The sequence below is a fragment of the Suncus etruscus genome, chromosome 11 (assembly GCF_024139225.1).
Source record: "Suncus etruscus isolate mSunEtr1 chromosome 11, mSunEtr1.pri.cur, whole genome shotgun sequence".
Taxonomy (NCBI): Eukaryota; Metazoa; Chordata; class Mammalia; order Eulipotyphla; family Soricidae; genus Suncus; species Suncus etruscus.
This window is the reverse complement of record NC_064858.1, coordinates 87,019,128-87,080,145: the sequence shown is the minus strand read 5'-3', so window position 1 is coordinate 87,080,145 and position 61,018 is coordinate 87,019,128. Positions and strand designations below refer to the sequence as shown.

Here is a 61,018-nt window from a genome sequence, read left to right as displayed (position 1 = left end):
AAGCAAATAGGCCTGGAAAGCAGGTTTCTATTTCTTCTTTCCTTCCTTCCTTCTTTCCTTCCTTCCTTCCTTCCTTCCTTCCTTCCTTCCTTCCTTCCTTCCTTCCTTCCTTCCTTCCTTCCTTCTTCTTTCTTTCTTTCTTTCTTTCTTTCTTTCTTTCTTTCTTTCTTTCTTTCTTTCTTTCTTTCTTTCTTTCTTTCTTTCTCTTTCTTTCTTTCTTTCTTTCTTTCTTCTTTCTTTCTTCTCTCTCTTTCTTTCCTTCCTTCTTCCTTCTTTCGCTTTTTCTCTTTCTTTCTTTCTTTCTTTCTTTCTTTCTTTCTTTCTTTCTTTCTTTCTTTCTTTCTTTCTTTCTTTCTTTCTTTCTTTCTTCCTTCCTTCCTTCCTTCCTTCCTTCCTTCCTCCTTTCTTTCTTCTTCCTTCTTTCTCTCTCTCTCTCTTTCTTTCTTTCTTTCTTTCTTTCTTTCTTTCTTTCTTTTTTTAAGTGTGCTCACTTTTGTTCCCAGATAAAATAATTTGAACAGAGCATGACCACTAAGCACAGTCATTTTTGATGAGAGTCTCATCACTTCCTCCCGTAACAGACGAAACTGTCATTTCCACTAGTGGATCTTGGAGTTCCTTACCTTCCATCCTTAGTTCCTCTTTCTTTTTCTTTTTCTCTTTCCTTTTTTTTTTTTTTTGCCATACCCATTGCTGCTGCGCAGGGGTTACTCCTGACTCTGTGTTCAGAAATTGGTCCTGGCAGGCTCTGGAGACCATCTGGGATACCGGAGACAGAACATGGATTAGCCTTGTGCAAGACAAACACCCTACTTATTGTGCTATCCCTCTGGCCTCATCTTTTTATTTTCTTTTTCTTTATTTTGGATTTAGGGCCACACCTGGCAACACACAGGGGATACTCCTAGCTCTGTAGTCCAAAACCACTCTTGATGGTGTACTTCAGGGATCATAGGATGCCAGGGATGAAACTTGGTTGGCCTGCAGACAAGTAAGGAAGGGCAAGCACATTATCTGCTGTACACTCTTCTGACCATCTCCCCTTTTTTATTTTTATTTTTTTAGGCAGCAGAGCTCAGGTTAATCCTGGCTCTGCACTCAGAAATTACCCCTGGCAGGCTCAGGGGATCATATAGGATGCTGGGGATCAAACCCAGGTCAGCCACATGAAAGGCAAATACGAGGGGCCGGGAAGGTGGCGCTAGAGGTAAGGTGTCTGCCTTGCAAGCGCTAGCCAAGGAACGGACCACGGTTCGATCCCCCGGCGTCCCATATGGCCCCCCCAAGCCAGGGGCGATTTCTGAGCACATAGCCAGGAGTAACCCCTGAGCATCAAATGGGTGTGGCCCAAAAACCAAAAAAAAAAAAAAAAAAAGAAAGGCAAATACGATACCCACTGTACTATCACCTTGACCCATTTTTTTGGTGACATCTGGCAGTGCTCAGGGATCATTCCCAGCAGTGCCTGGAATGAACGCAGAGCTCTGACATACAAAGCCTGTGCTCAGTCCTTTCAACCATCTCTTGGGCCTTCTCTATTTTAGCTTTTCTTGGTCATACCCAGCAATGCTCAGGGGTCACCCCTGCACTCAGGAATTACTCCCAGTGGTTTTCAGGGGATCAAGAGAGTCCCAGGGATCAAACCCGGGTCCAGTTATACATCCCTTATCTGTTGTATCTTCACCTTCACTGTCTTTTCTTTTTGGGTTTTTGGGCCACACCTTGAAGTGCTCAGGGGTTACTCCTTGCTCCGCACTCAGAAATATCTCCTGGTAGGCTCCGGGAACCCTAGTGAATGCCAGGGATCGAACCTGGCCAGTCCTGAGTCAGCCGTTGCAAGGCAAATGCACTACTGCTATGTACCACTTCTGACCCAACTGTCTCTTAGCTTCAAACTCAGTGTGGTATCTAGCAAAAGACTGTCTGCCATCAGGGGATGGAGAGATAATATAGCAGGTAAGGCACCTCACATGCTCTCCAGATCCCTACCAGGAGTAATCTCTGAGCACAGAGCCAGGAGTTAACCCTGAGCAGTGTGGGGTGTGGCCCCAAAACAGAAACACAAAATGAAGCAATACACCTTAGAGATGGGGAGCTAGAGATGAGAGGGAATGAGTGGGGCCTGCATCTACACCCGGCAATAAAGAGATTGCCCAGGCCTGTCCTCTCCTTTTTGTGGGTATGTTGCAACGAATTGTCTAGGTGGGTCTGAGTGTGGACTGCGGTCTGTTTGGGGGGACAACTTGGCTGGAGGGGTTCTCCAGAGGGCTCAGTCCAGACCATGCATTTTGGTATGAAAGGCAGAAAAATGGAAATGGACAGATGACAGAAAGGAAGGGCAGAATACAAACTGCATGGTTTTCTGTCCCTGCTACCTACCACAGGCCCCAACAATGCCACCTGGAAGTGTAGCACACAGGAAAGGCTCAGAGAGAGTGCACCCCACCCTGACAAAATACCAGGCCCATCTTTACTTGAGCATTCCCCCACTGAAGACAAACAAAACAGAAACGACAACACATGGATGGATGGTCCAGTTTTTTATTTAGAAACCTGATTGTTGAAGAATGTCCTGCTTTTCACAGAGGTGGTAGTAGTCTCTCCTCCTCGGGAGGTGAGGGTGTCTTGACAGTGTAACAGGGAAGGGAGGGAGGAGGGACAGCCCCTAGTCCAGCCAAGGGTAGGGCTGAGATGGCCCCAAGAGCCGGGCGGGGGGGGGGGGGGGAGGGAGGGATAGGAAGAGGCCTGGCCTCTAGGGGCCTGTGCATGGCTGAGCTTGCTGTCCTGCTAGAGCCGCTGCTGTTGTTTTTTCAGCTCTCTAGGTAGGGAGCAAACAGGAGCCAAACTGGGGACAGTGACAGGAAGTGTGGAGGAGGTAAGGAAGGGGGTGAGGGAGGTGCCTGCAAGTGGAGGATGGCTCTCAGCAGGGCAGTGCTCCCTCAGGGCCCCAACACACACACCCCCAGAACCCCTCCAGGGCCACAGCTCCGCTGGACTCCGCTGCTTTGCCATCAGGACCCCAGAAGGTGAGGATGATGGCAAGGCTGGTCTGGAAAGACTCTGGACTCCGGGGAAGCCTGGCGTGTTGGTCTCAAAAGTCAAATTCCTCCAGCTCCCCAGTGCCATCCCCACCAGGGGAGCCCCACACTCTGCGGTAGTTGCTCTCAAGATCTTTCTGCCGCTGCCGCTCTTTCTGCGCCTCCTCTGCGCCCTGGACCTGGGGGAGAATGTAGGTGAAGCTAGAGAAGGACATAGGCAGGTGGGAGGTCTCCTAAGGGAGCAAAGAGGAACCCCAGGCTGGGCTGAGAGGGAACCCAGGAGCTCAGAACTGAGGAGGCAGAACAGCTTGTTTCTCAACCTTCTTCCCACTTGGCCCCCTTCTGACTTTGCTTCCTTCCAGTACACAAGCTCCCATCCCTCCGGATATCCTGGCCCTTAGACTCAGGCAGTGGTTCCCCGTTCACTTGATTTTCACCTGCAGCCCCTTTGGAATATTCTGGGGTCTAAATCGCTTCGTTCCCATAACAGGGTGCTTGAGAAGGCCCATGGGGTGGGACACTGCTTACCAAGATATTGAAGAAAATCTCCTTGAGATTTTTCGTGTCCTCATCGGTCAGCCAACGTGTCTCCTCCTCAGTCCCATCAGCCCCCGGTCGAACAATTTTGATCTCAATTTTCCCTGAGAAGGACCATGATCAGCAATGAAAGGGGGTGCAGGAGGCAATGATGGGTCTTGACCTCTCCACCCTGGGGGCAGTGAGTCCCTTCTGTCCCACAGCTTTCTCTAGGTCTGCCATCTGTCCCAGCTGTATGCTTTACTGATTCATCTCGGGGACAGTGAGGTCCTAACTGGGGCCTCAGGGCAGAGCCTGGTGACTCTGGGCTCAGGATCTTCATCTTAGAGGGGAGAACATAATAAGGCTATGACTCGAATGAGGGGGCTGTGGGGGGGCACCTCTGCAATCCTGCATGGGGTCTGGCGGGGAGTCTGACTCTAAATACAGGTATACCCTCATTCTACAAAATTCTCTTCCCAATTCACAGCCCCCTCTGCCCTCCCTGTGCCTTAACCCTGCTTTCCTCAGCAGCTGGTAACCAAGGTTTGTTTTGACCAGGTTAGAAAAGTAGAGTTCGACACACCACATGCTGGTGCTTGAAGGACTTTTCTGTGTTTGCGGAGAGAATAAGCTAGAGAGTTTGAAAGTGGCCCCTGCCATTTGGAATGTGAGCTGTTCATATCCACAGGAGCCTGTACAATGGCCCAAAAGGCTCTGAGGAGAGGAAACAATATCACATTGGTCCTCACTTGGTTCACCCTGATGGCGGGGCCTTTCCCAGGGCTAAGTCCTAACTATCTACAAGCTGCTTCCTCCATGGATGTGCATTTTTGGCACATTCAGTGACATTGCAGCCGTCTCAATTACTCTCCCGATTTCCCACTTGCATTGCAGCAAAGGTTCTGCCAGGGAACCAGCCGGGCCAATGCTCAAAGTGTCTTCCAACAAGGGTAACCAAGCAAGGGAATAAGGCCACAGGGAGAAGGCAGGAGTGAGAAGAGAGTTCCAGAAAGAAGAAAGAGAATGAGAAATCTCAGAAGGGGTTCCTTGGAGACATCCCTGAAGGCTAAAGAGCAAACTGACTCTCCTTCCAGGCTGACAGTGTTTACCTGCTGGTTGGGGTGATGGGGGAGGCTTTTTAGGAACCAATTTCCTTCTCCGATGCTTCTTCACCTGATCTGGAATTTGCTTTTCCTCCAGCCTTTTGATGAGTTTGTTGAGGGTAGAGGTGAGGGCCAGCATTGCCCGGTCATGCTCCGACTCCTTCTTTACCCCCTCTGGGTCCAGCTCTTTCTCGGTCTGCAATAGTCAAACAGAGGGTCGGGTTTGGGGGAGTGGAGGCCAGAGGTCAGGGCTCCACAGGAGACCTACTAGCAAAGTTGGATTCCATCCGCCCCACTTTTTGTTTTTGTTTCTGGGTCACCCCCAGGTTGGTACTCAGACGCTACTCCCAGTTCAGTGCTCAGGGAATGTATTTAGTGGACCTCAGGAACCTCACAATGACAGGATCAAACCAGGGTCTCTGCAGGTTTGACATGAGCTCCAGCCCTTTAAGTCCTTCCCCACCCCCAAACACCCCCATAATGAGGTTAAACACTCCCAGTGGGGAATGCTCTGCCTAGTCCATGCTGTGCTAGGACATATGTCATGTGCCCCTAGATCCGTCCTGTGCTGTCCCAGAGGGGCAACTGCAGAAGCCCCAGGAGCAGAGCTGGGCTCACTTCCTGGATGATGTGGTCCAGTTCCCGCTCCATGCCAGCCTTCACCTCCGAACGAAGCCGGTCTCGGTCTGATGGAAGCAGAATTCCTTCCAGCTCCTTCTCAAATTCTCCCAGTAACTGCCGTTCATCCTCATCCTCATCTTCATCTTCCTCCTCTTCCTCCTCCTCCTCCTCCTCCTCCTCCTCTACCACCTCTTTCTGAGATTCAGGGCCATCCTTTTCCTTTACCTCTGGCTCCTTTGAAGAAACTCGGACATCATCATCTGCAGGTTGCTCTTGACCTGCCTTTGGCTTTCCCTGGGTGGGTGGGGATGGGAAGAAAGATAGGAGGGGATGGGTGAGTGACAGTACAGTGGTAGGGTGCTGGCCTTGAATGTGCCCAACCCAGATTTAATCCCAGGCATCTCTGGGGCACTGTCAGGAGTAATACCTGGGTGCAGACCCAGGAATAACCTCTGAGCAATGCCAGATGTGCCCAAACACAAAACACACACACACACACACACACACACACAGAAAGAAAGAGAGGGGGGGGGAAGGAATGGTTCCCAATGCTCCCACACCTTTTTGGTTCCACCTTTCAGCTCCTCTATCAATCGAATCAAGTCTGCAGGACTCCGAATGACTTTGACTTGAACGTTGTTCTGAAAACCTGAAATAAAAGATTAAGAATATTGGGGCTGGAGACAGAGTGCATAGAGCACATGCCTTGCACATGGCAGACCTGGGTTTTATCCCCAGAATACTATATGTTTCCCCAAGCAACTCTAGGAGTAAGCCCTAAGTAACACTAGGCATGGTTCAAAAACCAAAAAGAAAAAAAGTATAAGAATGCGTTTGTTATATTTTAAGTTCTATTTTAACTCTGTGTGTGTGTGTGTATGTGTGTGTGTAAGGAGGCAGGGATGGACCCTGAGTCTTACATATGTAATGCAAATGCAAATGCTCTACCACTGAGTTATATCCCTATTTTTTTGGGGGGGGTCACACCCAGTGGCACTCAGGGGTTACTCCTGGCTCTACGCTCAGAAATCACTACTGGCAGGTTCAGGGAACCATGTGGGATGCCAGGATTCAAACCACTGTCTTTCTCGTGCAAGGCAAATGCCTCACCTCCATGCTATCTCTCCAGCTCCCCCTATTTTTTCTTTATTTTGGTTTGCTTTTGGGTTACATTCAGCAGTGCTTGGGATTATTTCTGGCAGGGCTCAGAGATTAGAATCAGTTGACCATGCACAAGGCAAACATCGTATGTCTTGCTCGTGCTCCAGTGCTGCTACTTTGGCTTTCTAAGGAGACGAGATTAGGAGCTCTGGAAGAATGAACTTCAATATGGTCAGGGAGACAGGGCCAATATGCCCTTTGGAGAGCACTGGCCCAGCATGAGCCTAGGAAAGGGAGAGGAGGCTAATGGATATGCAGTTCCCTGCTCTTCCACGTACTGTTGATGATTCTGGTCCTCATTTCCTCTGTTAGGGTCACAGAGCAGATTCTGGGACCAAATACTCTTCTTCCAAAGCTTCTGTACTCCCTCCTCCACAAATATGAGTCATGTACCATCATCTACACAGTACCAGGCATTCTATTGCAAACTAAAAATTTTTTTTTCTCATTTTATGAAGTAACCCTCTAAGGTAAAGGTTATCACCACATTTTATGGGGGAGGAAACTGAGGTTAAGTGAAATTATCCAGGATCACAAAGTCAGCAAGTTAGCTGGACTCTCCCTAGAATAGAGCCAAGGGGCCGAAGAAATAGAACAATGGGTAGGGTGCTTGCCATGTACCTGGCCAACCGAATTTTGATACCTGGCACCCCATATGGTCCCCTGAGCATCACCAGGAGTGATCCCTGAGCACAGAACTAGGAATACGCTCTGAGCATCACTGGGAATGGCCTCAAGACAAAAACAAAACTAAAAATGCCTGAGGGAAGTAGATATTGATGAATGGATGGGTACAGGAACACTGTATTCCTAAAACTTAATCATAAATAACTTTGTAAATCATGGTGCCTCAAAAAACAAAAGAAAGAAAGAAAAAGAATAGAACATAAAAGCACTGTTGTCTTTTTTTTGGTTTTGGGGCCACATCGGTGACGCTCAGGCTCAGGGGTTACTCCTGGTTATGTCTTCAGAAATCACTCCTGGCTTGGGAAGCCACATTTGACGCCAGGGAATCAAACCATGATCCGTTCTAAGATAGCACGTGCAAGGCAAATGCCCTACTGCTTGTGCCACCACTCTGGCCCCTATAACCTCCCATCTTAGAATTTAATTCTTCTTCACCCACATCCCCTGCCAACCCAGAAATAAAAAAGAAGCAAAAGACCTGCTCACCATCAGTGGGGCCTGGAACATGATCTGCTGCCTCACGGACTGGTTCTTGCTCCTAAGGAGAGAAAACCGGGCAGTCTAGTTTGCAAACTAGTTACTGAAATCCCTAGTACTAAATAAGTCACCTCTGAGTGCCCTTCACTTGAGGGGTCTCCACCCAAAAAGCCCAGGTTGTGCCTCAAAGAACAACTAGGAACAAGCTCTCACCTCCGCCTGAGTTTCTTCCCCTTCTGGAGCCTGCTCCTCTGGGTCATGGAGTATCTTCCAGAAATCAGACTCCTTGCTGTTATCCTTGGTTGGACTTGTACCTGGAAAACAGCAGTTAGGGAGGAATCTGAGAGGGGAGAAGAAAGAGAGGATCCAATAGGATGGGGTACAACACCCTTCTCTTTTGCTAAGGGGCTCAGGCCCAAAGCATTCTGTATTCCAGTCCCAAGAGTCAGTACGAGACAATCAGTCTGGAGCAGGGAAGAAAAGAGTCAAGTTTCATGGTACAGATGAGGCGAGGCCCTGCTTACCTGCTTTCTCAGGGGTTGCCTCCCTAGGCTCCCCAGACTTGGTCTCACTCAACCCTGGAGTGTCCAGGTCTTGCAATTCCTCGGTGACTTTCTCTCCATATTGCTTTGACTTTCCTGAAAAAAGAGGGTGGGTGGGACAGGACATATTTCTCTAGGTCAGTTACTATTTTTGCTGAGTCTTCCCCGTGGCTGTCTTTCTTCTTTGCTCTTTCATTTTATTCCATTTTAGATGGGCCACAGCTGCAGTGCTTGGGGGCCACGTGGTGCTGGGACTGAACTAAGGGCCCCCCACATGCCAGGCACACACTCTGCCACCCTCGCCCTCCTGGCTCTTACCATTACTCACCGGTTTCCCTCTGAATGTAGGCCAGGTACTCATCAGGTTGCAGGGCGGGGTGACAGAGAATGGCCTGGGGGGCGGCACTGGGTGGGGGCCGCAGGAGAGGGTGGGGGCAGAGCCGAGGGGTCCGAATGGTCAACACATAGGAGCAGGACAAGGGCTCGTCCACGCGATCAATGTAGTCCCCAGAAATCCCAGCACCCTCGTCACAGAGGAACTGCCAGGATAGAGAGGGGAGGAAAGAATAATTACCAGCCGCACATTGCTTCCATTCTGAGAGTCCTTGTCATATTTAAGCACTTCAGTGGATCAGGCACTGTGCTCAGATGTGGACATGGCACTTGGTATATATTTACTCATTTCCTAATTGCAATCAGCGAGGGCAGGGGCAGTGAGTATCTCAACTGTGGGGTTCAAGAACATTTTTTTTCTGACATGACCCACTATTAAGTGATAAAAGCAGGAACTGAGCTGTGCTCAGCTGACTTATCTATAGTAAATGAGTTGAGTCGTTTTATATTCATGTGTGTGGCACTAGTGGTAAGGCGTCTGCCTTGCAAGTGCTAGCCTAGGATAAACCATGGTTCGATCCCCCAACATCCCATATGGTTCCCCAAGCCAGGAACGATCTCTGAATGCACAGCCAGGAGTAACCCCTGATCGTCACTGGGTGTGGCCCAAAAACAAAAATAAAAACAGAAACAAAGTTCAGTTAAGCTACTCTCAGGAGAGTAAATGAATATTGGTCTATGCAAGGTACAAATGCAACACAGCACTTTTTTTTACACAGTACTTTTATGTATATATATATACATGTATATATATACACATATATATACATGTATATATATATGTATATGTATATATATATTTGTTTGTTTGGTTTTGGTTTTTGGGTCACACCTGGTGATGCTCAGAGGTTACTCCTGCCTATTTGCTCAGGAATCGCTCCTGGCTTTGGGAGACCGTATGGGACGCTGGGAGATCAAACCGTAATCTGTCTTAGGCTAGCGCATGCAAGGCAAATGCCCTACCACTTGTGCCACTGCTCTGGATCCTCTAAATATATATTTTTTAAAGATATGAAATGGGCCAGAGTAATAGCACAGTGGTTAGGGCATTTGCCTTGCATGCAGTCAACCAGGATTTGATCACCAGTATCTCATATGGTCCCTAAGCCTGCCAGGAGTTATTTCTTTTTTTTGGTTTTTGGGCCACACCCGGCGGTGCTCAGGGGTTACTCCTGGCTGTCTGCTCAGAAATAGCTCCTGGCAGGCACAGGGGACCATATGGGACACCGGGATTCGAACTAACCATCTTAGGTCCTGGATCAGCTGCTTGCAAGGCAAATACCGCTGTGCTCTCTCTCTGAGCCCAAGAGTTATTTCTGAGCACAGAGCCAGAAGTAACCCCTGAGTGCCACCATGTTTGGCCCTAAAACAAACAAATAAAAAAAATAACAAAAGAAAACAGAACAACAGAACTCTGAAGGAACAAACTTAAAGTCAAAGAGAGTACAGGCAAGCTCAAGCCAAAGGACACTCAAAGGAGGAAGGAGTGGAGGTTAGTTATAGCAGGACTTGCCTCACATGCAACCAACCTGGGCTCCACTCCATGCATCCCATATAGTCTCCTCTAAGCCCTGCCAAAAGTCAGCCTTGAGCAGAGAGTCAGGAGTAAGCTCTGAACATAGCTGAGAGTGCCCCCAAGCCAAAAAGATAGAAAAATAAAACAAAATAAATAGGGAGGCATTTTGATGGCAAGAAATTTAGAGGAGCTAAACTAGTTTAACTACAGACCAGCTAAAGCAGTGAGAGCAAAGAGACAGCAAGTAGGAGGCTTCCTGAAGGTCAGAGCAAACCACAAACATTTGCATAATATATGACTCTATAGGCTGAAGTAAGGAGTTTGCCTTGCACACGGCCAACCTCAGTTAGATCCCCAGCATCCCATATGATCCTCCGAGCTTTGCCTGAGTGCAGAGCCAGGAGTAATACCTGAGTATCACAGGGTGTGGCCTAAAAACAAAAACAAAAAACACAGCAGAGCAAAAACAATAAAAGGAACTCTAAGTTACCCAAAGTTACTATGGAACAATTTATAATCCACATAACAAAAACTGTAGAATAAATTAGCTTAGCTACATGCAGCCGGATAGTGGGCACAATCCCAATAAAGGCAGACAGCTAAACAAATGACCAGAAATGTCTCAGAGCCCTGCTACCTTCATTTATTACCTAAGGTGAGTGGTGTAGGCACAAGACAGTGATCACAGAGGTTTCATGCTGAAGGCTAGATAGACTTTAGTAAAATTCAGTCAAGCCACTAAAAAAATAAACTCTCAAACATCAACAACAACAAAATTTTTTGTGGGGGGCACACCCGGCGGCACTCATGGTTTACTTCTGGCTCTCTGCTCAGAAATCGCTCCTGGCAGCCACGGGGGACCATATGGGATGCTGGGATTTGAACCATCGTTGCTCCTGGGTCAGCCACTTGCAAGGCAAATGCCCTACCGCTGTGCTATTTCCCCGGCCCCTCAAACAACAAAATTAAGCCTAGCAGTGGAGGTCAGGAATTAGTTGCTCAATTGCATTATTTGAATGCAATATTTGAATTATTAATGGGGCCAAAGAGAAAATACAGCTGGGAGCTGGAGAAATAATACAGTGGTAGGGCATTTGCTTTGCATGTGGCCAACCCAGGAGGGACCTAGTTCGATTCCCAGCATCCCATATGGTCCCCCACCAAGCCTGTCAGGGATGATTTCTGAATGCAGAGCCAGGAGTAACCCCTGAGTGCTGCTGGGTATGGCCCAACAACCAATCAATAAATAAAGTTAAGGAAAAAAAAAAGAGAAAGTACAGCTGATAGAGTGCTTTCCTTGTATGTGGCTGTTTGATTCTCAGGACCACATATGGTTGGTTCCTCCAAAGCCCATCAGTAGTGAGCTCTGAGCACAGAGCAAGGAGTAAGCACTGGACAGAGCCAGGTATAGCCCCAAACAAACAAACAAACAAACAAACAAGAACTGCAAGAAAACAAACTCAAAGTCACAAAGGGAAGAAAATAAGATACAACTGAAAAAAGTGATAAAATTAAAAGCTTTCTTCCTCTCTTCTTTCCTCCCTCTCTCCTCTTTTCCTCCTTCCCTCTCTTCTTACTTTCCCTCCTTCCTCCCTCCTTTTCCTTCCTCCCCTTCCTTCCTTCCTCCCCTCCCTCCCTTCCTATCCTTCCTTCCTTCCTCCCTTCATCCCCTTCCTTCATCCCTTCCCCCTTCTTGCCTTCCCTTCCTTCCTTCATCCCTTCCCCCTTCCTACCTTCCCTTCCTTCCTTCATCCCTTCATCCCTTTCCTTCCTCCCTTCCTCCCCTTCCTCCCTTCCTTCCTCCCTTCATCTCCTTCCTTCCTCCCTTCCTCCCCTTCCTGCCTTCCTTTGTCCCTTCATCCCCTTCCTTTCTCCCTCCCCTTCCTTTCTCCCTCCCCTTCCTTCCTCCCTTCCTCCCCTTCCTTCTTCTTTCTTTCTTCCTTCCTTCCTCCTTCCTCCCTTCATCCCTTCCTTCCTTCCTTCTTTCTTTCTTTCTTTTCTTTCTTTCTTTCTTTCTTTCTTTCTTTCTTTCTTTCTTTCTTTCTTTCTTTCTTTCTCTCTTTCTTTCTTTCTTTATTTCCTTCTTCTTTCTCTCTCCTTCCTTTTCCTTCCTTCCTTTTCCTTCCTTCCTTCCTTTTCCTTCCTTCCTTTTCCTTCCTTTCCTCCCTCCCCTCCCCTCCCTCCTTCCTTCCCTCCTTCCCTCCTTTCTTCCTTCCCTCCTTCCTTCCTTCCTTCCTTCCTTCCTTCCTTCCTTCCTTCCTTCCTTCCTTCCTTCCTTCCTTCCTTCCTTCCTTCCTTCCTTCCTTCCAGAGCCCCAGCACTGCATATCCAGCACTGCATGCCCCACCCCTCTGTGCCCCAGTCCCCAAAGCACTGTCTGGGCCTGAACAGCTATACTCTGTCTAAACAAGCACTGTATTTCAGGTCCAGGCACCTGAGTGATCAGGCCTGAACCCAGTATAGAGCATCGGGCATCACTGAACCCTGAAAAAATAACTAAGATGATTAACAGATCCTGTCAACAGAATAAAGAACAAAACCCAAATGATTATCTCAACACTGCCAAAATTTTTTGACAAAATTTAACACCATGATCAAAACATTTGACACATTTGAAAGAGAACTCCATCTATGTGACAAAAAATATTTATTAAAAAACCCACAGCTACAAGGCCTAATGAAGATGTAGTGCTGCTGGGACCCTTCGGTGCTGGAGAACCTAGCCTGCCCAGTGGTGCCCAGGGAACTCCAGGGCTATACCTGGGATATCTAAACTTCATGGGCTACATCCAGTGATTCTTGTGGGATCATATGGTGCTAGGTATCTATTTGGGGGGCAGAACACATTAGGTATGTGCCTTAACCCCTATATTGTTTCTCTGGCCCCAACAACATTTAATTTCTGTTGCAGTGGTGTTTCACAAGTAATTAATAATACTGGTCCTTTGTAAAAACAAAATCAAGGGGACTGGACTGATAGCACAGTGTTTAGGGCACTTGCCTTGATCATGGCTGACCAGGTTTCGATCCCTGGCATTAAATATGGTCCCCTGAGACTGCCAGCAGTAATTTCTTTTCTTTTTTCTTTTTTGGTTTTTGGGCCATACCCGGCAGTGCTCAGGGGTTACTCCTGGCTGTCTGCTCAGAAATGGCTCCTGGCAGGCACGGGGGACCATATGGGACACCGGGATTCAAACCAACCACCTTTGGTCCTGGATTGGCTGCTTGCAAGGCAAACACCGTTGTGGTTTCTCTCCGGGCCCGCCAGCAGTAATTTCTGAGTGCAGAGCCAGGAGTAACCCCTGAGTGCCTCTGGACGTGGCCCCAAAACAAAACAAAACAAAAACCAACAGCTGATATAGTATTCAATAGTGAAAAAAATATTCTTCTGAGAGTCAGGAATAAGGCAAGGATATATGCTCATGCTACTTCTACCTAACATTTGATTAAGGTTCTTATTTATTTATTTATTTATTTATTTAGTTTTTTGGGTCACACCCAGCAGTGCTCAGGGGTTACTCCTGGCCCTACTCTCAGAAATCGCTCCTGGTGGCCTCAGAGGACCATATGGGATGCTGGGATTTGAACCATCGTCCTTTGGCATGCAAGGCAAACACTCTACCTCCATGCCATCTCTCCAGCCCCATTGACTAAGGTTCTAATTAATGTAGTATGCAAGAAAAGAAAATTAAAAGGCATCTAGTTGGAAATAAAAAATTAAAACTATATTTATATACATTCCAATATTATCTATAACAATTTTAGGTAATACACAAAATATCAATTGGGACTATAAAAGGAATTCAATTAGGGGCTAGAGATAGAAGTTAAGGTATTTGTCTTGCATGTGGCAGAGCCAGATTCGATACCCATATGGTCTCCTGAATCCACCAGGAATGATTCCTGACAATAATGCCAGGAGTCAGCCTTGAACACAGCCAGGTGTTGCTCAAAACAAACAAGAAGAATTCAATAAGGTTTCAAGATATAGGAATCAACTGTATTTCCTTACACTTGCAATGAACAACTCAAAAATTAAGAAGGTCAAAGAGAATCAGAGAGCTAGTACATGAAATTAAGACACCAAGGTTGGCCACTTGCAACTCTACCTGTTGTACTATCATTCCAGAAATTATTGTGATCTATTTTTCAAAAATGGTTTAAAATATAAAAATGACCAAAACGCTGAAAAATAGAGGAAAGGGCTGGAAAAAGTCCAGCAGGGTGAATGTACTTTTTTTTTTTTTTTTTTTGGTTTTTGGGCCACACCCAGCGGTGCTCAGGGGTTACTCCTGGCTGTCTCAGAAATAGCTCCTGGCAGGCACGGGGGACCATATGGGACACCGGGATTCGAACCAACCACTTTTGGTCCTGAATAGGCTGCTTGCAAGGCAAACACCGCTGTGCTATCTCTCCGGGCCCGTGAATGTACTTTTTATGCAGGAGGACTAGGCTTAATTCCCAGTTCCATATGGTCCCCTGAGAACTAGGAGTAGCCCCCAAACACAGAAATAGGTACAGCCCCTGAGCATCTCCTGGAGTGGCCCCAAAACAAAACAAAGGGACTATAGGGATAATTTTCCATAAGTATATTTCTTTTTTTGGGGGGGACACACCCGTTTGATGCTCTGGGGTTACTCCTGGCTAAGCACTCAGAAATTGCCCCTGGCTTGGGGAGACCATATGGGACGCTGGGGGATTGAACCACGGTCCTTCCTTGGCTAGCCTTACCTCTAGCGCCACCTTGCCGGCCCCAAGTATATTTCAATTGTGAATTTGTATGAACCTAATATAACCTCAAAACTCATGAAGAAAAAAAATGAACCAATTCCCAAATCCACTGGAGACAAGTGTCCTCAAACAGTATAAATTTGGCAATAGATTATTTCAGGATATGGTTAATCGAAGTCATGTAAGTTCATGAGAATTTTGTTTAGAAGCCACACCTAGTAATGTTCAAGATTTACTCCTGGCTCTGCACTCAGGAATTATTTCTGGTGGTGCTCTGGGGGCCATAAGGGATGCAGGGGAATTGAACCCAGGTCAGCTATATACAAGGTAAGCACTATCACTCCAGTCCCTCAAAAGAAATTTTACCACTGCTTAATTACCTAGAAGGATGAAAAGTACCTAAGATTAACTTGATTGCCAGAAGTAACCTTTTTTTTTTTTTTTTTTTTTTTTTTTTTTGTGGTTTTTGGGTCACACCCGGCAGTGCTCAGGGGTTATTCCTGGCTCCAGGCTCAGAAATTGCTCCTGGCAGGCACGGGGGACCATATGGGATGCCGGGATTCGAACCGATGATCTCCTGCATGAAAGGCAAACGCCTTACCTCCATGCTATCTCTCCGGCCCCCAGAAGTAACCTTTTTACTGCAGAAAATAATTATCTATATGAGAGCCAACAAGTCTCCTTCTTGAAGCCCAGGCCCCAAATATTTGTTTGTGTTTTTTTTTTTTTTTTTTTTTTTTTTGGTTTTTGGGCCACACCCGTTTGACGCTCAGGGGTTACTCCTGGCTATGCGCTCAGAAATCGCTCCTGGCTTGGGGGGACCATATGGGACACCGGGGGATCGAACCGTGGTCCGTCCTACGCTAGCGCTTGCAAGGCAGACACCTTAACTCTAGCGCCACCTTCCCGGCCCCGTTTGTTTGTTTTTTAGTTTAGTTTTAGTTCAGAATCTATATCCCTAACTTTTCTCATTGCTTTGGAATCCTCCTCTAGGTAAATTCTTTGTGTATGCATAATTAATTTTGCTTCTCCCTCTCTATTAATCTGCCTGATGCTAATTTAGATATTTGCCCATCACTGAGGGTTATTTTGTTGTTATTTGTTCTTTCATTTGGGAGGGTGGGAGATGCTACACCTACCAGTGACTAGGTGGTGCAAGGGGAAACAACCATAAGTGGTTCTGGGGAGTAAACCACAGTCAGTCACATGGAAGAAAATTGCCTTAATCCCCATTCTAACCCTCCAGCCTCATCATGAGAATTTTATTTTATTTTTTAAACATTTATTTATTTATTTATTTAGGGTTTTGGGCCACATCTGGTGGCACTCAGGGGCTACTCCTGGTTCTATGCTCAGAAATTGCTCCTGGGAGGCTCAGGGGACCATGTGGGAATCCAGGAATCAAACCTGTGTCTGTCCCCGGTAGGCCAAGTACAAGGCAAATGCCCTGTCACTGTGCTATGGTTCCAGCCTCTATCAATGAGAATTTTTTTTCTTTATCACTGAGAATTTTAACATAACCTTTTTAGTAACTGATTAGTTAGTCAATAAAATATTTAAGAAAGTTTGAATACAGGGCCGGGCAGTGGCGCGAGAGGTAAGGTGCCTGCCTTGCCTGCGCTAGCCTTGAATGGACCGCGGTTGGATCCCCCGGCGTCCCATATGGTCCCCCAAGCCAGGAGCGACTTCTGAGCGCATAGCCAGGAGTAACCCCTGAACGTCACTGGGTGTGGCCCAAAAACCAAAAAAAAAAAAAAAAAAAGAAAGAAAGAAAGAAAGAAAATTTGAACACAATTATAATCCTGCACTGAAGAATTAGAAAAACTACACTTTTTGTTTGCTTTTGGATCATACTAGGCGATGCTCAAGGGTCGTTTGGAATGCTGGGGATCAAATATGAGTCAGCTTTATGCAAGGCAAGTGTCTTACTAGATCTCTGGGCCCCCAAACTACATATTCTTTCAAGCACACACAAACCATTTTAAAAAATTCACCCAAAGAAAGTCTCAACAAACCTCAAACTAATCAATGATATAATGACACAATGACATAAAATTAAAATCAATACCAGTCATATCAAGAAAGCAAATAAGGGGCCGGGAAGGTGGCGCTAGAGGTAAGGTGTCTGCCTTGCAAGCGCTAGCCAAGGAAGGACTGCGGTTCGATCCCCCGGCATCCCATATGGTCCCCCCAAGCCAGAGGTGATTTCTGAGCGCATGGCCAGGAGTAACCCCTGAGCGTCAAATGAGTGTGGCCCAAAAACCAAAAAAAATACAAATAAAAATGAACATGGAAACACCTCATCTCAAAATGTAGGAAGCAACGAACACTGTCCTTGAAATGAAATAGGAACATTTTTAGTGTTTTCTGTCTGTTTTTGAGTCATACTCAGATGAGCACAGGGGTTATATAGGATACCAGGGATCAAACCCAGGTCCTTATCCACTGTACTATCACTACAGCCCCTATAGTGAGAAGATTAAAATTGTGATCAGGGAAACTAGAGTGATAGTAAATCATAGCATGAGGCTTAGATAGGTTTGAACTCAGGCATACCATATCATTCCTGAGCACTGCCAAGAATGATTCCTGAGTGTAGAACCAGAGTAGTCCTTGAGCATCATTGAGTGAGGATTTAATACAAAAATTAATAAATAAATATGATCAGGTAAGGAGAGATGAGTAAAACATCCCAGATGTTAGAATGGTTCAAATTCTCATCACAATCATTTCCTGAGTATATCAAGAACTCTTAAATATTAAGCAGAAAAGATCAAAAGTCCATTAAAAAATTAAGCAATGGGGGGCCGGAGAGATAGCATGGAGGTAAGGCGTTTGCCTTTCATGCAGGAGGTCATCGGTTCGAATCCCGGCACCCCATATGGTCCCCCGTGCCTGCCAGGAGCAATTTCTGAGCCTTGAGCCAGGAGTAACCCCTGAGCACTGCTGGGTGTGACCCAAAAACCAAAAAAAAATTAAGCAATGGGGCCGGGAAGGTGGCACTAGAGGTAAGGTGTCTGCCTTGCAAGCGCTAGTGTAGAACGGACCTCGGTTCAATCCCCCAGCGTCCCATATGGTCCCCCCAAGCCAGGGGTGATTTCTGAGTGCATAGCCAGGAGTAACCCCTGAGCGTCAAACGGGTGTGGCCCAAAAACCCAAAAAAAAAAAAAAATTAAGCAAAATAATGTTGATGGTCGAAAGAAAAGCAAAAATTAAAACTTCCTAAAGATGAGTAAGATTATATATTTTCTTATAAGAAATGCTTTAAGAGAAACAATATGGAAAAGTCACTCTTTTTTGTGGGAGTTCCACCTGGTGGAACTTGGGGATTACTCCTGGCTCTGTGATCAGAAATTGCTCCTGGCAGGCTAGGGAACCATAAGGAATGCTGGAGATCAAACCCGGATTGGTTCAGGGTTGGCCATGTGCAAGGCAAATGCCCTTCCCGCTGTGCTATCGCTTCAGCCCCAGAGAAATAATTTTTCATCTGATGCCTGATGACTGGCTCAAATCCAAAAATTTAAAGTACACTGAATTGAGTTTGTAAGGAAGAAAACCAGCATTCTTATACATTGCTGTAGGGAGAGTAATTTACTTAAGCGGGTAATTTGGCAGTACATATCAAATTTATATGGGTCTACTGCCAGGAATTTAATTGACATGTTCTCTGTAGGTACAAGATTAATCATTGCAGCACTTTCATGTTAATAAAAGATTTAGAACAAACTAAATGTCTATCAGTAGGGAGCTATTTAGACAAATGGTGACACAGGTGCATCGGAAAATAAAACAGCAACTATATTTAAAAAAAAAAGATGAAAGATTCTTTTTTTATTTGTTTTGTGTTTACACCCAGCAGTGCTCAGCGGCTGCTTGGTTCTCAGGGATCACTACTGGTGGTGCTGGGAGAACATGCCGTTCTGGAGACCGAATCCAGGTCTCCTGCGTGCTAAGCATAACCCATTGAGCTATCTCTCTGGCACCCAAAGATGCTTTTAATATAATGATTTGCAAAGAGCTCAAAGATAAACACTTGTATGTACATTTAAAAATATCTGTGGAGACACTGGGACAATGATGGAGTGAAGTGGATGCTGTGAGGGGTTAGTTATACAGAGGACTGAGTTATGCAGAAGCCGTATTATTAACAGTAAAGTAAACTAGGGTGCCTAAAATTTGGGGAAAAAATTCGGCAAGTGGGGCTGGAGCGATAGCACAGCAGTAGGGCATTTGCCTTGCACGTGGCCAACTCAGGATGGACCCGGGTTTGATTCCTGGCATTCCATATGGTCCCCTGAGCCTGCCAGAAGTGATTTCTGAGCACAGAGCCAGGAGTAATTCCTGAGCGCCACAGAGTTTGGCCCCAAAACAAAAACAAAATCTGCAAGTATAATAATTCTCTTTCTGATGGCGATGAAAATAGGCTGATGAGGTAAAGAATGAGTTAAGACTTTTTTGCCAGGGTGAGGCAATGCTAGAGAGGCTAAAGAGCCTGCTGGACAGCAGTGGCTGTGAGTTCAATCCCTGATGCAGTCTGCCTGTGCCGAGTGCACCGCTGGCAGCTCTGCTGTCTCTAATCCTGGTAGTATAAGTGATCTCTAGCCACACTGTAGTCAAGTGTATTTGAGTACAACAGAAGGCTGTATGCCTCAGCAAGCACTACAACTCAAAAGATGTGCAAGTACCTTAGCCAGGAGTGCAAGCTCCAGCCCCGCAAATGTGGTTATAAAACCACAAATGATAAGAATAGTCATGAGTAAGGACTGTGGCCATGTGCGCAAGCACTATAGCTAGATAAATGAGCAACCCCTGATGAGTCACACAACAACACGTGCGAGCATCACAATCAAGTGTGTGTACTGCCCCAGTCGTTCTGGCTCCTACCAAAAGAGCAAGGGAGATCAGTGGAGGAGGAAGGGCAGAGAGAAATGAAGAAAATAAATCTGGAAATGTTTCATCAAATATATTTGATGCATTTCTATATTTGAGCTGTGTGACTGTAATGCCTATTAAAAATTCAACATAGTTTTATTAGTCTTTTTAATATTTCGGCATAAATCACCAGGCTTATTTAGCTCTTTTTTTTTTAATTGTCGAAGAAGTTAGAAAGAAAACAGGAATAAAAATAAATAATGAATGTGTTCAATAAATAATAAAAAAACTATCAAGGAGTTGGAGAGATAGTATAGCAGCGAGGTCATTCGCTTCACACGTGACTGACCCTAGTTTGATGCCAGGTATTTCTCTATGATTCCAAGTAATTCTTGAGTGCAGAGTCAGGAGTGACCCCTGAATATTTCTGGGTGAGGCCCCAAACCAAACAAACAAATAGACAATCAGGAGAGTGAACAAAGTCATAAGGGAATGAAGTCCTGGGAAACCTGGCAGAATCAATGGCAGAATGCCAGCCTTGTAGGCATGGGGTCATGAGTTCAATCCCTGGCACTGCCAATGTGCTGAGAGCAATTCCAGCAACACAACAGGTATGCAGTCTCTGGCGAGCTGAAAAGAAAAATATGTGGACACTGCAAGTCAAAGTGCAGCTCTCAAAGAGCACTGCCACCACGAGTTCAAGTACCACAGTCACATGTGTGTGATTCCCAGTCAGCATGAGAAGAGAAGGGAAAAAGGGGTGAGAAGTCGGAAAACTGATTCAAACAGCAAAATAATACTGCTCTCGAACTAATAAATTAGATATCGCTCTAGCAAGACAGGGCATCCAACAGAAAAGACACCGAAGTCAGCAATTTCTTTTTCTGAGGACCAAGGCCATAGGTGAGGAGATAGAGACGTCCAGGAAACTGAACATATTTTTAAGATCATGTTTGCATTAGAAAAAATGATGGGATTGAAGAAAAAGGACATGCTCAGATTGAAGTCATCAGGGTTTTAGGAGGGGCTCTGAGTAGTCCCCCAAAGTGATGGGATATCGCAAGCCATCTTGGGTCTAAGTAGAGAATAAACAAGAGCAGGAGTCCTCATGACTGAAACTCAATTACAAACATGTTTGTAAACATAGTGCCTAACGAAAGAAATTGTTATATTAAAACAAACAAACAAAACAAAAAGAGCAGGAGTTCTGTGTTCTATTTTGAGGAGCCTGTCTCCCAAGTGGAACTCAGGAGGCTTGGACAGTACATTCAAACAACTACCTGGAGCACCATCAATGATTGATGGTGCAGGAATACAAGAAAGAAATGGTGGATTAGAAGCCAGAAAGATAGTGCAGAGTTGGGCTGGAGTGGTGGCGCAAGCGGTAAGGCATCTGCCATGCATGTGCTAGCCTAGGATGGACCACGATTCAATTCCCTGGAGTCCCATATGGTCCTCCAAGCCAGGACCAATTTCTGACATATAGCCAAGAGTAACCTCTGAGTATCACCAGGTGTGGCCCAAAAAACAAAACAAAAAAATAAGTGCAGAGTTAAAGCACCTGCCTAAGATGAAAGTGAATCCTGTGTTTGCCCCCCAAACACTAGCCTTGAGCACTGCCAGGAGGGATCAGACCACAGCAAAGCACAGAACTAAGAGTAGCTCCCAAGTTTCCAGTTGTGGCCTGAAAACCGACCACCCTATTCCAGGGATAAAAAGAATGATGGAAGGAATGGCTGTGAAGGCTAGTAGGTAGGAGGCCAATGAGGTGAGTTGGGAAAGAGGCAAGACTGCAGGTTGAGAAGAACTTGAAGAATTGATTTCCATCTACAGGAATGTCCATATGAACCTATCATAAATGCATTACACCATTCATTGGTAGTTACATAGTTCCTTCTATTTTGCTGTTTAATGTATTTTCTTCCTTCCTTCCCCCCCCCCCTTTTTTTTTTTTTTTTTTTTTTTTTGGTTTTTGGGCCACACCCGTGGTGCTCAGGGGCTACTCCTGGCTATCTGCTCAGAAATAGCTCCTGGCAGGCATGGGGGACCATATGGGATGCTGGGATTCGAACCAACCATCTTATATATCTTATTTTGCAATGAAGAAACAAAACAGATACAAATACAATATGTGTTGGGCCCGGAGAGATAGCACAGTGGTGTTTGCCTTGCAAGCAGCCGATCCAGGACCAAAGGTGGTTGGTTCGAATCCCGGTGTCCCATATGGTCCCCGTGCCTGCCAGGAGCTATTTCTGAGCAGACAGCCAGGAGTAACCCCTGAGCACTACCGGGTGTGACCCAAAAACAAAAAAAAAAAAAAAAAAAAAAAAAACCAAAAAAAAAACAAAAAAAAACAAATACAATATGTGGCCTGCAGGCCATAGTTTGAGACCACTGGCTCAGAGGATAGCTTTAATTGAGGGCTCAGCAACCATATGGTACCAGGGACTGAACCCAGGCCTCCCACATACAAAGCATGCTTTCAGCTATCTCTTGACCTCTGTCTTATGAAATCTTTGGTACAAGCTCTGAGACTTAACCTTATTACACTGCCAAGACACCAACTTTGTTTCAGATTTATAAAGCTTGTGACTGCATGACACCTCAAAATGGTATAGCAGTGTCAGTGATGAGAAAGTTACATAGAAATCTACCAGGCTTGTAAGCCTCAAGAATAGCACAGAAGGGGCCTGGAGAGATAGCACAGCGGCATTTGCCTTGCAAGCAGCCGATCCAGGACCAAAGGTGGTTGGTTCGAATCCCGGTGTCCCATATGGTCCCCCGTGCCTGCCAGGAGCTATTTCTGAGCAGACAGCCAGGAGTAACCCCTGAGCACTGCCGGGTGTGGCCCAAAAATCAAAAACTAAAAAAAAAAAAAGAATAGCACAGAAGGTTCTAGCACCAACCATAACTTTAAGTTCTTAGACCCTGACTTTACTAACACCATGAAGAGATAGAATGATCATTTCTTTTTTTTTTTTTTTTTTTTTTTTTTTTTGTGGTTTTTGGGTCACACCCGGCAGTGCTCAGGGGTTTTTCCTGGCTCTGTGCTCAGAAATCGCTCCTGGCAGGCACGGGGAACCATATGGGACGCCGGGATTCGAACCGATGACCTTCTGCATGAAAGGTAAATGCCTTACCTCCATGCTATCTCTCCGGCCCCAGAATGATCATTTCAATTTGACCTTCGTTGATCTAAGTTTTGATAATTCCACTTGCCTTTGTGTAGTAACAAACCATATTAAGTACATTTCTCTGTGCCTGCAAGGAGGCAGGCTGGGATGGTGGGTGGGAAACTGGAGACATTGAATAGAAGGAAAATCATACCAGTATGGTAGGACTGATGTTTGAATAATAATGCCTGAAATAACTTATTATAAATAACTTGGTAAATCAAAGTGTTACAATGAAAAAAATCTTTGGTCTATTATTCTATTCATTAGCTTTATTTCTTTTATTTATAGTTATTTATTCTGGTTACTAATCTTTCAAATTTCTCATTTCAATGTAATACAGTTTCATTTTTTTTCTCTTTTTGGTTAACACTTTGCATCTAGTGTAAGAAATATTTGCCTGTGCTTGCTTCAGTAACGCATATACTAAAATTGGAACTATATGGAGAAGATTAGCATGGCCCCTGCAAGAAATATTTGCCTACCCAAAGTAATACAGGTATTTTTCATGCTTGATTCTAAAATTTTAATTTAAAAATTCTATGCAGTATTAGGATTACCTGAGCTTCATAGGTGTGAAACAAAACTTTCATTATTTTATTCTTTTATTTTAATTAATTAATATATTTATTTTTGGGATTTGGGTCACACCCGGCATCGCTCAGGGATTACTCCTGGCTCTACGCTTAGAAATTGCTCCTGGCAGGCTCGGGGGACCATATAGGATGCCAGGATTTGAACCACCATCCTTCTGCATGCAAGGCAAACGCCTTATCTCCATGCTATCTCTCCAGCCCCTCATTATTTTATTCTTATTATTTGTTCATTTATAATTGTAGCGCTTAATATATCTGGCTGTGGAGTGGTTGGAATTTGTTTGTAGCACCAAAGATAAGAACTAGCAGAGCTTTCAGGATTCAGTTTGGCACCTATAGGCAGCATCTGGCCTTTAGTTCTTCACCAATCAAAGATACAAATAGGCAAAGAAATGATTAAAGTACCGTATTTTCTGGCGTATAAGACGACTTTTGAAACAAAAAAAGTCAACCGAAAATCGGGGGTCGTCTTATACACTGAGTATATCCCGAAAAATGTTTCAATATGTCACTAAATGAAACAAACAAACAAACAAAAAAATCAGGGGGGCCGGAGAGATAGCATGGAGGTAAGGTGTTTGCCTTTCATGCAGAATGTCATCGGTTCGAATCCCAGTGCCCCATATGGTCCCCCGTGCCTGCCAGGAGCAATTTCTGAGCCTGGAGCCAGGAATAACCCCTGAGCACTGCCGGGTGTGACCCAACCCCCCCCCCTCCCAAAATCAGGCCGCAGAGTTTCCAAATCTCTTTCTTGGGGGCTCCCAAACAGTACTCAGGAGATCTGGGGGCCACTTCTGGCAAAACCCAGCTAACCGTGTTGGTGGTTCAGTGCTAGGGTCCAAGGATGGGGTATTGTTTGGTTCATGTAGTTGGGGAGATTAACTGACACCACTAGGGAATTGCCAGAAAAGGTGCCTATGATAAGGGACCAATCACTGCAAGGCTGCTCGGACCGCCTCTCTGACTCAGCCAATCCAAGCAGGCTTTTGATGCATGCAAATTAGACAATGTTCTGTACCGAATCTACACTGTCCAAAGCCTGCTCAGACTGGCCAGCGTCAGAGAGGAAGTCTATTACAGTAGAACCTTTGAACCTTTGCTTGTTGTGATTGGCTCACTGTGGTACATACAGTTGTAGCACAGGAACGTTCTGTCTGATACAGCGAATATAGGCCTAAATCTGTTTTAACTGCAAAATTAGGGGGTCGTCATATATGCCGGAAAATACGGTACAGTGAATGCAATGATTATGTATGAATGCTTATGGGTTATTAAGAGACTGAGAGTTTGGGGCTGGAGAGATAGCATGGAGGTAAGGCGTTTGCCTTTCATGCAGAAGGTCATCGGTTGGAATCCCAGCGTCCCATATGGTCCCCCGTGCCTGCCAGGCTCAATTTCTGAGCATGGATCCAGGAGTAATCCCTGAGCACTACCGGGTTTGACCAAAAATAAAAGAGTCTGAAAGTTTGGACCTCTACAATTCCATTTTGGAGTTCAAATGTTCAGTGTGAGAGTACTAGAAGTGTAGATTGGGGGGGGGGGGCACACCCAGTGATGCTCAGGGGTTACTCCTAGCTATGCGCTCAGAAATCACTCCTGGCTTGGGGGACCATTAGGACACCAGGGATCGAACTGAGGTCCATCCTAGGTCATCGAGTGCAAGGCAAACGCCCTACTGCTTGCACCACTGCTCCAGTGCCAGACATGATTTTTGAGAGGTGCATTTAAATGGAGCCCCAATTGAATGGAACCCCATGAATGGGAATAGAATATTTCTAAGATAGCAAGAAGTCTGCAACCTGGAAGGGGCTTCATCTGACGGTCATCTTGATATTAACTTTTTAATTTCTAGAACATACAAAATAATTTTTTTTCTGACCATGCCCAGTAGTGTTCTAGGAGCTACTTCTGGCTTTGTGCTTGAGTTGCATAGGAAGTGCTTAGGGATGAAACACACATCTCTTACATGAAAAACATACTCTGGTCCACTGAGGTATTTCTCCAACCCAAATTTTTTCTGTTGATGAGCTACCCAGTTTGTAATATTTTTTTTGGAGCAGCCAAAGATATAGATCGAAGAAAATATGCAATTGGAAGGGTTACCATAACACAATTAACTTTCTCGGTTAGCCAAGAAAGTCAATAATAAGAGACATTTAAGGTGGTTTAACGTTCATTCATTCACTTAATGAAAAATTTCTGGCACCTACTTGGTACCAAGTATTACTCCAGGCACTGGGGATAAACAGACATTGTTCCTTTCTTCTGGAGTTCATTACTCCAGGGGACACAGAGATATAGATATTAAAATTCTAACAAAGAGGAGCCAGAGTGATAGCATAGTGGTAGGGCGTTTGCCTTGCATGTGGCCAGCTCGGGATAGACCTGGTTTGATCCCTGCCATCCCACATGGTCCTCCGAGCCTGCTAGGAACAACTTCTGAACACAGAGCCAGGAGTAATCCCTGAGCACCACCAGGGGTGGCCCCCCAAAACAAACAAAAAAATCTAATAAAGAAGTGGAGTAGATGCAATAGTATAGCAGGTAAGGTGCTTGCCTTGCATAAAGCAGATCCCTGGCATCCCCTATGCTGTCCTGAGCCCTTCCAAGAATGATTCCTGAATACAGAGCCAGGAGTAATCCCTAAGCATTTCCAAGTGTGGCCCCAACCCCTTCCTCCCTCCAAATAAAATCTAGCACAGAGACAATGTTAGATGAATCTTCCTTTTCTTTTAATTTTTTTTTTGGGGGGGGCATACCCAGTCGTGCTCAGGGCTTACTTCTGGCTCTGCACTCAAGAATAATTCCTGATGAGGGAGACTATATGTGGTGCTAGGGAGATATACTCAAGTCATGCATCCTTCCCACTGTGTTATAGCACCAACACCCTCATCCTCATTTTATTTTTTGTTTCCAGTACTAGGAACTGAACCTAGGTCCTACACATGCAAAGTGTACATTCTACCAGTCACATTCATAACCCAGGATAGCAACTTTAATGACTATAAAGCATTATATGTATTTGTGAGTATGAATGTATATTATGTCTTCTGGCTTCACAATCACATAGTAAATCTATACCTGTGTCATGTGGTTCTCTGTAGTCCGTACATTTGTGAATACACATTAGAAAGACCTGAGGAATTCTTTTTGTTTGCTTGTGTTTGGTGGCCAAACCCAGTGATGCTGTACTCCTGGCTTGCTTGGGGACTATAGAAAATGTCAGGGATTGAACCCAGAGTGTCTGTGTACAAGGCAAATACCCTATCCACTGTCCCATTGCACTGGTCCTAGATCAGAAGTTCTTATTAAGAAATTGGCAGAGTGGGGCCGGAGAGATAGCATGGAGGTAAGGCGTTTGCCTTTCATGCAGAAGGTCATTGGTTCGAATCCCAGCATCCCATATGGTCCCCTGTGCCTGCCAGGGGCGATTTCCGAGTGTAGAGCCAGGAATAACCCTGGCTGCCCGGCGCTGACGGGTGTGACCCAAAAACCAAAAAAAAAAATAAAAATAAAAAATCATTCCAGGTGGTGCTTAGGGGACCATATGGGATACTGGAAACTGAACTAGGGTTGGCTGTGTGCAAGGCAAGTGCCCTACCCACTATACAATTGCTTCAGTCCCTCTAAGGGACAATTTAGGAAATAATGACTTAAAGTGTCCTGAATATCCAGGCAGTGGTATCCAGGTCACAGCTGGAAATAAAAGTTTAAGCATAGAATTCGAAGCAGTTATTTTTCAACCACCACTCCAGGAGCCAGCGCTGGTTCCCAGGTATCTGCAGGCTAAGAACCACCAGTCTACTGCAATGGTCACATATGCCAGTCCATGAACTGGTATGTAGGACAGGTGCTGGTCCTTAGGTGTACAAAGATTGAAAACCAATGGCTGAGGGTTTGGGACAGACTATTGTGCCTTCTTTCCTTAGAATGAAATCATCAGCAATAGAGTGTCAACTTCTCTCTCTCAAGACTTACCCGAACCTCAGCCTCCCGGGGCCTCCCATTGAGGTCACACTTGGATCCATTGCCATAGGACTGGCTATGGTAGCGTTTCAGACGATGCTGCTTTGAGGCCTACAGAGGACATCAGGCAGAAGGAAAGAAGGCATAAGAACAAGAACAGCAAGGAAGAAAGAAGACACTGTGTTCTACTGGTCACCAACCCCCCAAAACATGCCAATTAACCTTGATTTTACCCCAGCTTATAAAAACACTTAGTAAAATGCCAGCACCCCCTTTCCTCCCAATTCCACAGCCCTGCTACCTTGGCCGTTTCATCATCCCAGTCGAAGGCCGATTGGTAGTAGCCAAGATAGAGAACTTCACCCTTGATTTCTGAATCTGCAAGAGACACCACAGATAAGCCAGTCACTCCCTCCTAAGAGGAGTAGGAGGGAAAGAGACAGGGAAGATGGTCACCTTCCATGACATTTTGCTGAAGGCTTAAGAAAATGTAAAGGATGAGTCACCTTCCATGTGGTACTGCTGGATGTGGCGTCCATAACAGAATTCGTACGTCCACCAGTCCTTGGTCTGACAATAAAAGAGGAATAATCAGGTGTATAGAGGGCAGATAGCTCCTCCTATTTCAGACTCTCTCCTGACTCCAAGATACCAACCACTCATCTGTTTCCCATCTACTTTTGTACCCACACTCAATTCCCCAGATTCTCGGGGCAGAGGGAAGGTAATTTTCCTTCTGTGATTTGGAAAGCTAACTTTAAAGTGTTTTCAACTGTGATCTTTCTATTCCTACCTTTTTTTGGGGTGAGGTGCATGCCCAATGGTTATTATTATAATAATGGTTATTATTAAGGTCCTGACCAGTATGTGGGGGACCATACAGCATAGGGGGTAGAACTCAGGGCTCTTTTATGTAAAGCATGTATATTAACCCCTGAACCCTTTCATTGGTCCCATTTCTTCCTTTTAAACATTAAAACATGTTTCTGTACCCTCCATAAAGATAGTTGTGATACCTGAAATATTAAGACCCAAGGAACAGGGCTAGAGCAATAGTACAATTTGTAGGGCTTTTACCTTATACTTGGCCAACCAGAGTTTGACCTCTGGCACACCATATGGTCCCCCAAGTCGCTGGGAGTGATTACTGAGCACAGGCCCAGGCATAAATACTAAGGACCACTGGGTATGGCTCAAAAACAGAAACAAAATAGGGATCAGAGAAACACAAGAATAGAATCTAGTAGGAATATAGAAGACATAGCAATAGAATAAAAGAACAATAGCACAGTGGGGAGGGCATTTGTCTTGCACATGACTGACCTGGGTTCAAAGCTGGACATCTCATATGGTCCCCTGAACCTGCCAGGAGAAATTTCTGAGCACAGAGCCAGAAATAACCCTTGAGCCAGGCGTGGCCCCAAAACAAAGAAATAAAAAGTAAACACAAAAATATTGGTTGAGGGGCTGGAGAGATAGCACAGCGGTAGGGCGTTTTGCACACAGCTGATCCAGGAAGGAACAGTGATTTGAATCCCAGCATCCCGTATGGTCCCCTGATCCTGCGAGGAGCAATTTCTGAGCACAGAGCCAAGAGTAACCCTGAGTGCCGAAGGGTATGACCCAAAACCAAACAAAAAACAAACAAAATAATAAAAGGTAAAGACAAATATTGGTTGAACTTCTTTAACACTCCTGGTGTAGTTCTAGCCACTGGAGAGATGATTGTGAAAAAAGTAAATTCTCATGACTCCCTGGACTTACATTTAAGTACTGGGACTGGCTCAAAATGAAATAAACTGATGATTCAATGAAAAAGATGATTTTAGATAGTTAAAAGTGTCATGGGAGGGGGGATATGACTCAGAGGACAAACACACATCTCTTGTATCTTGGATTAAATCATATTCTGAGATCTTCTATCCTAACATTCAGCAAAGTGGATGCTGGTGTCTTAGATGCTTCTTCCTATGTAAGATTGACCTATCTATGGTCTTCCAAAGGCATTGACTCCCACATTCACAGGTACTGATCTCCCTCATTCACAGGTACTCAGATTCTCAGGTAGATAGATGTATAGCTCCCACACCTCATCCCATTATCCCCAGCGCCTTCACCTTCAGCAAGCAGGGCGCATCCTTCATTGGACTCAACAACTCAGGGATCCCAGGTCCTTGGTAAGCAGGGGTCTCTTCTTCCCTTTCCCTCTGGAAGTGAATAGCTCCAGCTGGCAGGCGGCACTCGTAGCGTTGCTTGTACTTGGAGGAGACAATCACCACATCTGAAGCTTGGCTCTGGAGGGGAAGAAAAGGGGATAGTGGGGGAGCAGGGAGGCAAAGAGAGGCTGGGGTCAGGGAAAACAAGGATATCCTTCTTCAAATCCTCAGACAGGGTCCGGTTAAGAGAGAATGATTCCCAAATGGTCCAGCAGTGTCTGGAGGGAGTGAACACAACCCCACAACCCTACAGGGGAGGAGTCTGGATCTTTCAATGCAGAACTGGGGACCTGTCAGCAAGAAGCACCACCCCTCCTGGAGAGTCCCTGACCACAGGGGAAGAACGGGGCTAAGTCTGTGATCCCCAGGAATCATGCTAGACTCTACCTCCTCTGCTCGATTCTTCTAGAGCTCCTGTCTCAGACTTGCAAAGCTGCCCTCCTTCTTCTACCTTATCCCCAGTTCCCTGGGCCCAGGACCCTTGTCCCCTCAACAACCTCCTCCTCACCTGCCCTCCCATGACAGGCAATGGCAAGATCTCAATCCCGTAACGCATCTCGCTCAGCTCCTCCAGGTTCAGGCTCCCGACGCCACCAGTCCCTCTGGCGGGAACTAGGACGCTCAGAAGCAGCAGCAGTCCCAACAGACTGGACAGCAGCCCTGCCGCCGCCATCTTTCGTCCCCCTTCTTAGCCAGAACCAACTTTTTCCGCCCTCAACCTGGCGGCGGCTTCAGACGTCCCTCGACGCAGGCGCGTCTTATTGGCTCAAAGTCTTGTCCGTCTCCCGCTCTTTATTTCCATTGGTAAACGTGGCACTAGGAGGCGGGACTTGACCTTAGCTACATTGAAGCCGCGTGTGAATGGTCAGAAAGGCCAACCAATCACGAGCAAGATCACGCTCCTCCTCCCACCTCTAGGGCTGGGTTAGGCGAGTGGGGTTTTTTTTCTTCCCTCTCCCATCTCCCAGCTGTCACCCGCATAGCTTCCAATCACCTTTCCCATCCTTTCTTGTTTTTGTATCGGGACTTTGGGGGGCAGTGGATTGTGGCTCAGTGCCATACTCCTGGAAGTTAATAATTGGTACAAGACAAACAAAAACCAGTCCTCTTGGGATATATACGTACAATTTTAGGGCAGTTGATGTCAAAACCTTTGTACACACGCACGCACGCACACACACACACACACACACACACACACACACACACACACAAACACACACCCTTTGTACACGTCCTGCCATGATTCTATACTAAAGTTATTTATAACGAAGATATAAGGATGGAAGGCCAGGGAGGTCATCCAAAGGATTCGTTTTCATACTTGGCATGCAATAGGACACAGACACAGTTGGGAGTGACCCTCAGCAACCCTGGTTAGAGGGTGGGTGGGTGTGGGGTAGGGGAGAGTAGTCCTGAACACACTGGATGTAGCCCTAAAATCAAACAAAAAAGAATGGGATTGGGAGAGAGATGTGTAGTTATTTGCCTCTATGTGGTTTAAGAACAGAGAAAGGGAAAGGAGAGCAGCAGCAGCATTTTAAGAGAGAGATAAAAAAAAAAAAACCCTAAAAACATGTGAAGTGGTTTAGTAAAGCTGAGAAAATTTATTCCAAGCAAAGGCAACTGCAAGATAAACAAGTGCAAAGGTTTGAGAAAATTTCTCTGGGGAGTTTGACTTTCCCCAAAGAGAAAATCCCCAAGATACAATTGCTCAACAAGGTTCTTTTTTTTTTTTTAGTTGTTCTTTTCTGTTGGTTTGTTTTGTTTGTTTGTTTGTTTTAGAGCCACATCTGGAGGGGCTCAAGGGTTACTTATGGCTCTGTGCTTAGAAATAGCTCTTGGCGGGCCCGGAGAGAATAGCACAGTGGTGTTTGCCTTGCAAGCAGCCAATCCAGGACCAAAGGTGGTTGGTTCGAATCCCGGTGTCCCATATGGTCCCCCGTGCCTGCCAGGAGCTATTTCTGAGCAGACAGCCAGGAGTCACCCCTGAGCACCGCTGGGTGTGGTCCAAAAACAAAAAACAAAACAAAACAAAACAAAAAAAGAAATAGCTCTTGGCAGGTCAGGGGACTATATAGGATGTCAGGAATCAAACCCGGGTCAGGAACACACACTCATATATAAACTTGCACTCAGTCACACACACTCAGACCCCCTCAAAACCGTGCATAGATTAGGAGAACAGACAAGCCCATTGCTGCTTGTGCTCAGCTGCATCTTAAACTTATCTTCAGTTAACTTAACATCATCTCTATGAAATGGGGTTGATATTGGATAGGAGAGACATTACAAGGGTGAAGGTACTTGCCATGTACACAGCCAATTCTGTGTGGCTCCAACTCTGGCAACCACATATGGTCCCCCCACACCATCAGGTGTGTTCTGCCACCAAAACAAATAGAATCAATGTTGAGGGTAGTGATAATAGTTTAACATTTATTGAATAACTCTGTTTTAGGTGCTTACTGCACATTACTACATTTAGTTCCTTTGAGATCTCTCTCTAAGTAAATACTAATACTCACTTTTGAAAGCCAAAAAGTCCTTCCCAGACTGAGGCATGAATGTGTTCTCTGGGATGAAAGTAAAGAAAGTTAGAAATAAGTAGGAAGTAAAAATTAAAAATTAAAAAAATAAAATGTAACTTTAATTAAAATAAAAAAATAAAGTAAAAATAATAAGACAGACAGAGAAGAGTGGGGACCTGGGAGAGTGGGGTGAGCCCCTGATATCTGCTCCCCACCCCCATGACCAGCCTTCCCATGATCTGGAAACTGGATCAGTGCTGGAGCAAGAATGGGAGTACTAGAGTTTCTCCTGCAGAGGCCGGAGCCCAGTGCCAAGGCCCGGGCCTGTGCATCTTTAATCAAGCTATGAATTACACAGCAGCCCACATCCCTGTTTCTTCCCTCTTCACTTGTTTCCCTTCTGCTGCATCTGTGTCTGTCTCTTTGGACCTCTCCTCTGTCCCCTGCCCCTTCCTCAGTTCTGTGTCTGCTTCCCTGGAGACTGGCTGGGTCTTTCTGCCCAGGCTCCCTGATGGGCCAATGAGGTGTGAGTTTTTGTTCCCAGACTCTCACCCCAGCCAGACTGGCTGCTAGTTTCTTCCTGCACAAGAGGCCAATGGGTCTGGGCCCCCAGGTAGTGGAAAGTGAGCAATCCTGGAAGCCTCCCTCACTCCCAGCTTCTGGCAACTGGCTCACATCCGGCTTTGGTCCATGGCATGAGCACATGCCTATTGTCACAGAGTGGGACTCTCTGGCCCTTGCCTGGGGAGAAATTGGGGTGAATCTCCTCTACATAAAGAGTATTTTCCAGGGCTGAAAAGATAGTATAGTGGGGAGGGTGCTTGCATGTAGCTGACCCAGATTTGATCCCTGGCACCGCATATGGTCCCTGGAGCCCTGCCAGGAGTGATCCCTTAATGCAGAGCCAGGAGTAACCTCCAAGCACCACTGTAGTGGCCCCCAAACAAACAAAAACATCAAAGTCTTCTTCAAAAGTCATCTGGGGTGATTCCTATGTTTCTCCCCCAACAGTTTCCAAGGAGAATGGACTGCGTCTAGCCCCAGGATTCCCAGAGAAATAGCCTGGCTCCCCATCTCCTCCCAGCATTTTGGATACTGGTCAGGGTACCACCAAGAGTGAAGGGGGGACTCTGGCCACCTCGGTTCCCCTGCCTGGGGGTAAGCAAAGAAGAGGAAGAGAAGGCCAAGCGGCTGCTCTACTGTGGTCTGTGCAAGGTGGCCATGAACTCCTTGTCCCAGCTGGAGGCCCAGCTTCAACCACCCCAAATTCTCACAGCAAGAACTGTGCTTACCCTCACCATTTCCCCCTTTGCTCAGCCTCTGTGTCCCCAGCTCCTCTCTCTGCAGTGACTCCACCTTGTGTGTGGCAGGTCCCAAGAGGTTCGAAAAAACCCACACTTGTCACCACTATCCATATTGACATTGGGAATATGTGTGATTGCAGCCAAGTCAGCCTGGAAAATTTTCCCTCTGCCCCTGACCTCCTGCCTTCGGGGCTACAGGTACTAAGCACAAGACCATCCTGGAGGCCCGGAGTGGACTGGGTCCTATCAGAGCTTACCCTCAGCTGGGGCCCCCAACTCCTAGGGAACCCGAGGCCCCTACCCAGGACCGAAACTTTCACTGTGAGATCTGCAATGTCAAGATCAACTCGGAGGTGCAGTTGAAACAGGTGGGTCCCGGCCCCTTTCCCGGAGTTCTCTGCCCACCAAAGAGATCTGGGACCTTCGATGTAGGCTCTTCTTGGGGTCTTCCCTTGGTGGCCGGGGTGCAATGCTGGGCCTACTGGCCCAGGGGACCTGACTTATCCAAAGAGTTGCCCAATCCCTGGCGGGCGGAGGTGATGGCAGCCTAGGAACCCATTCTCTTTTCCCCCTACTGACCTGAGCCCCAACCCCTTCCATCCAAGTCCCCCACCAGCCCAGCAGGACCCAGGCCTTGGGCCCCCAGCCGACCCCTCTCCTGGCAACCCTGAATGATCTCTCCTTCTCCCCCATCACACCCCAGGTATGGGATTCCAAAAAAAGGGGAGGAGTGACGGGGGGGGGGGAGAGGGGCTTCAGAAGGGGGACACACCCCAGATCTCAGGGAACCCCACCGCCTGCCCTTCCTCTCCCCTAGCAGATGGGGAGCCGTCTGTCCCCGCGTCCCCTTGGAGAGACACCACTCCTCCCAAAAGCCATGTCCATCCAGTCCTTCCCCCTCCAGCCTAGCACAAAACGGGGTTCACAAGCCATGATGGGGTGGGGGGGGGGGGGTCGGGAAGAAGTGGATTTTCTTGGCATTAAACCTGACTCTGGAACTCTGGGCTCCCACCCCCAACCCTAAATGAAGCGCTTCTGCGAACACCCCCACTCTGGTCTGACCACCTACGACCTCACTGTGCCCGCTCCATACCAAGCCCCCCCATCTCGACTTGGGGGGGGCAGCACTTGAGGCCTCTCTGGCACTTGGTGGGACCAAGTAGATGCCCCTGCAGACACTCAACTCACTTCACCTCCTCCCTCCCTCCCCACATCTGGATGCCATTCTTCTCACCAGTACCCATCGCCCAGGGGGTACTGAGGGGGGCAAGGGGTGTCCGTCCAAGCCCTCTCCCCTCAAAACTGTGAGCTCGGGGCCCAGAGAGATAGCACAGCGGCGTTTGCCTTGCAAGCAGCTGATCCAGGACCAAAGGTGGTTGGTTCGAATCCCGGTGTCCCATATGGTCCCCTGTGCCTGCCAGGAGCTATTTCTGAGCAGAAAGCCAGGAGGAACCCCTGAGCATCGCCAGGTGTGACCCAAAAACCAAAAAAAAAAAAAACAAAAAAAAAAAAAACAAAAAAAAAACTGTGAGCTCGGTCTTTGAGGGCGATTGGCAAAGCCATTCCTCCCGGAGTTGCATCTGGGAGGCGAAGGGGAACGGGGGGATTGGGGGTGGCAGGATGGTGCAGAGCGAATTGCAATCTCCCGGTGCACGCATCCCCATCCCGCCAGCTCCAGTGTCAACTTGTCCTTGGGGATTCTTGGAGTCTGGGCTCAGGTTGCGGCTCAGATGCCGAGAATTCCCCTGAGCTCCACCAGGCGGCGCCCACGGCACGGGAAAGATTGCGGATTGCTACTGAGGATGGTGCAGGCTGGATCTCAAAGGAAACCCAAATTTGCGCGCCCTCGGTGGTAACCACACAAAGCGTGGGAAGTTGTGCAAACTAGGGGAGTGGGGAGGAGGGAGATTTGGGACTTTGGTAATAGGAATGAAGGGGGGGGGGGTGTTCTTTACATGATTGAAACCCAAATACAATCATATTTGTAATCAAGGTGTTTAAATAAAGATATTAATTTAAAAAAAAAGAAAGTTGTGCAAACTTGTTCTGGGAACCTGAACTGTAGGTTCTGTTCAGTCCCGTATAAGTTGTGACCTTGGGTTAGTCCTTACCCTGTCTGGACCTGTGTCCCCAGATATAACGTGAACAGATTTGGGTCTCTTTCTCATTTTGTTTGGTTTTGGAGTCATGCTCCTAAAGGGTTTACGCCTGGCTCTGCATTCAGGAACAATTCCTGGTAGTGTTTGGGAGGATCTAACGCTGCTCAGCCATATGCAAGGCAAGCACCTACCCACTGTACTGTCCCTCTGGCTCAGAGTTGGGTCTCAAAAGTATATTGCAGAGCTATAACAGGTAGGGCTTTTTTTATTTGTTCTAGGGGCCACACCTAGCAGCACTCAGGGGTTAATCCTGGGTCTGAGCTCAGGTATTTATTAACTGCTGGCAGGTAGGGTGACCATATGAAATGCCAGGATCAAACCCGGCAGCAGGTCTGCTGCATGCAAGGCAAAATGCCACAGGTATGGCTTTTTTTAAAGGCAAAAAGCCTTGCATATATCCAACCCAGGTGTGAAACCTGGTATCCTATATGGTCCCCCAACTCCACCAGGAATGATTCTTGATAGTCAGGAGTAGGCCCTGAGCATTGAGAGGTGAGGAAAAGAAAGAAAAAGGAAGGAAGGAAGGAAGGAAGGAAGGAAGGAAGGAAGGAAGGAAGGAAGGAAGGAAGGAAGGAAGGAAGGAAGGAAGGAAGGAAGGAAGGAAGGAAGGAAGGAAGGAAGGAAGGAAGGAAGGAAGGAAGGAAAGAAGGAAGGAAGGAAGGAAGGGAGGGAGGGAGGGAGGGAGAGAGAGAGAGAGAGAGAAAGAAAGAAAGAAAGAAAGAAAGAAAGAAAGAAAGAAAGAAAGAAAGAAAGAAAGAAAGAAAGAAAGAAAGAAAGAAAGAAAGAAAGAAAGAAAGAAAGAAAGAAAGAAAGAAAGAAAGAAAGAAAGAAAGAAAGAAAGAAAGAAAGAAAGAAAGGAGAGGGGAGGGAGGGAGGAAGAAAGAAAGAGAAAGAAAGAGAGAGAGAGAAAGAAAGAAAGAAAGAAAGAAAGAAAGAAAGAAAGAAAGAAAGAAAGAAAGAAAGAAAGAAAGAAAGAAAGAAAGAAAGAAAGAGAGAGGGGAGGGAGGGAGGAAGAAAGAAAGAGAAAGAAAGAAAGAGAGAAAGAAAGAAAGAAAGAAAGAAAGAAAGAAAGAAAGAAAGAAAGAAAGAAAGAAAGAAAGAAAGAAAGAAAGAAAGAAAGAAAGAAAGAAAGAAAGAAAGAAAGAAAGAAAGAAAGAAAGAAAGAAAGAAAAGAAAAAAGAAAGAAGGAAAGAAGGAAGAAAGAAAGACGAAAGAAGGAAGGAAGGAAGAAGGAAGGAAGGAAGGAAGGAAGGAAGGAAGGAAGGAAGGAAGGAAGGAAGGAAGGAAGGAAGGAAGGAAGGAAGGAAGGAAAGAAGGAAGGAAAAAAGAAAGAATTGGGTTTTTCTATAAAAGGGAGGAGAGTAAAGGGTAAAGTTCACTTGGGTTCAGAAATGGAATCCTGGGGCCAGAGAGATAACATGGAGGTAAGGCATTTGCTTTGCATGCAGAAGGATGGTGGTTTGAATCCCAGCATCCCATATGGTCCCCTGAGCCTGCCAGGATCGATCTCTGAGTGGAGAGCCAGAAGTAAACCCTGAGCACTGCTGGGTGTGACCCAAAACCCCCCAAAAAAAGAAAGAAAGAAAAAAAAGAAATGGAATCTTGGGGCTGGAGAGATAGTACAGTCAGTAGGGCATGATAATAATTGTTGAGTACAGATCCAGGAGTAACCCTAAAGAATTGCCCAGTGTGACCCCACCAAAATAATAATAATAGAAAAAAGACCATAAGTTCAATGCCCAGTGCTGCCCACATTCACTAAGTATGAACTTGGTAGCTCTGTTGTTTGGGACTACTGGTACTCCAAGTCTGTGGCCCTCTACCTCCAGGTGTGCGCAAGTTCCCAATAAAACATGAACCCCAGCTAGCACATCCAAAAATCTGTGAGCAGGGCCAGAGAGATAGCACAGTGGTAGGCTGTTTGTCTTGCACACAACCAATCCATGATGAACAGTGGTTTGAATCCCAACATCTCATATGGTTCCCCTGAACCTGCCAGGAGCGATTTCTGAGTGCAGAGCCAGGAGTAGGCCCTGAGTGTCACCGGGTGTGGACTCCCCCCCCCCCCCAAAAAAGTGTGAACACTATAACCAGGGTGTGATCCTGATGAGTCCAAAAACTGAAATGTGTTGGAAACCACAATTAAAAATGCTACAGGGCTGGAGCAATAGTTCAGCGGGAAAGCCCCAGGTTCCCTTCACTATGGACTCACAAGCCCTGCCATGAGTTATTCCTGAGTTCAAAACCAGGAGTAAACCTGGAGCTATGTATGGCCCCAAAACAAACAACAAAATCTGGGTAAAAGAAGGGCTGAGGGCCCGAAGAGATAGCACAGCGGCGTTTGCCTTGCAAGCAGCCAATCCAGGACCAAAGGTGGTTGGTTCGAGTCTTGGTGTCCCATATGGTCCCCCGTGCCTGCCAGGAGCTATTTCTGAGCAGACAGCCAGGAGTAACCCCTGAGCACCGCCGAGTGTGGCCCAAAAACCAAAAAAAAAAAAAAAAAAAAAAAAAAAAAAAAAAAAGGAAGGGCTGAGAAAGTAGCATAGTGGCGTTGATAGTGGTGAATTAAGTTTGGCTTGGGGGCCACATCTTCAGCCCCCCCCCTTTTTGGTTGGGTCATGAAAATTTTATCCTTGCTTTTGGGTCACACCCCATTGTACTCAGTAATTACTCCTGGCTCTGTATGCAGGGTTCATTCCTGGAGGGGCTATGGGACACTATGGGGTACAGGGAATCAAACTTGGGTTGGCAGCATGCAAAGCAAGTACCTTACCTGCTGTATTATGTTTCCAGCCTCTAAGAGTATGAAACATCTTAAAATTTATTTGAGAGGGGACAGAATGATAGCATTGTCTTGGTAGTTGTTAGTGTTCTAACTGCACTCACCCCTCCTCGAGGTGAGTTTCATATCATGATCTGATCCTTCAGGCCCACATCTCTGGGCATTATTACAATAATGTCTTTTATTTTCCTTAAAAACCCATCAATAAGTGAGACTATTCTGTTTGTCTCTCTCTTCCTCTGGCTTATTTCACTCAGCATAACAGTCTCCATGTCCATGTCCATTCATGTATAGGAAAATTTCATGACTTCATCTCTCTTGACGGCTGCATAATATTCCATTGTGTATATGTACCACAATTTCTTTAGCCATTCATCTATTGAAGGGCTTGTTGGTTGTTTCTAGAGTCTGGCTATTGTAAAAAGTCCTGCAATGAATATATTTTGTGTTCCTAGGGTATATCCCTAGAAGTGATATAACTGGATCATATGGGAGCTCAATTTCCAGTTTTTAGAGGAATCTTCATATTGATTTCCATAAAGGTTGGACTAGATAACATTTGCATCAGTAGTGCCATTCTTTTTTTTTTTTTTTTTTTTTGGTTTTTGGGCCACACCCTGTGACGCTCAGGGGTTACTCCTGGCTATGCGCTCAGAAGTTGCTCCTGGCTTCTTGGGGGACCATATAGGGACGCCGGGGGATCGAACCGCGGTCCGTCCTAGGCTAGCGCAGGCAAGGCAGGCACCTTACCTCCAGCGCCACCGCCCGGCCCCAGTAGTGCCATTCTTGTACCTCCTCACTGTGTGAATTATTTCCTGCAGATCTCTACAACTGGAACAGTTCCCCCTGTCCTGATTGGGCAAAGGAATGGGAACTGCCTTTCCTGTCTGGGAGCTTGGTGGGAATCAAACCTCAATCTCCTAGAGAATGTGACCCTTCAGGAAACTATATCTAGACTATATGCAAGCCCATATACCAGGCCCTCTGATGTACCCCTGTCTAGCTGAGAGTCTGATACATTTTACACATCAGTTGTTGGGGTCAGGTAAAATGCTTGCCTTGCAAGCAGGTGAACTGGATTCAAGTCCTAGAACACCAAAACCACATATGGTTCTCTAAGCACAAAGACAGGAGTAATCCCTGAGCACTGCCAGATATGGCCCCAAACAACTCCCACTCCTGCATAAAAGAAAAAGATAAAAAAAAAGATATCCCTTATTGAAATAATGGCTAAATAACTGACAAATAAGAAGGAAACCTTCTTCTTAATAGGAACAAAGGTAGAATTCTGGAGACTGGTTCTGGGGAGACAGCTCAAGAGATGAGCACATTTTTCATGGAGGGCAGCCCAGGTTTGATCTCTGGCACAATATGGTGCCCCCAAGTTCTACCAAGAGCAATTCCCAAGCACAGAGCTAAGAACAGTCTCTGAGCTGACAAATTGAAATACAAAATTAAAAAAATTGCTGTAGTGATAGATTAAGTGGGTAAGGACACTTCCTAGCACATGGACAACCTAGGTTCAATCACTTGCACTACAAATTGTCCCCAAGCCCACCAGGACGGATCTCTGAACTGAGTAAGCTCTGAGCACTGCCAGGTACCTCAAAAACAAAAACAAAAACTGTGGGTGCATCATTTACCACCTTTCTTCATCTGACTTTGTTCTCAAAGCGTATCTCTTGCGATCCTCTGACTTAAACCATCTTTTGCTCTCCCACACAAATCCAGGGTTTCCGGGATGTCTAAAGTAACTCCGGGAATTCAATTGCTTAAAAATTGGCCAGCCTAAAACCTCAACATCCTGACACTTCTCATATCTTGGCAGTGATGTTCTAAGTATCCTGCCATGGGAGGAAGGAAGCCGTTGGGGCCTCAGGAAAGATAGAGAAAAGAGTGAGGTTGCTTAGGGGACTAAGCAACAGGGACGTTTCAACAGAGAGCCCCAGATTTCGCTAGCAGAAGGCGAATGAGCATCCAGAAACAGAGACCAGGGAAGAAGTGGCTGAGACTAGGAAAGTCAGGAGTTTCTGATCCTTCCAGTTCAGTGTAACAGGAGACAAGAGGACAGGTGACCCCATCATCCGGCAGAAAGGACTTTACTGGGCAAGCTGAACTTCTACTGGACAGAGAGTGGAAACAGGTTACCCTGGTAAGTACTGGGCTAAGTATGCCTTTATTTTATGTCTTCTCATCTCCCAGGCAGTAAAGAGAAGAGAAAACTGGGGTCTGCTTATGAGTGGAGGAGGGAGGTGTCAGGGATGTCAGCACCATCCCTAACATAGAAAGGGAGCTGCTAGATGGGCTGAGCCCAAAGGGAAGAAACTAGAAAGGCTGAGAAACTTATTAAGGATATGTATGGAGAGGGAGTAGGCCTGGGGATGGAGACTAATGGTTATTTATTTGCTTTGGGCTACAACTGGAAAAGCTCAGGGATCACTCCTGATTCTGCCATCAGGCATCACTCCTTTTAGAGCTCAAAGAAATCCTTTGGGATGCCAGGGTTTGAACCTGGGTCCGTTGCATGCAAGACAAGTAACCTACACACTGCACTCTCTTCAGCCCTAAAGACTAACATTTTGAAAAATAATGTTGGTTTTGTTTTGGGGCCACAACACTATGCTCAGGGCTCACTCTTAGCTCAATGCTCAGAGCTAACTTTTGGAAGGCTCAGAGGATCATATGAGAAGCCAGAGAAAAAAACCTGAGTTGATTACATGCAAGGCAAAAGCCCTACATGCTGTATTATTGCTCCAGTCCCAACAATTTTTATTTTTATAAATACAAAGTAAAGAGTAACATTTGGGGGGAGATTAGAGATTTGGAACACACTCAGGGGATATTCCTTACTCTGTTCTCCAGGGTGTGCCTGGGAGATCATGTGGCACTGGGATTTGAACTGGAGTCTTAAAGAAAGCAAAGCAAGAACCTTAACCCTCTGTACTAGCTCTCCAGTCCTGCTAAGGGACATATAGATGAAAACTTGAGGAAATCAATTTTGAGAATGGAAAAGACTAACAGAACCAAAGGAAGGGGTAGGGATCTTGGGGTGAAGCATGTTGGGAATGGTTTCAGAGGCTGGTAAGCCCCTGAACTGCTCAGCTACCCAGGATCTCACAGCTGTACAAGACATATATGTTGGGGTCAGAGAGATAGCATGGAGGTAAGGCATTTGCCCTGAGTGCAGAAGGACAGTGGTTTGAATCCTGGCATCCCATATGGTCCCAGGAGCCTGCCAGGAGCGATTTCTCAGTGTAGAGCTAGGAGTAACCCCTGAGCCCCGCCAGGTATGATCCCCCCCCAAAAAAAAGACATATATGTTAGCATTAATAACATGATTAGGCTACTTGCCTTGTATGTGGCTGGTGCCAGTTTGATCCGCATATTCTGTAGGGTCCCTGAGCCTATCAGGAGTGACCCCAGAGCACAGAGACAAGACTAATCACTGAGCACTGTTGGGTATGAACCCCCCAAATAAAATTAAACTAAAACCAAATCAAGAAATTTACTTTCAATGGAGCTGTGCAATAGCACAGCGGTAGGGTGTTTGCCTTGCACGCATCGGATCCAGAATGGATGGTAGTTCGAATCTCGGCATCCTATATAGTCCCTTGAACCTTCCAGGAGTGACTTCTGAGCGTAGAGCCAGGAGTAACCCCTGAACACTGCCGGGTGTGACTTAAAAAACAAAACCAAACAAACCAACCTACATTCAAGGACAGATTCTGACTCCCTCTCCCGTTTTGTTTTGTCTCTCCAGTCTCCATCATGCCAAACATCTCTGATGCCAACTTCTCTTGCTGCCATGAGTCTGTACTGGGCTATCGCTACGTGGTAGTTATCTGGGGGATAGTGGTGACAGTAACGGGCACTATTGGCAATGTGCTCACCCTACTGGCCTTGGCCATCCAGCCCAAGCTCCGGACCCGCTTCAACCTGCTCATAGCCAACCTCTCGTTGGCTGACCTGCTCTACTGCACCTTTCTGCAGCCCTTCTCGGTGGACACCTACCTGCACCTGAGGTGGCGCACCGGGATCACCTTCTGCAGGATCTTTGGGTTCCTCATCACTACATCCAATTCTGTCTCCGTCCTCACCCTCTGCCTCATTGCCCTGGGACGCTACCTCCTCACTGTGCACCCAAATCTCTTCCCCCGAGTCTTCAGTGCCAAAGGAATGGTGCTGGCATTGGTGGGCACATGGGTGGTGGGCATAGCCAGCTTGGCTCCCTTCTGGCGTTTCTATGTCTTGGTACCTGTGGTTTGCACCTGCAGCTTTGACCGTGACCACGGTCAGCCCTACAGCACCGTCCTCCTGAGCATCTACTTTGTTCTTGGCCTCAGCAGCATGGGCATCTTCTACTGCCTCATCCACCATCAGGTGAAACGAGCGGCCCGGGCTCTGGACCAGTACAAGTTGCACCAGGCCAGCACTCACTCCAGTCATGTGGATGGGACAGATGAGGCCATACCTGGTTGCTTTGTGGACCAGGTGGTATTAGGAGGCCTCAGAGAAGAGATTTCATCTGAGCCAGTCAGTATTGTCACCGTTCAGATGCAGGAAGGGAACTCAGCAGAAATGGAAAAAGAGAGTCACAGCAAAAGAGCTAAGCAGACAGCAGAGAAATCTTCTCCAGAAGCCAAGCCGAAGAATAGAGCCCAAAAAGCACAGAACGCTCCCTCAGAATTTGGGAACGTGACCCGGATGTGTTTTGCTGTGTTCCTCTGCTTTGCTCTGAGCTTCATACCTTTCTGGCTGATCAACATCCTGGATACCAAGAGAAAGGCTCCCCGGATTGCCTACATGTTTGCTTCCAACCTCACCTGGCTTAATAGTTGCATCAATCCTGTGCTTTATGCAGCAATGAACCGCCAGTTCCGTCAAGCCTATATCTCTGTTCTAAAAAGAGGGTCCCAGAGTTTTCGTCGACTTCGGTAGAATGGGGTACCAGACACCAGAATTCAGCATGGTTTCCTTCAGCACAAAAGTGGTCAGTCATGGTGGCGTAAAGAAATCTGTGGCCTGTGGAGCATGTCACAGATTACCTGTGCCCTCCCCTCTTACCAGGCTGCTCCATCTTTGGGCCCACCCTTCAGTCCTAGACTACCCAAGGTGTATTAGTAATTATTAATAAATAAAAATTCTATCCATTTAATGCTCAGATGTGGTCTTAAGAGAAGAAATAGCCCAGGACTGGTTAAAAATTAGGGGTGGATGGGGCCGGAGAAATAGCATGAAGGTAGGGCATTTGCCTTCCATGCAGAGGGACGGTGGTTCGAATCCCGGCATCCCATATGGTTCCCTGAACCTGCCAGGTGCGATTTCTGAGCGTAGAGTCAGGAGTAACGCCTGAGCGCTGCTGGGTGTGACCCAAAAACAAAAATGAAAAAAAAATTAGAGGTGGTATCACTATGTGCCTTAAATATAACTGTGAAAGATTTTTAATTCACTTTGACCACAATAACAAATATTAGGAGTGGGGAAAGTTGGGTGGTAACCTAGATCCTAGCAGGAGCAAGAAGCAGTGTACCCCAACAAAGCCTTCACTTGAGGGAGAGAAATTGCCAAACATAAACCTGTGATCTTGCCTAAGAAAAGCAGCTGCCTCTCTACCTTCCTCCAAATGGGTCCTGCCTATGACTACTGCTGCTAGGGTGCCCTCAATCTCTCCTCTCCCTGCATATAGGCTTACTTAGCTCACAAAGGCTTTGCAATCCAGCTCTTACAGGCAGCTCAGTGAACTCAGCTATCTCCCTGCCTTATCCAGTGAGAATGGGAGTGAGAGAGGGGTCCTTGCTTCTTGACAAGCAGACTAGAGGACCTGCAGGCAGAGCTTCTAGGTCTGACCCAGTCCTTGCAGGCTCACTCAGGTTGGAGCTGATTCCCTGCCTGCTGGCCCCTCACTTCCTCGTACTAGGACTTTCCTGTAGTTTGAATTATGAAAGCAGACAAGAAACTCGAGTGAAGAAACTAGTGCAGGGGTTTTGGTGCTTGACTAGCAGAAGGTGAATTCAAGTCCCATCTTGGTAGCTCTGCAGTTTGAGTCTGGCAGCTTGACTGTCTATGATCCCCTGCAAGTGATTTCCCACCACAACGCAATCAAGCATGTGTGAGCACCCAAAAACGGGTGTGAAGGACTAGAGCCACAGTACAGCGCATTTTCTTTGCACATGGCCAATCCAGGTTTGATCTCCAGCATCCCATATGGTGCCCCTAACATTGCCAGGAGTAATTACTGAGTGCAGAGCCAGGAGTAACTCCTGAGCATCATAGGGTGTGACCCAGAAATCATCATAATCATCATAATAATATAAAAAGAAGAAGAAATGAAATAGAGGAGCCAGAAATGCTGTTAAATGACTTTAACACAACTGTTCCTTGCACCTCAAAACAAAGCAGAAACACACATATGTAATTATAAGGGGGAATCACTAATATTTTCAGAGGGAAAATATTATAAATATAAAATATCTGTAAAATTATTTTTTAAAAAATAAGGCTTTTTGGGGGGCCGGAGAGAGCATGGAAGTAAGGTGTTTGCCTTTCATGCAGAAGGATGGTGGTTCGAATCCCGGGATCCCATATGGTCCCCCGAGCCTGCCTGGGGCTATTTCTGAGCATAGAGCCAGGAGTAGTCCCTGAGCACTGTCGGGTGTGACCCCCCCCCCAAAAATAAGGCATTTTGGGGGCTGGAGCGGTGGCACTAGAGTTAAGACATCTGCCTTGCACGCACTAGCCTAGGACAAACCACAGTTTGATCCCGTGGCATCCCATATGGTCCCCCAAGCCAGGAGCGATTTCTGAGCACATAGCCAGGAATAACCCCTGAGCATCAATGAGTGTAGCCCCCCTCAAAATAAAATAAAAATAAAAAATAAGGCTTTTATGAACCAGGGATGTGGCTCAAAAGGAAGAGTGCAGTACATGTGAAACCTTAGGGTTTTCCCCCACAACGTATCACCCACAGCACGGCTGGATGTAGCCTTAATAACCCCTGCTTCAGTACCAACTCAGTTAGCCCATCTTCCTCCCCACCAACACCATTGGTGATTGTCCCCCCACCCCCAACAACAACAAACAGTAACAACTAAATTCTGTTCAGGTGAGCAAAAGTCTCTTGGCTATAAAAACCATGTAGCCTTGGGGCCAGACTGATAGTACAGCGGTAGGGTGTTTGCCTTGCACGCAGCCAAGCTGGGTTCAATCCCCGCCATCTACCTGCCAGGGATGATTTCTGAGCTCAGAGGCAGGAGTAACCTCTGAAAGCTGCCAAGAGTGGCCCAAAAAGCAAAGCAAACAAACAAAAACACCATGTAAAATAAATTAAAATATCAAGGAAAGGGGGCTTGAGAGAGAGTAGAGCAGGTAGTGCACTTGTCTGGCATACAGCCAACCTTGGTTTCATTCCTGGAACCCCAAGACCATCAGAAGTGATCCCTGAGTGCAGAGTCAGGAGTAAGTCCTGAGCATTGTTGGGTGTGACCCAAGAACAAATAAACAAAAAATTTTTTTATTAAATATATATTTTTTATTTAAGTAACATGATCATATTTGGGTTACAGTCATAACCAGAACACCCCCCTTCACCAGTGCAACATTATCCTCTCCCCCTTCCCATCTCCTACCTGTATTTGAGACAGGCATTCTACTACAGTAATTTGTTTTTAAGTTCAGTAAGTTGTATTTTTTTCCTTAAAGGATATATATATATATATATATATATATATATATATATATATATATATATATATATATATATATATATATAGTAAAGGTGTGATAGTGGCAATCGCCAATGTTTGCATAGGTTCAGAAAAATGGAGAAAATGGAAAAAAAGTCCTTGACTTAATTACAAAAAGGCCTCACCCCAGAAGTTTATTGGCATAAGACAGACTCTGGGTTCCAGGCATACCAGTCTATCCAACTCCAGTCATTCTCAAGGTCCTGGTGAAACTTTTGCACACTTTAGCTATAGTTGGTATCAGACTTTTATATTTAAAGACTCTGGATTCTGTGCATTTCTTTCATCGATGTCAAGCTGATGTGGAGCATCCTCTAGTTTCAGCATATCATTAAATGCAGAGCGATCTGCCCTGCATGCAGACTGTTGCTGAGTTGCCTGGGTGTTGGGAGTACTCTTTGGAGTAAGTCAATACCAAAGCAGTGGTAGGTCTTCTCTGGTAGAGGCTTGGATCCTGGGAGTGTTAAAGACAATTGTGGTTGTTTCCATAGTTCAGGTGTGTGTGGGCGATGCCCATTCTTCTGAGGCCTGAGCCAAATCATTATGCCAATGTTCAGGGTAAAAGGCCTAATTACATTACCAAATTTGTGTTTCTATCCCTATTAGATAAAAACTTGTTTGCATATGTATTATTTTCCCATTTTAATGTGCCTATGCAAAAGAGAAGCAATGCCACAAGATATTGTTGGTGCATCTGGGGGCCAACGAATAAAGTCTAACATTTCCCGTAACTTGGTATAAACGTGAAATCTATACAGAGTTACTCTTCTACCAGTATTGCTTATAAAACAGATCTCACAGGGGGAAAAATCAAACAATCAAATAACTAATCTAGTGGGCAAAATTGTCACTATATGAGGATATTTGAAAAGAGTTATAGATGTAAGGGAATACATCTGAGATATACAAAAGAGATGCATGTGACCCTTTTATGTTTTAAAAAGAAAAAAAAGAAAGAAAACAAGGGTATTTAAAGACAACAGGTGATAGTTGAGTTTGAGACATGTTTTGTGGCATTACAGAACCCTATATTGTCCTTGAACTAGGGGTTATGCTGAAGTTGATTCCGGTATCATGCAACAGTCCATAGTTTGATGGGGGCATGAGGGGCCACCAAGCATGGGTCAACAGGCGTGTTGGTTGTACTTGTTTGTATAGGCATGAGCTGAGGACCGAGAGGGTGTCATTCAATGAGAAGCTGGATGGTGGTGTTGGAGCAGAAGGTCAGTCTTGGTGTCTACCCAATCAGGAACTGAGGATAAGGTGGGTTGAATAAGGGGGAGATAATGGTTCAGGGTTTGGGTATGAGGAGGTAGGAGAGACAAAGGGGTGAGGGGAGAGGCAATACATAAAAGACTAGACAATAAAGGTCAATTTGAGTGTTTTATCAGAATCCTGGGCGTCCTGATTCTATTCCTAGGAACAGTCTAGTATCAGGAACGTTTTTGGATAATGCTTAAAAAGTACATTTGTCATGCGCCCATGCGGTTTTGAAAAATAGTATTACTAGCAAACAAAACAGGGAGTCGAATATACATAAGGGAGGGGTTTCCCTCCTCCGCCCGCCCCCCAGGGCCCGAGTTGCCAGGGCTGGCCATGAAGACCCGCCTGGCGTGGGGGGTCCCAGTCTCCTGGACCAAGTGTTCAGCCCAGGAGATCTGTGGCAAATAAACAAAATTTTAAAAAGACTACAAGATAGTGGGATGGGGTGGATAAAGAGGCCAACTAGAAATAACAAGGACATCTGTAGGGATAATAATTGCACTTTGGTGGGGGTGAAGTGTAGTAACTTTATATCAAAATCATAAATGTGGGACCAGAGCAGAGCAGGGAGGCATTTGCCTTGCATGTGGTCAACCCAGGTTGATCTCTGGCATCCCATACAGTTCTCTGAGCCTGCCAGGAGTAGTTTTTTTTTTGTTTGTTTGTTTTTGTTTTTGTTTTTAGGTTTGGTTTTTGAGCCACATTTGGAGGTGCTCAGGGTTTATTCCTGGCTCTGCACTCAGAAGTTACTCCTGGCAGGATCAGGAGACCATATGGGATGCTGGGGATAGAAACAGGGCCTGCTGTGAGCAAAGCAATGCTCAACCTACTGTGTGGTCGCTCCAGCTCTGCCAGGAGTAACTTTTATGCACAGAGCCAGGAGGAATCTCTGAGCACTGACAGGTTTGGTCCCAAAACAAACAAAAAAAAATCATAAATGTTTGTGGGGTGTAGTAACATTGTACGTCTTTACCACATACTTCGACACTCATATAATCATTACCACAATCCAAATAATAATAAGAAATTTAAACCCAAGCTTGCTTACATTCATCTACACATAAACAGACTGACGAATCAGGTAGGCCTAGTATGTCAAGACTAAAGTCAGAGTGAGGTAGTCTTCTACACATAGGTCTGCACAGGTGGAAGAACCAGGCAGGACTCATGGGCCTGGACAGTGGCAAGGTGCTGAGCACAGAAGTCTCAACAACATGCACATGGCTATGGCCAGAAAGAGACTATGGAAAACCATGATGACAAGAAATCACTGGGATACAGTCCTGAAGAGGGCATGGCAAGATTTTAGACTAGGAAACCATACACTAGATCAGGGGTCTCAAACTCAATTTACCTGGGGGCCCCAGGAGGCAAAGTCAGGGTGAGGCAGGGCTGCATAAGGGATTTCGCTTACCGAATATTCGCAATAAAAAAATCGCATTAGTAAAAAAAATATCGCAAAAAATCGCATTAAACATTTGCATACCCCAAACGGAACTGCTTGGGGTATGCGAATGTTTAATGCGATTTTTTTCTTACTAATGCGATTTTTATTGTGATTATTCGGTAAGTGAATAATCGCGAATACTGCGATATTTGAAGGCCAGCCGCAAAATGTTGTATGGAGGGCAGCAAGTTTGAGACCCCTGCACTAAATAGAGAACGACCAAATCATCATATATTGGATGTGACTAGGATCTGGAACAGAGAGGTATGAGTGACATAGTACACAGGAAACTAGGACCCATCTGTGTGTACTGTATCATAAATATTAAGTTCTTAAGCATCTGAGAGTGAATTTTTTTGTTTTGTTTTGGTTTGGTTTGGTTTTTGGGTCACACCCAGCATCGCTCAGGGGTTACTCCTGGCTCTATGCTCAGAAATCGCCCCTGAGGGGCCGGGCGGTGGCGCTGGAGGTAAGGTGCCTTCGCTAGCCTAGGACGGACCACGGTTCGATCCCCCGGCGTCCTATATGGTCCCCCAAGAAGCCAGGAGCAACTTCTGAGCGCATAGCCAGGAGTAACCCCTGAGCGTCACAGGGTGTGGCCCAAAAACCAAAAAAAAAAAAAAAAAAAAAAAAAAGAAGTTGCTCCTGGCAGGCACAGGGGACCATATGGGATGCAGGGATTCAAACCATCGTCCTTCTGCATGAAAGGCAAACGCCTTACCTCCATGCTATCTCTCCGGCCCCTGTTTTTTTGTTTTTGTTTATTTTTTTCATTCACACACAGTGGTGTTCACTGGCTCTGCTCTTAGGAATCACTCTTGGCAGACTGAAAGATAATATGGGGTACTGGTGACCAAATCCAGGTTGATCATGTACAAAGCAGAAGCCCTACCCACTGTACTATCTCTCCAGCCCAAGAATCTGAGTGTTTTGTATGAAAATGCAATTCTCCTGGTACAGGAAAATCCACTTTCGGGGCCGGGCGGTGGCGCTAAAGGTAAGGTGCCTGCCTTGCCAGCGCTAGCCTTGGACGGACCGTGGTTCGATCCCCTGGTGTCCCATATGGTCCCCCAAGCCAGGAGCAACTTCTGAGCGCATAGCCAGGAGTAACCCCTGAGCGTCACCGGGTGTGGCCCAAAAACCAAAAAAAAAAATCCACTTTCAAAATAATAGTGGTAGATTCTTAGATCTCTATTTCATTTACTTTTCTTTCTCTGCTCTGTTCACTAAAAGGATGAATATGACCACTAGCACAGCAGGTAAGGGATCCCTTGCATTGGTTGACGCAGTTTTGATGCTCTTAGAATTGTTGCATGTATCCCTAAACCAAAAATAAATAAAAAGTGAATGTAGGGGGCCGGAGAGATAGCATGGAGGTAAGGCGTTTGCCTTCCATGCCGAAGGACGGTGGTTCAAATCCTGGCATCCCATATGGTCTCCTGTATCTGCAAGGGGCAATTTCTGAGCGCAGAGCCAGGAGTAACCCCTGAGCAAAGCCGGATGTGACCCTCCCCCCCCCAAAAAAAAAGTGAATGTAGGGCCAGAGTGATAGCACAGCGATAGGGCATTTGCCTTGCATCTGGCCAACACAGGACGGACCCTGGTTCAATCCCTGGCATCCCATATGGTCTTCAGTGCCTGCCAGGAGCGACTTCTGAGTGCAGAGCCAAGAATAACCCCTGAGCACCGCCGCCAAATGTAGCCCCCAAAAAAACAAACAAAATAATTGAATGTATATTTTTGTTTGAAGCCAGGTTTTCTGTGTGTGTGTGTGTGTGTGTGTGTGTGTGTGTGTGTGTGTGTTTTGACTTGGGTTTTGCTTTTGCTTTCTAGTTTTTGGGGACACACTGGGCACTGCTGGGGTTGGGGCTACTCCAGCTCTGTGAGGCATCATTCTTGTGGTAGCAGGGATCAAACCTGCAGCTTCTGCATGCAGCCTGTGGTGCAGCCCTTCTCATGGTGGCACTCAGGTATGGGGCATACTGGAAATCAAATTCTTTTTTATTTGTTTGTTTTCCTTGGGCCACACCCAACCATGATCAAGGGTTACTCCTGGCTTTGTACTTAGAAATTGCTCCTTGTTCGGGGGACCATATGGGATACCAGGAATCAAACCACCGTCCTGCTGAGTGGGTCAGCTGCGTGCAAGGCAAATGTTCTACCACTGAGCTACCATTCCGGCCCCAAGGGGATCATATTCTTGACTCCCACATACAAATCATGTGTTGCAACTTGTAATCATTAAGAAACATTTTAAAGTCATATTATAAATATGTTACCTAAACTACAAAAAAAAAAAAAAAAACTCAAAGTAGGGCAGGGGTGTGGCTCAGTGGGAGACAGTTTGTCTTGCCTGTGTGAGGCCCTGGGTTTGAGTCCTACCACCACCAATAAAAAAGAAAACCCGGGGCCCAGAGAGATAGCACAGCGGTGTTTGCCTTGCAAGCAGCCGATACAGGACCTAAGGTGGTTGGTTCGAATCCCGGTGTCCCATATGGTCCCCCGGGCCTGCCAGGAGCTATTTCTGAGCAGACAGCCAGGAGTAACCCCTGAGCACCGCAGGGTGTGGGCAAAAACCAAAAAAAAGAAAAAAGAAAACCCATTTAAGAAAATCTTAAAATAGGGCTGAAGCATAATAGGACACTTGCCTTACACATAGTTGACCTAAGTTGAATATCTAGCATCCTGTACAGTTTCAGAGTATAGAGCCAGGAATAACCATTGCGCACCACTGAATGTGGCCCAAAACAAACAAACAAACAAAAACACCAAAAATAAAGAACAGAGCCTTTGAGTGAATATACTGATTTACATGAAACAAAGGTCTATTGAACCTGAAGGACTATATAAACAATTGGCCCTTTCCACAGATTGGCATTTGGAAAAGTACAGCAGGGGAAAAGGCACAGAGAACTTCTTGTGCCAAGGACTGGAAAGAGGAGGTGATGTGCTACAGTAGCTGATTATCCATCATCATTTATATCTCTGTGTTTTAAAGGGGCTTTGGGTGCCAAGGACTATAGAACCATGACTTCAGCTGTTATGAATGCTTTGTTGATGTATAAATAAATAAAGTGTATATTATTTGGGGAGAAAAAGACTGGAGATGGGGGGGCTAAATGAAAGTCAAATGTTCTAATATAGGAGAAAATGCATAACAAGAAGATAATTGACCTAAATAGCTGAACATATGAACAGTGAGCGTTTCAGAAAGAAATCACACAATCAAAAAGTAAAAATTGGGGCCCGGAGAGATAGCACAGCGGTGTTTGCCTTGCAAGCAGCCGATCCAGGACCAAAGGTGGTTGGTTCGAATCCCGTGTGTCCCATATGGTCCCCCGTGCCTGCCAGGAGCTATTTCTGAGCAGACAGCCCGGAGTAACCCCTGAGCACTGCCAGGTGTGGCCCAAAAACAAACAAACAAACAAAAAGTAAAAATTAATCAACTAAATTGTTTGAAAGTATTACCCTGAGAAGGGAGAGGAAGAAACAGTCCTCTAACATAGAGATAGGTATCTCTCAATGATGGTGAGAGAGAGAAATAGAATGCCTGTCTGAAAGACCAGCAAGTGGTGGGGGAGGAGAGAAATAGGAGACATTGGTGGCAGGAAAGTTGCACTGGTGAAGGGGGGTGTACATTTTATGACTGAAACCCAACTATGAACATGTTTGTAACCATGGTGCTTAAATTTTAAAAAAAATTTACTAAGCTAAAAGCGAGCAAGAGAGAGGGTCGGATTGGTAGCACAGCCGTAGGGGGGTTTGCTTTGCATGCAGCTGACCCAAGATGAATGCAGGTTCCATCCCCGCCATCCCATATGGTCTCCTAAGCCAGGAGCGATTTCTGAGCACAGAGCCAGGAGTAACCCCTGAGCACCGCTGGGTGTGACCCAAAAAATGAGAGAGAGAGGGGGGCTGGAGAGATAGTATGGAGATAGTGCATTTGTCTTGCATGCAGAAGGACAGTGGTTCGAATCCCGGCATCCCATAGGGTCCTCCGAGCCTGCCAGGAGCAATTTCTGAGCGTAGAGCCAGGACTAACCCCTGGGCGCTGCCAGGTGTGACCCAAAAACCAAAAATAAAAGAGACAGACAGGGGCCCGGAGAGATAGCACAGTGGTGTTTGCCTTGCAAGCAGCCGATCCAGGACCTAAGGTGGTTGGTTCAAGTCCCGGTGTCCCATATGGTCCCCCGTGCCTGCCAGGAGCTATTTCTGAGCAGCCAGCCAGGAGTGACCCCTGAGCACCGCCGGGTGTGGCCCAAAAACAAAAAACAAAAAACAAACAAACAAAAAAAAAGAGACAAACAGACAGACAGAGAGAGAGAGAGAGATGTCTCTAAGCTGAAGGGGTGGGCCAAACAACCAGCAAAACAAACCAGATTTATACCAAGGCCCATCAGAATATTAGAACTCTGGATACAGAGAAACAATTTTGACATTTTTCCAGATACGAAGTATATGTTGCATACCAGGAGCAAACACTCAGACCAACAGTAAGCCTCTCAATTCAAGCCAATTAAGCAATTAAGCCTATCAAGACAATGAAGAAATGTTTTTAATTCTGCAGTGACAATTCAAAGGGCTCAGAGTGTCAGAGTCCCTGGTTCCTCTTTTTAAACACATAGTCCCTGCAAGCATTGTCAATAGTCACTTCCCAGCACCAGGAGTCACCTCTGAGCACTACTGGCTGTACGCCCAACTCCCCAAAAAGAATAACATAAAAGAAATACCTTCAAAATTTAGAAGAAAATTATTGACAACCATAAAATTTCATTCAACCAAATCATGATTTGATTATGATCACAGAATAAAAAACATTTCAGAAATTTTAGATCTCAAAAATTGATACCCAGGGCCAGAGAGATAGCATGGAGATAAGGTGTTTGCCTTTCTTGTAGAAGGACGGTGGTTCGAATCCCGGCATCCCATATGGTCCCCCAAGCCTGCCAGGAGTGATTTCTGAGCATAGAGCCAGGAGTGGCCCCTGAGAGCTGCCAAAAAAAAAAAAAATTGATATCCTATGGATTTTTTTAGAAAAACAAATTTATTACAGTAAATTTATTACAGTAATTTATTACTCACATTAGTGAATGTCTTGAAGAAAAAGTTATTAAATCCAAGAAAAAATATCCTAACTAAAATCAGAAAGATAGCTCAAGATACTGGAGGACATGCTTTGAACCAAGAGACCTGGGTTCAATCCCTGGTACCACAGGATCTCCTAAGCAGTGCTAGGAGTGAGCCCTGAGCATTGCTGGATCTGGTCCCCAAAGAAACAAAGAGAAGAAAAAGAAAACAAAAAGAAAGACAACGGAGTTTTAGCACAAAAAAGACTTAAGAGGAATCCCCAAGACAGTGAAGAGAGATTCTAAGTTGTAGGACTAGAGATAAAATCAATATCAGAGCAGTTCAAAAAGATTTCGAATATATTTGTACCAGAAATAAAATTGAAAGAATACCCAGAGCATCTGGTTTTATTGAGGAGAGATTTGTATAATATGAAGAGTTTGGGGATATATTAATGAAACACATGTAGCACTTTAAAGAAGGTCAAGATGTTAATTCCAATGAAAATTAAAAAGTTGTGCTAGAATAGCTAACTAGGCATCTGTTTTCTTTAATATGGCTGAGTATCCTCAAAATAAAAACAACTAGGGTTTTAAGAAAAATGAAAGACACCCTTGTAATAATAATTTTCAGACACAAAAGAGAAAAGAGCTGGAAGTTCCAGCTCACCTCAGGAAGCTCACCACAAAGAGTGATGAGTTTAGTTAGAGAAATAACTACATTTTGAACTGTCCTAATATTGAGAATGTATGAGGGAAATGTAGAGCCTGTTTAGGGTACAGGCGGGGGTTGGGTGGGGAGGAGGGAGATTTGGGACTTGGGTGATGGGAATGTTGCACTGGTGATGGGTGGTGTTCCTTTTATGACTGAAACCCAAACACAATCATGTATGTAATCAAGGTGTTTAAATAAAATAAAAAAAAAAAAAGAAAATCTCTGAGTGTTCTCAGTGGGTTGGAGGACTTTTGGGGGCAGATATTGAGTTTATTGCACCTAGCAGATCTCTCCCTATATGTAGGAGTTCATCACCTATGTGTCAAACTGAATATGTCTAATCACCACAGAATGAGGAAATGGAAGTGAAAAGGTTCACAAAGGTTAGGAAATAAAAAAAAAAAATAAAAATAAAAAAAAAATAAAAACAACTAAAAATCTGGGTAAATGTAAAAATATTGGGTAAAATCTTCCTTATTAAAAGCATGACAAAATCAGTAAGACAGTCAAGGATTAACAGGCCAACATTGAAATGAAGACAGAAATGGAAGGAGGTCTATAGCATTTGCCAAACTAACTCGACTGATCTTTACTGTTATGGTCCTTCCCCCATCCTCCTCAACTCTAACTTTAGAGAGGAACAGGAAGTCAAAGGTGGAGAATCTGAAAGAATCTGCCCCCCCCCTCACTTCCCTATCCCCATGGAGCTACAGGAAAGGTGCCTAGGGGCCAAACAGAGTGGGGATATTTGTTCTGAAAGAAATTTGCAGTCTTAGAGAAAGTGCCAGTCAACAGATGCTGGATCAAGAAGAAGGGAATCTATGTATGCCATAGATTACTCCTCAGCTATAAAGAAATGAATTGGATCCAGAGTGATAGCATAGTGGGTAGGGCATTTGCCTTGCACACATTGGTCTGGGCTTCAATCTCCATCATCCCATATGTCCTCCCCAATCACTGCCAAGAATGAATGACACCTGAGCACAGAGCCAGGAGTAAGCTCTGAGCACCCCTTGGTGTGGCCCAAAAATTGAAAGAGAAAGAGACAGAGACAGAGCGAGAAGGAGAGACAGAGATCTGTCTGCCAAAACTGTAGGCTGGGGGGTAAGGACAGAAGCTCCATCCTGAGCCAGTCTTGTCCAGGCTTGAGACATGTAAAAGCAGGAAAGTCTCTGTTTTGGGTAAAACCAAGTTGTTTGTTTTGGGTGAAACCAAGTTGTAAGTTGTAAACCAACAATGGGGATAGAACAGGGACCTTCGAGGCAAGCAAGCACCTTAACCCCTGTACTATATATCTCTAGTCCTTAAGAGAGAATTTAAATATATGAAAAACAATATTTACATTGGGAGATCAATTAAGTTAACTTGCTTCAAATTCTTTATATTATCTATAAGTATAATGTTTTGAACTATGCTTATTTAGCTTTAAATCCACCCTGATTAGACCACAGAAATTCTGGACTTTGGCCTTGTTAGGGTCTGGGAAAAATCCCCATCCTCAGGGCGCCCTGAGAGTTTCAAGGATTGACTTAGAGACCATGCAAGAGCACAGGTAAGATTTTATTCTGGATCCAGGGCCCGGAGAGATAGCACAGCGGCGTTTGCCTTGCAAGCAGCCAATCCAGGACCAAAGGTGGTTGGTTCGAATCCCGGTGTCCCATATGGTCCCCTGTGCCTTCCAGGAGTTATTTCTGAGCAGACAGCCAGGAGTAACCCCTGAGCATCGCCGGGTGTGGCCCAAAAACAAAACAAAACAAAAAAAAAAAAGATTTTATTCTGGATCCAGAGTCAGTGCCCTGGGACAGATCCCAAAGCAAAGACCTCAAGCTTTGTTTGAGCAAGGTTTATATAGATCATTTCTTAAAGGAACAGTGTCATCATTTCTTACAGGCGCAGGCGCAGTTTGTGCATTTTTACATAACTTAGCCAGAAGAAAGAAACATATTTAATGAACAAAGAGATGGTCATTAAAACTTATCAACCCTAGTATTGCAGGTGTCAGCTTATCACAGTAGGCCAGGATGGGAACAACCTGGCCTTGTTAGTTACAGAGAAGAAAGGGGGTCACTAAAACTCAAGGTTCAAATGTAGCTAATTGTTAGATTCCTTTGCATAAAGTGGCACATACATCAGCCTCAGAAGCATGGGATTTGCTTTCTGGCACCGAGAGCCCCCTCTGGTTAGTACTGCTGAAATCACTCTAGGCTTATAATAATTAACAATAATATAAGAGTACATAACAACTAACTTAACTTATTGATATACATATATATCCTATAAAACTTACTTAAAGTGGCAGCTATAACATAATACTAAGTATAAACGGGCCTTGATCCCACATGCCCAAATCTTTATCTCCCAGGCTTGCTGTCCTTGGGAGCTGTGAGAGCAGAACTTGCTTATCTTAACTCGAGCTAACTGTTTTAGGCCTCTTTCTTTTTTTTTTTTGTTTTTTTTTTTGGTCACACCCAGCGGTATTCAGGGGTTACTCCTGGCTGTCTGCTCAGAAATAGCTCCTGGCAGGTACGGGGGGGGGGGGGGGGGGGGCTATGGGACACCAGGATTCGAACCAACCACCTTAGGTTCTGGATCGGCTGCTTTCAAGGCAAGCACCGCTGTGCAATCTCTCCGGGCCCCTGAGGCCTCTTTCTAACTGCCTGAGGCCTCTTGTCTCTGTGGCTCCCCGCTCTTCTGGCAAAGGTTTCTGTTTGCAGGCTAGAATTCTAAAATGGGGCAGTCTTTTGGGAAAGAAAAGGTTAAAATATATATGATCTAAAAACATTTAAGAAATTTTTCCTCATCAGGCCTCATCTATGCACAGCCTAATGAGGTCTCAGCAGCCCCAGGTATGGAGAAATATCTCTTCTCAAAGCTTCGTCACCATCCCCTCTCCCTAGTCCACACTTTTCATTGCCATCTTCTGCTGACTCTTTTGATCCAGGGGAAATGAGCTCATCATGTTCCTGTTTTCCTACTCCACAAACCAAAGCATTTTTAAACACTTTGCTGATGCAAGAGGAGATGATGCTCTTCTTATGGCATTGCAGATCAAAAGCATTCAAGAATTCATCTGAGGGGTTGGAGCGATAGCACAGTGGTAGGAAGTTTGCCTTGCACACAACCAACCCAGGACTAATCTCGGTTGGATTCCCAGCATCCCAGATGGTCCCTCGAGCCTGCCAGGATCGATTTCTGAGTGCAGAGCCAGGAATAACCCTTGAGCACTGCTGGGTGTGGCCCAAAAACCACTTCCCACCCCCAAAAAAAATTCTTCATCTGTAACCCCATCCCCCATTCTTCCTGTGTAACCTTACCTACAAGAAAGACCTGCCCATTTCTGGGCAGGGTCTTTGATGGGTTACAAAAGGTTTGGCGGGAAGGCCAGGAGGGGATTGATAGAGGAGATTTGGAGGAGTTGTTTTGGAGAGAGATTGAGCAAGGAAGATGGATGGAGAGGACATGGCTGAGGGACAAGGTACAATGCAGGGCTGAGTAGGGACCCAGCGTAAAAGGTTATGAGAGAAGCCACACATGTTGGCTAGGGCATGAATAAAGCTGATATTTTCTGGAACCTGTCTGTGGATGATTTCCTCGCCTCTACCTGAAACTGCTGACCTGCCGGCTGGAGGGGATTGCTGATATGTGTGGTCCTGGGGCTGGAGGAGAAAGGCCTCCATCACCAGCTGCCACCATCCAAGCCCATCCAAAGGGCTTTAATGGAACATTCATCCAAGGTCCCAGAAATGTGTTTCAGTGGTCCAGTGCAGAATTGAGGCTTTTTTTTTTTAATTTAAGTTTTTGAGCCACACCCTGCAGTTTGTGCTCAGAGATCACTCCTGGCAGGCTTGGGGAACCATATGGGATGCTGGGGATCAAAGCAGAATGGCCGAGTATAAGGCAAACGCCCTACTGCTGTGCCATCTCTCCAGCTCCAATATGCTGAGTCTTTAGGGATTAGTGGTAGGAATTAGTTCAGCTAAAGACAACCACGGAAAGCTTCATAGGTTTTACATATTTTTATCTCACTGAAGCTTAAATTGTCCTTTATCACAAGTTTAAAATACCTTACAGTGGAGCCAGAGAGATGGTATAGTGGGCAATTGACTTACCTTGCATGCAGCACCGAGGCACCTCAGAGGGTCCCTGGAGCACTTTCAGGAACGATTCCTGAATAGAATCCATTTTCAGGTATGGCCCCAAAACAGACAATAAGAATTAAAAAAAAAAACTCGGGGCCGAAGAGATAGCACTGCTGGTTAGGCATTTGCCTTGCACACAGCCAACCTAGGACGAAAGGAGGTTCGAATCCCGGCATCCCATATGGTCCCCCGAGCTTGCCAGGAGCGATTTCTGAGTACAGAGCCAGGAGTAACCCTGAACATCGCTGGGTGTGTCCCAAAAACCAAAACCAAAACCAAAACAAAGCAAAAACAAGAATTAAAAAAACTCACAATTTGGAGGCTGGAGTGATAGTATAGTGGGTAGGAAGCTTGCCTTGCATGTGGCTGACCCAAATTCAATCATTAGCACCCCATATGTTCCCCTGAGATTTCCAGAAATGATACTCCTGCACAGAGCCAGGAGTAAATCCTGAGCACAGTTGTGTGTGGCTCGAAAAGCAAACACACACACACACACACACACACACACACACACACAAACACACACACACCTTCCCTCCATAGTTTCAGGGTCTGGATAGTTGAGGAGTTAAGGTATTTGCCTTGGATGCAGCTGACTCCTGAGCAGTACATAGTGTGACATCCCCCCCCCCACATCATTAAACCAACAAATAACTAAGTAAATTAATAAATAACCTCACAGTTTGTATAATATAATAAAACACTTGAATTCGGCTTAAAATAATAAATAACTTAAAATAACTTCCTTATACAATAAACCGGTGTCTACTCTTTTTGTTTTTGTGTGGGGACCATACCCAGTGTGGTAGGAAGCTATGACTATTCTGTGACTTGAAGTCTCAAAGTCTCTAATTAAATTAGGGATTATGCAAACCGGCACCTGCCAGTGTCGAGTTTAAATCAAGTCAATATGAAGTTTCAGCCAAGACCAGAACCTTAATCAGGCCTCCATCTGGCTAGACACCCCCCTATGCTCCCTCCAGGGAAAGAACCTGTCTTAGAAAAAATTTCACGCCCTGCAAAGTTCTGGGTGAGGCAAAGAGAGGACAGAGTTAAGGCCAAACTCACAGCTGTGCCACCAGAGGGAGCTTTTCACTGCAAAGAAAGGTCCAGGTATCCACGACAGTGGGGCAGATCTAAAAGAGATAGAACATCTGGCTCACAAGATTTTTTAAATATATATATTCAGAGCAAAGAATTAATAATACAAAATATGGGGACAGTTAGTACAGAAATTTCTGCCTTTCTAGGGCTGATTTCATCAGGACCACAAAATCTCTTTGACCAAATCTTCTATGAATGCAGTGTGAGGTCAGCTTTCAAGCAGGATACACTCATGAATAAAGCTGCTGTAAACATCCATGTGTAAATTTTGTGTTGTGTATATAAGTTTCCAATTCACCTGAATAAATATCAAGAAGACAATTGCTAGATTATGATCTAAGAGCATGTTTCATAAGAACTTACTGAACTGTCATCTAATGTGAGTAAAAGCAGAGCCAGAGTTCTTGCATTCAGCCAAACCCTTGTTTGGTCCCTGGCATTCCCCCAGTTTATCTCCCAAGCACTGCCAATAGTCATTCTTGAGTTTAGAATCAAAAGTAGTCAGTCCCTGAGCACTTCCAGGTGTGGCTCCCAAACAAATAAAGAGATTAAGAGTTTGTATCTCCCACTAATGAATGACAATCCTGTTCCAAACTGGCCTTTGATATATAGTTTGAAAAATGGGCTGGAGTGATAGCACAGTTGAGTTGGGAGTTTGCCTTGCACTTATCTGACTTGAGACCAATCCAGGTTTGATCCCCAGCATCCCATCTGGCCCCCTGAGCCTGCCAGGAGTGATTTCTGAGTGCAGAGCCAGGAGTAATCCCTGAGCACTACCAGTGTGGGAAGGAAGGAAGGAAGGAAGGAAGGAAGGAAGGAAGGAAGGAAGGAAGGAAGGAAGGAAGGAAGGAAGGAAGGAAGGAAGGAAGGAAGGAAGGAAGGAAGGAAGGAAGGAAGGAAGGAAGGAAGGAAGGAAGGAAGGAAGGAAGGAAGGAGGGAGGGAGGAGGGAGGGAGGGAGGAAGGAAGGGAGGGAGGGAGGGAGGGAGGGAGGAAAGGGAAGAAAGGAAGAAAAAAGGAAGAAGAAAGAAAGAAAGAGAGAGAGAAAGAGAGAACAGAAAGAAGATAAGAGTTCCTATTCCTCTCTCCTGACCTTCCCTTATCCCTTCCCTCATTTTTGCCCTCTTCCCTCTCCTGCCTTCCTCCCCTCCCTC

The 61,018-nt window shown here is 45.7% G+C and overlaps 2 protein-coding genes and 1 non-coding gene across 3 annotated transcripts; 2 read left to right on the top strand and 1 right to left on the bottom strand.

Moving 5' to 3' along the window:
* Window positions 1-2,840: 2,840 nt before the first annotated feature.
* On the bottom strand, window positions 2,841-30,304 carry OS9 (OS9 endoplasmic reticulum lectin). Its single transcript, XM_049783071.1, has 14 exons — window positions 30,120-30,304; window positions 29,513-29,689; window positions 27,902-27,965; window positions 27,697-27,773; window positions 27,408-27,506; window positions 8,477-8,687; window positions 8,131-8,244; window positions 7,820-7,920; window positions 7,616-7,667; window positions 5,842-5,930; window positions 5,279-5,575; window positions 4,667-4,856; window positions 3,567-3,679; window positions 2,841-3,217 (listed from the first exon to the last, which is right to left on the bottom strand). The coding sequence occupies exons 1-14, from the start codon at window positions 30,282-30,284 to the stop codon at window positions 3,092-3,094; spliced, it is 1,875 nt and encodes a 624-aa protein (XP_049639028.1). The 5' UTR covers window positions 30,285-30,304; the 3' UTR covers window positions 2,841-3,091.
* On the top strand, window positions 23,238-23,341 carry LOC126023733 (U6 spliceosomal RNA). Its single transcript, XR_007500810.1, has one exon. It is a non-coding gene; the product is annotated as a U6 spliceosomal RNA (small nuclear RNA).
* Window positions 30,305-42,155: 11,851 nt separating the features above from the next.
* Window positions 42,156-43,325, top strand: LOC126022231 (G-protein coupled receptor 84-like). The gene has a single exon (XM_049783084.1). The coding sequence runs from the start codon at window positions 42,156-42,158 to the stop codon at window positions 43,323-43,325; it is 1,170 nt and encodes a 389-aa protein (XP_049639041.1).
* The last annotated feature ends 17,693 nt before the right edge of the window (window positions 43,326-61,018 follow it).

Excerpts from the sequence above, each read along its gene's own strand:
- LOC126022231 (XM_049783084.1), top strand. The coding sequence starts at position 42,156 with ATGCCAAACATCTCTGATGCCAACTTCTCTTGCTGCCATGAGTCTGTA.
- OS9 (XM_049783071.1), bottom strand. The coding sequence starts at position 30,284 with ATGGCGGCGGCAGGGCTGCTGTCCAGTCTGTTGGGACTGCTGCTGCTT. Across the intron at positions 27,507-27,696 it reads GGGATGATGAAACGGCCAAG|GCCTCAAAGCAGCATCGTCT; the intron begins GTAGCAGGGCTG and ends TGTCCTCTGTAG. Across the intron at positions 7,668-7,819 it reads GGGAAGAAACTCAGGCGGAG|GAGCAAGAACCAGTCCGTGA; the intron begins GTGAGAGCTTGT and ends TTCTCTCCTTAG.